We start from the raw sequence: 72,089 nt of genomic DNA, 5'->3' as shown, positions 1-72,089 counted from the left end.
TTTTATCACAAGCCAACCCATCTTTTCTGTGCTGTGATTTTCTATCCTCCAAATTTAGTCTTAAGGTTGAAAGCGTTATACTGTGATGTTTTAGATATTCAATGACTTCAATCAAATGGTTTCAAAGTTCAAAGGAAATTACACCAGCCTGCATGTTTTGTAATCTAATGTTTTATATGAGCTTTTATGGGTAGATAGAGAACAGTGGTGTTTAAGTTCAAAGTCTACAGTTACACATCAACAATTACCTCCCAAGCCTGCAGTTCAACTGGGTGTGTAAACTAAACGTGCATGGAAAGAACAGCTTTGCTTTGGTGCAGATATGCAGTGATTACATATAACCATCAGTGCAGATTAATTAATCCAGAGACACTTTTCCTTTTTTCCCCCTGGCTTTGGGAAAGCCAGAATGCATACAAAAGCAAATTCCTGCCTCTCTTTGCACACATTTGCAAATCCCCAGTTGGGGGCAGGGGACCCCCTGGTTTGGAGGCCCTCCCCCCTTTTCAAGGTTATCAGAAAGTGTAGAGGTTAAATGTTCACTGGGTGCTCCATTATATCCTATGGAGACTGGTCCCCATAGGGTATAATGAAGAATCAACCCATGGGTATCTGTAGCTCTGGGGGGGGGCTTTTTTTTTTCTAAGTAGAGACACCAAGTTTTCAGCATAGCATTTGGAGCATCACCTCAGAACAACCCCCAAGTGTCAAAAAGATTGGACCAGGGGGGTCCAATTCTATGAGCCCCAAAAGAAGGCGTTCCCATCTTCCATTATTTCCAATTAAAGGATGGCATTTAAAAGGAGCTTGGCCCTTTTAAATGTGATGGCCAGAACTCCCTTTGGAGTTCAGTCATGCTTGTCACAACCTTGTTCCTGGCTCCACCCCCAAAGCCCCCAGATATTTCCTGAGTTGGACCTGGAAACCTTAACAGAGGGTGAAGGGGCACAGGGTAGCAAGATGAAATCCCACAGCAATGGAAAGAATTCCTCCAGGGTTCTGGCAACAGTACATCTCTTAGTGCTTAGTCCTGGATCTCTTGGCCTTCTGCCCACAGTCCTAGCCTTGATACCAGTGAGGTCATAAGTTTGGCTTCTTCCTTTCCTGCCATCTGACTCTGAGGTCACAAGATTCCTGTTGAGTAAATCTTGGGATTGGAAATATCACTGCACAAAGTGGAAGCAGTTTTTAGAAGCAAACTTGTTTTTGTTGTTGATCAAAATCAAACAAAAATATAACCAAGGGGGTGAATTATTCTACATAATCACCCTGCCAAGGTGGGGGAGGGCGGGATATAAATGAAATTAATAAATAAATAATTTTTTTTTCTAGAATAGACACATCTGATACAGGGCTGGACACTGGAAAGAGTGTTCTGTAATGGTTAGACTGTAAGTCAGAGACTGTAAGTCAAAGATGGGGGAGACCTGGGTTCTAATTTCCACTCAGCCATGAACTTCCCTGGTGATCCTGGGACAGTCTGTCTCTCTCTCTCTTAGCCTACCCTACCTCACAGGGATGTTTTGAGAATAAAACAAAGGAAAAGAGAACCATTTATGCTGCATTTTGCTCCTTAGAGGATGGGTGGGATAAAAATAGACACTGAAAAGGCTGATGGTGCCAAAAGTGCTTGTGATCTGGAAGGCAGAGCTCCTGCACAAGCATAGTTTTAAGGAGGGGAAAAAAACCCAAAAAAGTTTATCCAGATTATGATTTGAATTAATAGAATCTCCTTATAAGAGAACGCTATCATCAGTTGATGGGCTTTTTGAATCTAGCTTAATGTAATTGTTATGAATGACTTGGACAGTGTTGTTTACATGTTCAGTTTATTGAGCTCTTGATTTTTCTTGGCCATGTCATTCCACCATCAAACACCCATATGAAGCTGAGCGCGGAAACAGTGACAGAGAGAGGTTGTGCCATCAAAAAAGTTGTTTTGCAAGGGAGAATTTATATGCGAAGGCTACTGTATTAATTGCCCAGTGAATCGAACAGCTAGGAACAATAGTAAGAGGGAAAGTCGCTCAGACACAAACAAATGATGAAGTGGGCTTAAGTCCTTGAAAGCTAATGTCACAATATGTTTGTTAGTCACCAAGGTGATAAAGGACTCTCTTTTTTTTTGTTCCTATGGCATTGTTTGATCTTGCAATGTTTTCCCTCTCCGTATGTTGAACTACTTTCCTGGAAAAATTACCTATTAGTTTAGCAGTTTCTGACAAATACGGGTTTTTTTCCCAAATAGCAGATTTGGCATTGTGATGCCATGTTGACATAGCTGAATATTGTGCTTGCTCTGCACGGTGCCGACTGGTCTAGGGCTCTGGTAGCAGGTGCCAACAGAGTGGGAATTTGTGGAAGTGTGCTCTTCACTACCAGTCCTCCAAAAGCTTACAGTAGGCCCTGTAAGAAGAGCCCTGTAAGCTCTTGGAGGATTAGCTACATCAGGGGGGTGTAGCCTAATATGCAAAGGAGTTCCTGCTACAAAAAAGCCCTGTTCTTAAGCATTTAACAGCACAATCGGGGGGGGGGGGCTGAAAGCACTGTAGAAGCAGACTTACTGCTACACTGGTGGTATGGAGACCTACGCCGGCGGAGCATCCTCCATGCCAGCGAAAATAGGACGTGCGCCACTCTCTGGCTGCCGCAGTGTGCTGACACTGTGGGCTGATGGCGGCATGCCTCCGTACCACACTTAGAGCGCAGCAGAGGCGCAGGATGGCACTTCGGTGTAGGAGGGGGCCGACCCAGAGGCGTGGCCGCTGCTGGTCGGCTCCCAGAGAGCTTTCAGTGTGGGAATGCACTCCCCCCCAGCCAGGCGCAAACTTGCGCCGTAGATCCACCCACGCCCGAGCAGCCAGTCGCCATGTATGTCTGGATCAGGCTGCCAATCCATGCTAAGAAACACTCTAGTTATGTAGTTACTACTGATGTGTTGGGTTTTTTTTAAAAAAAGAAAGCCTTCTTGGTAGCAGTGGCAGGGGGAGGGATTAGGAGGCACAAAGGATAGAGAAGGAAACACAGAGAATCTGTGTGGATGTTCTGTTGCTATTGGGAATGCCTCTGCCATTGCAGCTGCAGTGAATACAGAATGGAGAATCATCCCTGAGCAGAATCATCCTGGATCTAATCCTTCCTTCACTAAACAATTGGCAATATTTGGTTACTTCTCATAGGTTTCAGTTTCTAAATGCCAAAAGCAATAGTAATCAATAAAGAGATGATGCACAAGCATGCCTACAACTTTTTAAAAGTTAAAGTAATACATTATAGAAGTCCAGTACTGAAAGACAGAGCAGGTCCTTCTTTTTACTGAATTCTGCAGGTGAAAAAGCAGGCAGCTGGTTCAACTCCTTCCCAGGATTCACACACACAAGATTTTAGCCATGGTGTCACTGGTTTGCTGGGTATTTATCTGAGCCAAGTTGTAGGAATGAAGACTCTCAACACGTGTACTGAGGAAGTGAGGAAAGCTGGCTTGCTCTCTGCAAGTCCTCGTTTTATTTATACATCTAAGAACATAAGAGCATAAGAGAAGCCATGTTGGATCAGGCCAACAGCCCATCCAGTCCAACACTCTGTATCACACAGTGGCCAAAAATTTATATATATACACACACACACACTGTGGCTAATAGCCACTGATGGACCTCTGCTCCATATTTTTATCTAACCCCCTCTTGAATCTGGCTATGCTTGTAGCCGCCACCACCTCCTGTGGCAGTGAATTCCACATGTTAATCACCCTTTGGGTGAAGAAGTACCTCCTTTTATCCGTTCTATCCTGACTGCTCAGCAATTTCATTGAATGCCCATGAGTTCTTGTATTGTGAGAAAGGGAGAAAAGTACTTCTTTCTCTACCTTCTCCATCCCATGCATAATCTTGTAAACCTTTATCATGTCACCCCACAGTCGACGTTTCTCCAAGCTAAAGAGCCCCAAGCGTTTTAACCTTTCTTCATAGGGAAAGTGTTCCAAACCTGTAACCATTCTAGTTGCCCTTTTCTGCACTTTTTCCAGTGCTATAATATCCTCTTTGAGGTGCGGTGATCAGAATTGCACACAGTATTCCAAATGAGACCGCAATATCGATTTAAACAGGGGCATTATGATACTGGCTGATTTGTTTTCAATTCCCTTCCTAATAATTCCCAGCATGGCGTTGGTCTTTTTTATTGCAATCGCACACTGTCTTGACATTTTCAGTGAGTTATCTACCACGACCCCAAGATCTCTCTCTTGGTCAGTCTCTGCCAGTTCACACCCCATCAACTTGTATTTGCATCTGGATGCATGCTATCCGGACCTGGTGACTTATTTTTAATTCGTCCATCAGTTGTAGGACCTCCTCTCTTGTCACCTCAATCTGGCTCAGGTCTTTCAACACCCCTTCCAATAGAAGTGGTTCCGGAGCAGGCAAACACTTTTCATCTTCTACAGTGAAGACAGAGGCAAAAAATTCATTTAGCTTCTCAGCCATTTCCCTATCCTCCTTCAGTAATCCTTTGACCCTTGGTCATCCAAGGGCCCCACTGCCTCCCTGGCTGGTTTCCTGCTTCTAATATATTTGAAGAAATTTTTATTGTTGGTCTTTATGTTTTTTGCAATATGCTCCTCATAGTCCCTTTTTGCCTGCCTGATCACAGTCCTGCATTTGATTTGCCATTGCCTGTGTTCCCTTTTATTAATTTCACTTGGACTAGCTTTCCACCACTTAAAGGAGTCCTTCTTACCTTTTACAACTTCCATTACTTTGTTTGTTAACCATGCAGGGCTTCTCTTATACCTGTTTGTACCTTTCCTAACTTGTGGTATATATTTTATCTGTGCTTCTAGGATTGTAGAATTCTAGGATTGTAGATTCTAGGATCTCTAATGAAACAGGAAGCCTTTGTTCAAAAACATGAGATTATGTGTTCATAGACTCCAGGATTCGATACAGCCAGCAATTTATCAAGAATACATGTGTCAGCAAAAGGAAGCGAGAATACGAGTGTAAGATGTCTGCGCCCTTTTAGCCTTTCAGACACAATGTGGGCGACTCAGGCTGATATGCCAAATGCATGATCCACCCACATTTCTGTCTTCAGGCTTTGTGGGATCTGGGGGCTCAAGTGCGTGAGCCCCACACCAAGTAACTATTCTCTCATCCTCTCTAGTTTTTAAAGTGCCTTTTGTGCACATTTATATTGCTCATCTTAGATTATCTAGGAGCAGAGTCTACTCAGAAGTAGAGGCCAAAAGGGCTTTCCCTATTACATATTTATGTTTTGATAGTATAGTTTCACCCTGACGTTTTTTCTATTATAGTCTCGCTTAAACTCAGGGAGCCCCCCTTTTTTCTCTCTCAAGTAGTTATCTGAGCCAAGTAACTGCTCTCTCATCCTCTCTAGTTTTGCTGGACTTCCAGTCAGACCCAGAATGTTGTATACCATCACAGAAGTTTGGGCCAACACTGTCTTGCTGAAGGTAGTCAAAGGTGGCATTACTCTGTCACAGTGGTCGTTTTGTAGAAAAATAGGTGGCGGAGCTCATTAACATAACTTATTAGCATATGCCGCCACCCTCCTCAGCCAAAAGCAACCCAATGCAAGAAAGGAGAGCTGCAGGTGAGGGATCCAGCCAGCCCAAGCAGACCTCACTTGCCTGGGGCTCTTCTGGGCCGCCCCCCACAGTCAAAAGGCCAGCAAGCTATCTGCTGCCCAAAATCACATAAGAAGTGGAGAAAGGGTGGTATGGGCTTCTTCAGGGGTTAATGAGGGCTGCTAGGGGCATGGCAAAGCCCCTGGTGGCTGGCTAACTGCCCACTTTCCTAATCCAGGGATTGATATGCAGCTGCACCTACTATTCAATGGACAAGATAGGTGGGGAGGAAGACGGAGAACCGTCAGAAAGGTTCAGGAGCTATGCTCCTATGAGCTCCTGCTGAATCTGAGGCCTGCTCTGTCACCTCAAATTGTTATGGAACACAGAAAGAGACAGAACTGAGGCAAATCAGAGGGTGACTTGGAACGCTTGCTTATACCTGCCATCTGAATGTTGTGGATGTAACAAGGAGTGTCATCTTCATTTGTCCTGAGTCTATTTTGGTCCTAATTGTTGCTAAGAATGTGTGACCAGGGGTTCATAGCTAACTGAAAGCAAAGTGGGATAGTTTTGCCACAGCTAAGCACTGAGTTCCACTTTCAGAATGGTGATGAATACATTTCAGATAAAGTGCACCGTTTCTACTATACCCGTATGTACAACTAGATGATTTCACAATTAGGTTTTGCATGTGCTACCACTTTTGCTAACAGCTGTCACAAGAAAATAGACCTGAAATAGTTGTCCTGAGAAATCTCCTGTTCCTCTTGAGTGGCCCCCACAAATCATTCAATGAGGATTAACAGAATAAACTGGTAAATCTGCTGGATTCCAAATGACATGCAGCCTCTGCTCCAATACACCACTTATAAAGGAGGTGGCTCAAAAATAAGGTCACTGTTACCAGAATAGCTGCCTTTTCCACTATTGAACATTATGCAATCTAGATAGTGGATCAGTAGTCCCAGTTTAAAGAATTTATACATAGGAACTGAAAAGCCATCCTTGGTTTTGGGCAGTGTTCCCTCTAAGCTGAGTTAGCGTGAGCTAGCTCACAGATTTTTAGCCTCCAGCTCACACATTTTTGCCCTCAGGAAGGATGACCCCAGAGCACACTAATTTATGCAGTAGCTCACAACTGTAATGCCAGTAGCTCACAAAGTAGAATTTTTGCTCACAAGACTGCAGCTTAGAGGGAACATTGGTTTTGGGATGTATGGAACAGAAAGAAGGGACATTTGTAACTCAACTAAACATTCTGCTTGCTGTAGGTTTTACATTCGTGTTAGCATTCAAGTCTTGGTTTGAGGAGAAGACGAGAACAAACAAGAGTTTGTCCCCCCACCCCTCAAATTTGGATGTCTAAACCAGGATGCCTTCAGTCTCCGCTCCACATGTAGGGGGGAGGAAGCATGCAAGACTGAGGACTTCCTGGCTCATTAATTTGTTGTCAGACCTCCCCTTTCATCTGTGCATTGCTCATCCCCAGCCTGAATGTATATATCATATATGTATCACTGTGAGCAAGCCCCATCCCCTGTGAGGCAAGCACAGAGCATGGGGAATAATTTCCATGTTCTGTGGCTCATAATGGATCTTGAAGCAACAGAGCAATGATCTTGCAGTAACAACTCTCAAAGAATAAGCCTTTTGGAAGGCAAAAGCTAGGGAATATGGGTGTTTAACAGGATGAAACTAATCAAGCCACACCCGACTAGATGACAAAGATGCCACTCCCCTGTACTGACCTTCATATGGTATCCAGTCACTAACTATTAATGGAATTTGGACATTACCTTGTGACAGCTGGGAAGCTCTGATTCAGATCTTCCCATTGTTCCCAAATTCCTGCCACAGTTATGACTCAGTGTCATGCCTGCGATTTGGATATCTGTCTTTGTACCAGTTTCTAATAATTTCCCCCGTCTACTTCTCTTCTCCACTAATTCAAATAGCACGTTTCCAGTCCTATCAATTTCCAAGTCATTCTGTTTGTCCACTGTTCCTCTTCTTTGTGTTCTGAAAAGACCCATGGTCTGGAATCCCAAACACAGTGCCAGTGGGCACTGTGGCATCTACCAACACCTTTCCTGGCACTCACCAAGTACTTTTAGAAAGTGGGCATCCCCAGGTGGGGCTTTTGCCTATCAGGGCTTCTGACTGAACACTAGGAATCTGATTGGTTCTGCAAATTAAAAAAAAAGTTGCTTTGGCAGTAGCTGTCACCACAGCACAAAGATTTTCACTGCACAACTGAAGATGTGTGTATGCAAGAAAATATTTTTAAACAATATGTTCATTTTAAAATGGTTTCCCACTGAGCAGAGCTTTGGCCTGAAATGTTGAAGAATAAATTACACACAGCCTCACTCTCAGACATTCTGTGGATGGCTCTGCCTCTTGTGGCAACCATGTTGTAGTTGTCACCACCAATGTTCTCTTTAAGTTTCAGAGTCTTGTGAGCAAAAATTCTACTTTGTGAGCTACTGGCATTACAGTTGTGAGCTACTGCATACATTAGTGTGCTCTGGGGTCATCCTTCCTGAGCCAAGACAAAAATGTGTGAGCTGGAGGCTAAAAATCTATGAGGTAGCTCACACTAACTTAGCTTTGAGGGAACATTTCTCACCACCTTGTGTCAGAATCCCAAAGGTATGCATGGCCTTATTAAGGTTGAGGACCCTACCCTATGTTATCCTATGGCCTCCAAACAATGGCTCCAACTTGGACTGCAAACTATGCCCCCAATGTACTGGATTCCTCTTTCTTCCATCCTGATTTTTATGCAAATTAGGAATGGTATATCTTTGCTCCCCATCTTAATCTACTACCCCCCTTCTCCAAACCCCACTGCACTCAACAGAATGCTGGCATTTTGCTTCTTTCTGCTACCTAGGGCCTCACACCTGGAAGACTGGGCACCTCTGATCCAACAGACCAACTTCTCCTCTGTCCTAATCCCCATATTTAGACCTCTAGCTTAAAAGCAACTCTGGTTCCAAAATGGATTAACTCTGATTGATGCTGTGGTATTGTTCTGTTTGGACACAAACATATTATTTCTCTAGCCTTTTGATTTTGTGTTTGCTATAGATAAGTTTTCCCCTCCCTAATATTGCACCAAATTCCATGATAAAGTCTGTATTTCATTTCATTCAAGGGTTAAGAACATAAGAGAAGCCATGTTAGATCAGGCCAATGGCCCATCCAGTCCAACATTCTGTGTCACACAGCGGCCAAATATATATATATATATATATATATATATATATATATATATATATATATATATATATATATATATATACACACACACACACACATACACACTGTGGCTAATAGCCACTGATGGACCTCTGCTCCATATTTTTATCTAACCCCCTCTTGAAGATGGCCATGCTTGTGGCCGCCACCACCTCCTGTGGCAGTGAATTCCACATGTTAATCACCCTTTGGGTGAAGAAGTACTTCCTTTTATCCATTTTAACCTGTCTGCTCAGCAATTTCATCGAATGCCCACGAGTTCTCGTATTGTGAGAAAGGGAGAAAAGTACTTCTTTCTCTACTTTCTCCATCCCATGCATTATCTTGTAAACCTCTATCATGTCACCCCTCAGTCGACGTTTCTCCAAGCTAAAGAGCCCTAAGCGTTTCAACCTTTCTTCATAGGGAAGGTGTTCCAGCCCTTTAATCATTCTAGTTGCCCTTTTCTGAACTTTCTCCAATGCTATAATATCCTTTTTGAGGTGCGGCGACCAGAACTGCACACAGTACTCCAAATGAGACCGCACCATCGATTTATACAGGGGCATTATGATACTGGCTGATTTGTTTTCAATTCCCTTCCTAATAATTCCCAGCATGGCATTGGCCTTTTTTATTGCAAACGCACACTGTCTTGACATTTTCAGTGAATTATCTACCACGACCCCAAGATCTCTCTCTTGGTCAGTCTCTGCCAGTTCACACCCCATCAACTTGTATTTGTAGCTGGGATTCTTGGCCCCAATGTGCCAAGAATTACCTTTTTACCTTTTACAGCTTCCATTACTTTGTTTGTTAACCACGCTGGCCTCTTCTTATACCTGTTTGTGCCTTTCCTAACTTGTGGTATGTATTTTATCTGAGCTTCTAGGATTATAGTTTTAAATAGTCTCCAAGCTTCCCCAAGGGTTTTGACTGTATTTACCTTTCCTTTCAGTTTCCTCCTCACATGCCTCCTCATCTCAGAGAATTTACCCCTTTTAAAGTTAAATGTGGTTGTGGCGGTCTTTTTGGGCAACTCCCTATTTATACAAACGGTGAAATCAATAACATTATGGTCACTGTTCCCAAGCGGCGCAATCACTTTTACGTCTCTCACCAAGTCTTGGGCATTACTTAGGACCAGATCCAGGATCGCCCCACCTCTAGTAGGTTCTGAGACCATCTGCTCCATAGCACAGTCATTGAGAGCATCAAGAAACTCAATCTCTTTCTCTCGACCAGAACACATATTGTTGTGGCCTTGCAGTGGCTCTCCTCCTTCCTCCAGGGTCGGGGACAGAGGGTGGAGGTTGGGGACGAACTATCCCAACAACACCCACTCACATATGGAGTGCCGCAGGGAGTGGTTTTTCCCCTGATGTTGTTCAACATCTTCATGCGCCCCCTCGCCCAGGTTGCTCAGAGGAATGGGCTGCGTTGTCACCAGTATGCGGATGACACCCAGCTGTATCTGTTGATGGGTGGCCAGTCCAACTCCACCCCAGATGATCTGTCCATGGCATTACAAGCTGTGGCGGGGTAGCTCAAGCTGTGTAGACTGAAATTAAATCCAACGAAGACGGGGGTCCTGTATCTAAGCCGTTGCAGTCCGGGACTAGAGGTCCAATTATCGACCCTTGATGAAGCACATCTTATGCTGGCACCCAAAGTTAAAAGCCATGGAGTGCTCTTGGATTCCTCCCTAACAATGGAGGCCCAAGTAGCTGCAACTGCCAAGTCAGCTTTCTACCATCTACGGATGGTGAGGCAATTGGTCCCCTTTCTCGAATATGACGACTTGGCAACTGCAAGCCATGCTATGGTCACCTCAAGGCTGGATTACTGTAATGCCCTCTTCATGGGGCTGCCCTTGTCCCAAATCTGGTGTCTTCAGCTAGTGCAGAACACTGCCGCCAGGCTGTTAGTGGGAGTTCCTTTACGGGAACACATTCAGCCTGTGCTGAAAGTGCTGCACTGGCTACCAATAGTGTACTGGATTCGCTTCAAGGTGCTGGTTTTAACCTTTAAAGTCCTATATGGCCAGGGTCTTGCATACCTTAGGGACTGCCTTTCCCCTTATATGCCCCAGCGAGCATTTCGGTCCAGGTCTCAAAACCTGTTGACAGTCCCCAGCATCAGGGAAGTTAGGCTTCAGTCAACCAGAGCCAGGGCCTTTTCCGTGGCTGCACCTAGCTGGTGGAATGAGTTGCCGGAGGACGTTAGGGCCCTGTGAGAGCTTCCACAGTTCTGCAGGGCCTGTAAAACGGCACTCTTCCACCTTGCTTTCCCATAAGGACAACTTCAGCAACTGATTAGGCCCATAAACCGGAACTTAACATCATTCTTGACTTCCTACCATGCTGTGGCGGTTTGGGGTCCCTTGGAACATCTAAGATTGACTATCCACTTATACTGCTACCATCGAAATGTAATTACATCATGAATTATTGTACTAGCATCTACTGTTATATTGTTTTTAAACTGATATTTTAATCTTGTTTTATGTATTACCGATGTTTTATCCTGTTTGGTCATTTTTGACCCTAACCTGTGAGCCGCCCTGAGTCTGCCTTTAGTGGGAAGGGCGAGATATAAATTAAATAAAAATTTTAAAAAATTGAACCTTTAAATTTGGTCTCTGTTATCATTCTTCTGCTGAAATTGCTACTCACAACCACCTCTTGGAGTAAAAAGATTTCTTTTTCCTGCTTCCTTCACAAACTAATTCCCCATGTTTGTCTGAGGCTGTGTTTGTGGAGGCTGTATTAACAATGTCTGCATGCAATCAATGCCTCATTTTATGCAAAATACACCATATATTTCTACGCTGACTGGGGAAAAATAATCTATCATTTTTACCATGAGCAGAAATGAACCATCTCTAATGTTTCACACTCTTCACTCTGCAAACATTACCAACATTATTTTAAAACCCCCAAAGCACAGAATTTAAAAACTTATCTATATATAATATTTATTATCAATCCACAGGATAGTTTGATTGCTACATAAATTCATTAAAAGCTATTTCACCTTTACAAATTGTAAAAAAAAGAAAGAAAATGTGCCACAAAGATGTAATTGTTGCTGACAACCAAAGACGCTGAATTGTAAAATTATAAATTTGCTGTAGAAAAGATAAAAAAACCTGAAACAATTATATTCACTTTAGAATTTACTTTGAATAAAATATTCCACTGTATAAAAAAATAAAAAAGCTTACTCTGGTTAGAATTAGAGTATTTTTTTCTTTAAACCTGGGAATTTGCATAATATATCTTAATAGATTTTCTTCTTCTGTTGTACCACAAAGCTTTCAAGCATAGCAGATTAAACACATATAATACAAGCAGGGCTTTTTTTCTGGAAAAAGAGGTGGCAGAACTCTCAAGAGGGAAATGAAGGAGAAACACACAGGTGCTCCTCATTAACTTTTAAACAATGTTTTTGAGTATTTTGTTTCTACAAAGAGGTTCCAGAACTCTGTTCCACCACATTCCCCCCAGAAAAAAAGCCCTGAATACAAGCATTCTTTCTTTAAAAAAAAAAAAAACCTGTGAAATCTACACAATAATTTTAAAACTTCCTATTTAATTAGTTTCTCCATAGGCAGAGGCTACATTAGTCAGTGTAGCCTTGGGAAAAAGTCAAGTTGGAAGCAGTAGGAAGGTCTTTAACAGTGCAATCCCATGCAGAATTACACCAGTCTAAATCAGTCCTAAGCAGAGTTTCACTTTTCAAAGTTTTAATTACCCTGTTTAGGACTGCACTGCTCGACTGGAGTAGCACTAAATCAGATTGCATTGCTGGTGTGCCATTAAGTAGAGCAAAATAATGAAAGGCCTTTTCTTGCAAGTGCTTTTTAATAAGGTGCAAAAGCAGACTGCAGACTGCTAGTACTGCGCTATGTACATATTCACAATAGATTTTTTTTTTTAAAAAATCCAGCTAGTTCACATTTTCTCTTCCATTCCAAGGCTTTCAGTCCCACTGTGGCCTTGGCTGCAGAAGTGCAGCGACTCCATTTGTGGGGGCTGTTGGTCCTCTTGAAGAAGAACTAGAACCTACCAAAGCTGGCCTTTCTCTTCCTCGGCTGGAACCCTGGAATTCCTCCTGCCTTCTTGTCTACATTCGGATGGCTGGAGTCCTGAGTTTGAAACGCTCCAGTACTGGAGTTGGACACAATCATGTTGCAAAGGCTTTTCCCTTCGATTTGTTCAATGTACATCACATGTGCTCCTCAAAGACATCACACACAAAATCAGGTGGGAACAGGCCAGTTCATAGCTTAGCTGCTCTTGACTCGTGACTGAGTAATATCTGATGTTTTCTTAATGACACTTGCCCGGTTTTCATGGTCTGGTCTGCTGCTGTAACTGGTAGATGCTGAGCACATGATCTGTTGCAGGGGGAGGTCTGGGAAAGAAGGCCACGTGCTGTTGTAAGGCAGAAGGCAGCTTTCTTCTTTGATCGTGACCTGGAGGTCAGGCTTGTTGGAAGTCACAAAGGTAGCCATGCCAGGAAGTGGGTAAGGGGGGTTCCTTGTCCCCATGTTGCTATAGTACTGTTTGCCGCCAATGTTTTCTTTTTGCCACTGAAGCTGGCCCTGTAAAAAGAGATGGGTCACTGAAAGAGACTATTGTTTCTATCAGTATTAGGTATGCTACAGCCTCTTATCATTACATTAGATACCAGACAGAATACAGCCATTCTCATAAAATGGTCACCAATATGTGCGCACATGTGCGTGTGCACACACACACAAACACATTCCAGCCAAAGGTGAATGCTCAGACTTACTTCTGAGCCTACATGGGATTGTTGGAGACCTATGCCTTTAAACCAAGTGTTAGTCCCAAATAAACTAAGAGGGAGGGTGGGTTTTCAGCTTTTCCCCTGAGGCATTTTCTCCCAACTGGGCTCTGATACCAGAATTAGATTTGGCAAATGTCAGGCCAGGATTTGAGAGACTCATGTTTGAATCTCCAATCTACCATGGAAGCATGCTGGGTGTCCTTGGGCCAGTAAAATGGAGGAGAGGAGAATTATGTAAGCCACCGTGGGTCCCCATTGGGGAGGAAAGTGGGATATAAATGAAGCAAATCAATCAATAAGGAGAAAAAGCAGTTGATAGAGGAGACTTCATCATCCCCTCTGTGCTTTAAATCATCCCTGTCAAGAGTCACTCCACCTTGTTCCTCTTATCATGTGTATTCAATTGTACAATGCTATGCTGTGCTTCAATGCTATGCTGTGCTTGCTATGCCTTTGATATAACCGTAACTTTGTTGCTTATCTGGAGGGAGGATGGCATGTCTGGGAATTGGCTAGTTGCTAGGTAACCAAGGTCAAAGAGCTGGAGGAGATGAGAACAATGAATTGATAGACTTTGTATTATGTACCCATAACACTAGTAAACCCCGTTATGAAACAATTCTCTTGCATCAGGGTCCTACTGGACTCAGGATGCTCCAAAGACTTATTATCCCTGAGCTTGGTGGAAGTGCTAGGATTAAAAAGTGCCCCTTCAAGAATCCTATGTGTTTGAGCAAATGGACGGGAGCCCAATGAAGGGGGAGCCATGTAGGATGGGGACCGAAGTGTGTGCCTTGGAGGTGGGGGAGCATTGGGAACCTCGCACGTTCATTATCGCCTGGGCCGCCAAGTTCCAAGCCGTCCTCAGCCTGGAGTGCCTGGCCGACCACGACCCGCTTGTCCAGTGGAACAGGAGTGCCATTTACTTCTTGGATCCGGTGTGCAAGAGTCACCAGTGGAATAAAAAATGCCCCCCCTCCCAGCTTGAGAAACTTTGCGTCACCAGAGTTGAAGTGCCCAGTTTGCCCCCCACCGAGTATCAAGACTTGCAAAAGGTGTTTGACGCCCAGGAGGCGGATGAGTTTCCCCCCCACAGATCCACTGACTGTGCCATTGAACTGGTGGAGGGGGAGCCACTTCCCAAAGCCAAGCTATATTCAATGAGTTGCGGGGAGAGGAAGGAGTTACAGAGATTCCTGGAACTCAACCTGCTTATGGGGTTCATCTGACCCGCCAAGCCCCCACATGGCGCTCTGGGGCTATTTAGAAAGAAAAAAGACGGCAGTTTACGGCTTTGCACTGACTTTCGTGGCTTGAACATGATTTCCATGAGTAATGCGTACCCCCTCCCCCTCATATAGGATCTCTTAGGGGAGGTGTCCCAAGGGAAAATATTCACTAAACTTGACCTCAGAGATGCTTACTTCTGGGTGCGCATCAAGGAGGGGAATGAGTGGAAGACAGCCTTCAACATACCCCTGGGACAATACGAATTTGGTCATGTCATTTGGCCTTAAGGGGGCGCCAGGGGTATTCATTAACTTAATCAATGAAGAATTGCATAAATACCTATATAACGGTGTGGTCTGTTACCTGGATGACATTTTGATATACTTGCAAGACCTGCCTTCACACATCCAGTTGGTAAGGGAGGTGCTGCAAACACTGTACGAGCACAAATTACGGTATTTGCCAAACTGTCCAAGTGTGAGTTCCACAAGACAGAGCTCCACTTTTTGGGATACCGCATTTCCATGGGGGGCCTGGGAATGGATCCTGATTCAATGACAATTCTGGTGGCCAGGGTTACGCAAGGATGTGGGAGAATATACAACAGGGTGCCCCACCTGTATGATGGCGAAAAAGAGGAGGGGGGGTTGCCGCCAAGGCACTTACAACCTCTTCCCCCTGCCTCATGCCCCTGGGAATGCATATCCATGGACTTCATAACTGACTTACCTCCCTCGATGGGGAAGACAGTGATCTGGGTGGTAGTGGACACTTTTTCTAAGCAGGCTCACTTTGTGCCGTGTAAGCAACTCCCCATGGCCAAGCAGCTGGCTCAGTTGTTTATCCAGCACATCTTTCGGCTACATGCCTTCCCCGCTAAAGTGGTCTCTGATCGCGGCCCACAATTCATTGCCCAATTTTGATCGCACCGCTGTGAACTAGCGGGAATGGAGCAAGGGCTCAGCTCCGCCTACCACCCACAGACAGACGGACAGATGGAACGCACCAACACGGTGCTTGAACAGTTCTTACTTTGCTATACATTCTTCCAACAGGACAACTGGGTGACTCCAATACCTTTTGCAACAACAGCGTGCATAGCACCACTAAAGTGAGCCCCTTCCAATCGGTGTAAGCAAACCGTTCTCTGAACTTGCCCCCCAGCAGACTTTACCGAATGATGGCAAGGGATAGCAGGAGGCTGGGAGATTAGTAAGCAACTACAGAGGGCGCAAGAAGCCTACAAAACTCAATATAATAAAAAACACTCTGAACTTTGGAACTTAGCAGTAGGAGACAAGGTGTACATTTCGACCAAACACTTGCCTAATGCACATAACTGTAAAAAATTGGGGATGAAATATTTGGGACCTTTCCCAATCAAAAGGATTATAAATAAGGTAACTGTTGAATTGGAACTGCCAAAAAACCTTAAACATGTCCACCCTTGCTTCCACGCCAGCTATTTGAAGAAGGACCCTTTGGTAGAAGGATCCTTGAAGAAGGATCGCTTTGGTACCCCCAGACGGAACCCCCCCCCCCAACTTTGGTTCGTGGTCAGATTCATCATGAAGTGCAGGAAATCCTTGAAGCCAAGATCAAACGTGGTGAGCTGTTTTATCTCATCAAATGGACTAATTTTCCATTAAGTCAGGCCGAATGGGTCCGTTCCAAAGATACCAACTGTAAGGCTTTAATTAAAGACTTTTACAACAAATATCCTAATAAGCCCGGGGAAGAGGGTGTTGGGGGGGCAGAATTTCAAGAGTCACTCCACCTTGTTCCTCTTGTCATGTGTATTCAATTGTACAATGCTATGCTGTGCTTCAATGCTATGCTGAGCTTGCTATGCCTTTGATATAACTGTAACTTGTTGCTTATCTGGAGGGAGGATGGCATGTCTGGGAATTGGCTAGTTGCTAGGTAACCAAGGTCAAAGAGCTGGAGGAGATAAGAACCATGAACTGAGAGTGGGCACCTGTGGTGAGAAGAGCTTAGCAAAAATCTTGCGCAAAACCCCCGCTTTTACTTGGCGCGCTTTGGCTTGAATTATAAATCAGGGCAAAGGTCAAAGACAGAGAGGTCAGTTCCGACAACACATGTGTATGCCCATGAAGCTGGAATAAAGATCTTGAACTTCAACTGTCTTTTCCTTGACTCTGGGTCTGAATATCCCCCTCTTCTTTACACACTATTAGCCACACATATGCTGCCATGACAGGTAATTTGCCCCTGACACAACAATTTCCTATCAAGGTCAATAGGAAGTGAAAGTGCTTCACTTTGGAAATTCCCAAAATTTGGTTTAATTTCACTGCAAGGTTAAATACAAAAATTAGCAACAGAAACTTCAGTAAAATCATGGAACAAATGATCAGAAGGGGAGATGTGAATCATTCTGTATAATTTGGTTACCTGTGCATTTTCTTCATCGCTTGGGATGCTATCTGTTGTTTCACTCTCTGTGGAACAAAATGGGGATAAAAATAGATATTAATATTATTTTACCCAAGCTATTATAAACCATCTGGTTAGGAGTGTTATACTCTACAAACATTTGAAGTTTTGCTCTTCAATAGCCAGGTTAAACTGGGACCCACTACATAATTCTTATGCAATTCTGCAAGATGTTCCATAAGGATTTTGGTTGAGGACAGCAATGGTTTCCATTCTGGCTGCATCCTCTTCTCCTTGCTCTCCACACATACTCTGCTTCTCTTCCCCCCACCCGTAAACTGGCTGGCAGCCCAGAATGGGAAGTAATTGTGAAATCCTCCATCTGATTCTTTTAGATTTGTTGTATTAGTGTTTATGTATTTTAGCTTATGGTTATTGATATTTTTATCAAATGTTATACATCGCTCAGAGCCCTGCAATAGCAGGGATTGAGAGATTCAGAATTTAAAACAACAACTCCCCAGTCTTTAAAGAAATATTCTAGGTTATACTTATACCAGGGGTGGCCAACGGTAGCTTTCCAGATGGTTTTTTTGCCTATAACTCCCATCTGGAGAGCTACCTTTGGCCACCCCTGTCTTATACAAATGAACTCCAAGCCAGGCCAATGAGGTTTATGAACATGTAGCCTGTTTTGTGTGAGACTACTTGGGCAATGAAACATTGCCCGAGGAATAGTCACACAGCCGAAACAGGATAAGAAAGCACCAAAATTAGAAAGATCTAAAGAAAAGCAGATGTAGAACAGTTTCTGTTTAAGGACCAAAAAAGGAATTTATTTCTTTTTGTCAGCCTGCTAAAGGGACTAATTCTCCCTGTAGCCGCTGCAAGGGCTCTGTAATGGTATCTGTCACAGTATTTTGCATATTTCTTTGGCTTGCATCCAAACCAGCAGCCACACCCAAGGAGGAATGGAACTCATTTGGCTTGATAACTTTTATCTAGACTTCTAGCTTCAAGGACTTGCCATTTTTAACTGATCATGTTGCTGGCATCCTGCTATGCCGTGTTCTCCCTGAACCGAGCTTTTGTCCTTCATATTAGAGCTTAATAGTCTTTCTTCATATAACTGCCACAGTTAAGAACAGATGCCAGCCCATGATTTCTAGATGCAGCAGCAGTAGCAGCCCACTGGTGGAACATTAGCTCTTTTCTAATCTCCACACAAAGCCCTTTTCATTACTGCTTGGTAGCTGCACTTGAGCTTTTAGGTTAGGATCCAAATGGCCACCACACATGGGACTTTCACAGGCATATTAGGGTTTCTTAATTCCCTCTACCTTCACAGCAGTCCCAATAAAGAGAGAATGTAGAAATTAGGCAAGTACTTGGTTACATATGCAGGAGCTTTATGGTCCCTCCCCTGCATCTTACTCTCAGAGTTTAAAGAGAACCAAGAAAGGTACATGAGCAGTAGAGAAAGGGTTGGATTTACCAGAGTGTTTCTGCAGACAGACGGATTTCTGGCTGCAGAGCACAATTTCTTTGCTTCCCCACATTTGCTGCAGCCCAAATTTGCCCTCAAAACTCTGTTCCAAGGAGTCTCCTGCCCAACAAGAGATAGCATTTGGGGCTGCAGCAGGAGGAGGGAGGTGAGAAAGTCATGCTCCACAGGTGTCAGTTCTTCTGCACATGGGAACTCTCTGGTGGATCCAATCCATGGCTTAGGACACAGTGCTCAGAGCTTCTCAGGCAAGGCAAATAAGCCAAAGGCAACCTTCAGGAAAGTTTATAGTGATAAAGTAGTTAAAGGCTTCTGTGTGTCTCGCCCAAACCTGGGAGCCAATTGGGTTGGATCTGATTTCTGAAAATGCTATGCAGGAGATCCTGGGACCTCTGTGAACAAAAGCCATGTGGGATGGGGGCTGTAGTCAGGAAGGGAATTGCCTGAGATGGAGCAAGAAAACTGGCTGAATCTAACCTATAGTGTATGGTTATTCGTTCACTGGCACAAAGCCCTCGACTTTGATTTTAAAAAACAATTTGCCATGGAAGAGGGAATGGAAAGCTGAAGCAGCTGCACAACAGTACACAAGAACAATCATATGAGTGCTGAAGTCCTTGACTTGCACCTTGTGTCTGGGAACTTCAATGCAGTTTGGAATAATTTCTGCAAATGGAAAAATACCATCTCCCTTTTTGTGCTTCCTGTTATCAAAGAACAGTAAGATTTTCTGAACATATTTCTTAAGGATACATTCAGTTTTAAATTTCTATTTCCATATTGGAGGAAGAGGAGCAGGAGCTTGGATTTATACCCTGCCCTTCACTGGGAGTCTCAGAGCAGCTTACGATCTCCTTTCCTTTCCCTTCCCCTCCCCACAACAGACACCCTGTGAGGTATGTGGGGCTGAGAGAGCTCTGACAGAAAAAGCTTTTGAGAGAACAGCTCTGAATTCATGCTCTTAACCACTACATCAAACTGGCTCTCAGTCTTGTGGGTGGGAGTACACCACTCTGTGTCTTGTGGGTGGGAGTGGGATGCCAGTATTTATTAAAACTCTTTCCCTGAAAGTGTCAATAAAATCTACTAGCCATGGTAGAAAGAGTATCTACCAAAAGTTCAATAAATGCAGTATCTTAGGCCAGAGCCTCCAACTCTCCCAGCAGAAGGCTGCTTACCAGCATAGGAGGAGACCGGGGAGATCTGTAGTGGGTATAGTTGACTCATACTGCTGGGCTGGTCGTCACACTCTGTTGTCACCTCCACTACTTGGCAAACATCAGGAGGGTTGGGAACGATCATATGATCATCATCAGCATCCTCAAAATGTGAATCTCCTATCACTTGGTATGAAAATGAAAGGGTTGTAATAATTACATTTCTTCATATTAAACATAAGCATTTGATGCAGCAACAAAAAGAACAGAGTTATTCCCTAAAATGGACTGGAACTTTGTCCTAAAAATGGTGTATTATATAGAGCCTTCATATCCCATCTTAACTCAGTTTTGAAACCAAGAGCCACACTAAATGCTAACAAAAAGGGGGAGAAAAACACTACCCTACATAAGATAACCAAAAAGGTTGAGACCAAAAATATGAAACATTTTACATCTCAGTAATATTTATCACCACTTACTACACAGGTGAACATATCTGAATACAATGAGTTTTATGTATATTTTTGTTAAATCTATGGAGTGCTCAGTTTGAATTTTACCAGTGAGGAAGGCTTTTACCCAAAACATGTTTAGTATTGGTTCTTGTATATGGATATAATTTGCACCTTTTAACCTGTATTTATATGACTAGACATTTGCCTTTATATTACAAATCGGTACTTATATGCAGAACCATAGGACTGTGGTTTTTAAATGATATTTTAGCACTTTTAAATGTATAATTAAATTATATAGGATATTTTGTACATTAGCACTACATGCATAGCTATATTTTAGTTCTGAGGTTTTGGGAGGGTTTTTTGTCTCAGCCTTTTTGGTTACCTGCCCCACTAAATGTGAGAGAGCATTTGTGGCTGCCACAAGTTATCAATCACCATTTCAAAGTCATTTTAAAATGCCGTGAGGCATTTCAAATGATTGGGCCTGCAGTGAGGATCTCTCTCCTCACCATGGCTTTTCATGTGCCTCTTCACAGCTCTTGACACTTGAAAAGGAGCAGGAGGCTTTTAAAATGGCAGAGAACTCACGGTAGCCATGAGTTGTCCCTTATGTTTAGTTTGGCTCTTGGACTTTGTGGTGGAACCAGCCTGATTCTGCCTTCAGACCCGGTCCCGTCAACTCCCTATTGAGTTGCCAACTCCTGGAGGGAGCTATTTCTCCTCCGGCCACTTGGGCTCGCTGTCACCACCTGCTCAGTCTAGGGGTTCAGATTGAGAGGAACAGGACTCCCAATCCCCCTCTCCAGCTATGAGGCCAGGCCTCAAGGTCCTCTGCCACCCAGTACTTGGGTATCACAGAGACCACAGCACTTCTTTGGGGAACCCCTGGAGGATTGGCACCTTATCCAACTGCATGCCTTCCGCCTTCCCCGGGGCCCCCTTCATAAAGCAGCGTGGTCTAAAGCGGTTGGGGATCTATGTGGTACAGAGTTTGACTGCCAGCATTCAAAACAGTAAAAATATTTAATTAAAAGAGAAAAAAGAAAAGAAAAACAAAACAAAACAAAACAAAAACAGTTGCATGTAAAAGGTTAGCACAGCACAGCACCCACACAGCAAACAGCATGACAAATAAAAGGTGGTTTTAAACGCATCCTACTGTCCCTGGTCTAAACTTGCCCTGCCTTGTGGATGACTTACTTGGTCTGACTGCCTGGGGTCCTCCTCCTCCTGAGTAGGCCTCTCCCACAGTCAGGAGCCCACAGACTCACAACCTCTCTCTTGGAGGGCCAGCTGCAGACTGCCCCTTTTCCCGCCTAACTCAAATAAATAAAACAAAAGAACTTCCTGCCCCTCTAGGAGGCTTTCCCCCTAGAGTTGCTAGTTTAACTCTGGAAGGGAGGGGGGGGATGGAGGGAGGCTAGGCCAAAGCCTGCTTTAGTAGTTTAATGTTCCTTTCCAACGAAGCACCAACATTAACTAAGATGGCGTTCCTCCACAGACTTCATATGCAAGGAATCTAGTTTGTATTAACTGTCATACAGGCACAATGCATTTTAATCATGGTTAAAGCTAACAAAGTAAGTAAGGGAAAAGGGAACTGACGGGAGCACATACTCTGAAGGAAGACTCTTAACTTGCAAATGATGATTTGCAGGGACTTAGGTTAATTCATGGAAGGGAAAAATTGCCGTGCAATATGAAACATTACTTTTAGATGTAGATTAAACTATAATGAAGCGGCCTTTTGTATATCACCAGAAATATTACACTTTCCTTATCTTAACAAGCAATAAGTTTGACTTAGCACAAGCTGCTACTGCTATCTTTTTCTTGCATTTCAGGTTGTACAGGATCTCTAGTGCAAGCAGAAATTTTGCACTAGATCCAACTCTATATTTAACTACAGATAAAACCTGGAGATTCTTTCCTTCTCCTTTATGCCATTCTTACAATCTTTTTATTCATACCGGATGAAAGGAGCTGAACAAATTCCTGCTTCTATTTTTCACTAATGCCAGAGACTACTATCCTAAATCTAATCCACACAAATATTTTTTACACATTTCCCACAGTTTCTAGTAGCTTTTCCCAAGAAACTCATCAAGCTATTTCAAAATGAGAAACACAATTATTGTTCTTTCATTTAGTGCTAATTACAGTGAAATTGAACCTCTCCCCACCGCCCCGCCGGAATGATAAAAAATGTGGACTCACTTACCTACAATATTTATTGTACTGTCAATTTCTGTTTTTATTGTGGAAGGTAAACAGTAATCAGAAAACCCCTGACATGTTCCATTACTTAGTTCACAAGATGATTCCTCTGGTTCTTGCTACAGAGAAAATGTTTTGAATGTATTAGGATCATTGAAGGATGGAGAAGGGATAAAGTATTTGAAAGCACTGCCTCCTATCATCCCATGGCTATCCTTCTGTTACACAGGCTTTCACTGTTTCATTAATATGCCCTCTTCAGCAGCTTACCATATAGACAAACTGAAACAGACTAGCATTTCAAGCTTTCCAAAGCCAATGGAGAGGCAATGCCTTACATAGTTATTTGTCTGCAATAAACTGTGAAAAACAGCAAAATTGCAGAAAATATGCAATGTAGGAGAAATTATGCAAATATATTTGCATAACTTTTATGGGATGCAGAATTCAGACTTCGTTCTTACAAAATGTGGACTGCCTGAGCATAGAACTGAAATTGTCTTAGGACAGAATTCACAGTCCTGACGATACTCTGTACAACACATTGCCATGTGTCAACAACACTATGAATTCTGCATGCAAAGGTTGTTCACCACCACCTAGTTTGACATATATTCCTCTTTGCACATTAAATGTCTTGGGATAGCAGAAAGCACATCACCAGTTGTGTGTTTGTGAGCTGCCATCAAGTTGCAGCTGACTTATGGTTGAGCCCATAGGGTTTTCAAGGCAAGAGATGTTCAGAGGCTCACAATGAGAAAATAACAGAAAGCCCTATGTGCCAGTCAGTGGTTTCAACCTACTTCCATATCTCATCAGAACTTCAAAGAGCAAGGGAGTTACAGACACACTATGGAAGGGGCCTCTTGTTGAAAGGATCATGACCACTATCTGCTCTGGCTGCTGTTTTAAGAGGTTTGATTCCTGTGACAGACGTGCACAGCTGCATGTTGCAACTAGTCATATTAGAAGGGTGTCAGGCTGCTGGGGCCATGGTATCATCGTTCTACAAAGAGCACCAAGACATAAAGAATTCAGACCATTTGGGGGAGTCACTTCAGTAGGAACAACACCAGTCCATTAGTGTTCCAAAGTGACTAGAGAACCTCAAATTGTAATGTCTTTGCCCATTAAATGAAAAATGTACCTTAATTTCTTTCATTTTTTCTTCCTTCTCTGACTTGGGTTTCTTTCCTGTAGAAATGCAAGGAGAGGTGAGTGTTTTTAACAACCATTTTCTGAAATCTTGATCTATTTTGCCCAGCTCCAAAATAATATGAAGCTTCTCCGAATTACAGAAACCTGCCTATAATACTTTTTGTTGTTTCTTTCCTGCAAGGACATATGGGCAGCACACATGGCTTTCTCCCCCTTCCACTCAACTTTCACAACAATCTTGTGAGGCAGGATAAGCTGAGAAGGAGTGGCAAGGGAAAATTTTAACCAGGGCCCTCTAGCCAGACATGCTAACTGCTATTCTAAGTATCAAGCATGGCTCCAACACATTTTCTATTCATTTCAATGGCACTTGAGTTGGACATGCATACACTGAAATGCAGCTGTATGGTACTGAAAGCATTCAGCATTTCATAGATGTTGGAAAGTTCAAGAAATTATTTTTCCCCACTGCTTCCATCTTTTTTTTTGCCTTTTCTTGTTCTGCTTACTGGCATGGTGCTGTCTTCTGGACTTTGGTACTAGAAACTGCAATTAGTCAGGTGATTAAAAGTTGCAATTGCTTGCCTTTGTTTAGCTTGCAGTAGTCGCATGTATTGAATCTGAACATCGTTTCCCTGAAAAATTCTAAACTGGTTCATAAATTCAAACCAATTTTTACACATATGTGGGATGAACAAAATCTGCTTTTTAGTCTTCATCTCGGGGTGATGTTTTAAGACTGCACAAAATAGCAGCCAAACCACCAGGGGAAAAAAAGAAAGAAACTGTGTAATCCCCGGGCTTATCTAACTAAACTACAGAATTCTTTTCAACCCAACAGGCATTGGCGCCACACTCTCCACCCATATTTCCTTGACCTTCTTAATATGGGGCAAGTAGAAAAAATATTAAAGGCAGATGAGACATCTTTGCAACTAGTCATGTACAAAAGTATAGGTACTTTAGTAGTTCCAAGGTTCCTTTCTGATTGCTAACCTCCCTACTGTCAAAGAGCCAAGAGAAAAAAACACACATGCAGTCCTATAATACTCTTCCTATAGGCAGGGGTGGAATTCTAGCTGGAGTGTCTTTGCATACTAGTCCACACCCCCTGATGTAGCCAATACTCCAAGAGCTTACAAGGCTCTTTTTTAGTAAGCTCTTGGGGGATTAGCTACATCAGGGGGTTGAGGCCTAATAAGCAAAGGAGCTCCTGCTAGAATGCCACCCCTGCCTATAGGTAGGATGACCAGCACAGGGGTATTCCAGCTTAAAGGGAGAGGCCATTGGGGGATGGATGGAGACTGAGGAAGGTAGATGTAGTTAAGTACCTGGTAGAGAAAAGGATGGGGCTGGTGCAATTTGTGACTTATCTTTCATCTGAGGACAGGAGCAATTGCAAAACCAACAATATTTACACAATCATACTGGAGGTTTTGCAAAAAAAAAAAGTGTGTTTTATGACAGAAAGAGTGGTCAGTTACCCTGCTTCCAATAAGCAGCCCACAACCAGCATGGCTTCTGGAACTCTGATTTCAAAGGAAATCAGCCCCCTTCAGCAAACCAACTGTTAGGCCGACAATAGTTCTTTCTCATCTACCTTTTTTAGATGGCCTCTCCGATAATGGCAGCATCCGGTACACTCTGAATGCATTGTTTCCTTTTTTGATGCTTTTGTCTTTGACTTCTTCAATATCAGGCAAGGAGTTCATTGCACACCGGAAGTTTGCCTTCCATGTCTTTGGGTCTGCTTTGTCGACTCCTGGCTGGTACTTCCCTAAGACAGAAGAAAACAAAGGATTTAAAACTCGAGGAGAATGTTCTGACAGGAAATGTAATGCCAAGTCTTCATTGTACTGGAAAACTTTATGCAAGACAATGCAACAAGCAAAGGCAATGCTAGAGAGCAGGAACTGTGAAAAAAAGATTATAAGATTCAGGGATATAATTCTAATAGACATTAATTCTTTTATACCACAAAGATAAGGCACTGTTGGCATTATCTACCACAATTGTTCTTACACAAATTCAACCATATATTGTATGCTATTAATTCAGAAAATAAATCTGCCTTGTTATTTATTTTGAAACCTGATTAAAACCATTAGACAGTAGGAACCATTTTATGAGGAAACTTCACTGTGAACTGGGTTTAAAGTCAAGCATGTATGTAAAGATTAGCTTAAGTGTCCGGGGCAAGCAGAAATTACATGTCACTGTGCTTGTGATCATCTTGTATGTTCCTTTGCTGAGGAGAAGAATTTACCCTCTCAAGTTACTTCGGGGTAGAAATAAAATGTCAGAATTTTTTTTAAAAATTGGTATTATTATTATTGATTGTTGTTATTTTTTTTTTCTTGAGCAATGCCAGAATTTCATAACTCTGGTTTGTAAAAATCTGAGATTTTTTTTTTAAAGCCATGTTTAGAATTTACAATCTTTATGCATGTGGGCAGGCTGTGTAATAAGATGTTCAACGCAGTAGACATTTTTGTGGATTTATTTGAAAGGTTGCTGTATGTAACCCTGCTTTGGCGAGGAGGGCGGGATATAAATAAAATAAAAAATAAACACAAAAGCAACAGTGAACAGTCACATCTGCATTTTGGAGCTCCAGGTGCTGAATCACAGAAATGATTGAATGTCAGTGAAAATTGCCCATAAATGAGGGGACAGGACCTTGGCTAGTTTACAGGTGTAAATTGACCCTGTGTTACAAATCAAATACTGTGATTAGTGGTGTGAAGCAACACACTAGAGTCCTTTAATATCAAAGCATTGGCTTGGATCCACAGGAAAATGCTAGGATTTTAGCACATGTGGAAGTGTGAAAAACCTTCACATTAGTCCATCATGCTAAGTTTAACATAGTGTTTCCCAAACTGCTTTTCTGCCTGCATGAAATGTTCTGTCAGTGATTTCTTGGCACTATAATATACAGGGAGGAAAGCATTTGGTGTTACTTGATAGCTTGTGCAAGCAGAACTGTACTAATTAGGTTGTTTCTGCTGGTGCACTGCTGGATCCAAACCTTTACAGTTAATATGAGGTACTCAGTCCTTTGAATTTACTGTGTTTAACCCATCACTAGAGAGCAGGGCAATGGGTCACCTTTGATGTGCATATGACTCTTCTGCAGTCATGAGGCTTCCCTATGCCTTTGACTGGAGAGAGCAGCCCCATGCAGGCAAAGAGATATGGAAGTAGATGCAAGTAGATGCAAGATGCAACAGAAGTAGATTCAAGAGCCCCAAGCACTAACTGCACTTCACACGGGAGCCAGCATCAGGGTGTTTGTGTGAAAAAGCAAACTAGGAAATAGTATTACAAGAACAGAAGAAACATCAGACACAAAAACCTAACCTGTGTGAATGGCCCAGTTTCTAAATAAAGGTGCATCTTTGTCAACATCCCACCCATGCCTGGCAGCATGCATCCAAGGAATCTGAAAAATCTTCTTTTCCTGCAAAAGGAAACAAATGGGAATTGTCAACAGTTATTAACCTGCAGATTGTCTTAAACTGTCTGAAGGCACATAACCTATGCTGAAGCTAATCAGGTCTGCATCTGGCCAGTGCTTGGCTGGGAACCTACAGGAACTTCCTGGTAGATGGCCTTGAGATCAGTGATGGGAAGAAAAGTAAGAGATTAAAGCAGTAAATCAACAAGCAACAACATTCATTTTCAGTTGCACAACTTGCAAATACCTGTTTGTCACTTCCTCATTTTCTGGCTCAATAATGTTTTTCCACTGAACATCTGTTGATTTTACTGGGATTCGGGGAGGGGAGGAATTAACAGTTCAGATCTAAGCAGAGTGACACCTTTCTAGATTCACTGAAGTGTAGAAGGGCGTAATTTTTAAAAGGAATGCAGTATTAATGTTTGAAAATATTTGTATGCCCCGTTATGGCTTAAAACTGAAACAACCCCAGTTGCTTAAAATATGACATATATACATTTAAACATCTTCCAATCAAGGTACTATTGTTGTACATTACTGAGATTATAAAAAGAAGCATTTCTAATATTTGTGGCATTTTTATTTCTAAAGTCCATATTATTTGCCTAAATCAGGCCCCTCTGGGATGAAAATATACGTGTTTGAGAGACTGGCTATAACTTGGTCTGTGTACATAATGTTTTTTTGTAATAAAATTTAATAATATAAAGTATGCCTTGGAAACCATGACTTCTAGGCATAAGCTGACGGGTCAGTTTAGAATAGCCCAGAAAGTCTTGCAAAGCAGCATCCAAACCTAATTCTTTAAAAAAAAAATCACTATTTTAAAACCTAGGCATCCTTACCTCATTTAGCCATTTGAGACCTGGGATTTTGTTTGAGTTTATTTGTTCCTCTAGCCATGGCCGCATCCTCATCCTCTCCACTGGCATTTTGATCTTGATACAAGAGAAAGAATTGATAAATGATCTTCTAGTTAGATGATTTAGATCTGTTTCTCTTTAATAGCAATTAACATCAAACTGACACCTCTGGTAACAATGGCCCTGCTCATTCACAGAACAAGCTCAACAAAGATGATGTCAATGAAAGTCTTCCTATTCGGCTAAACTCTGATTCAAGGAAGCAATCTTTTGAACAGAGGGCCCCAGCCTTTTTGAGCCTGAAACACCTTTGGAATTCTGCCATAGGGTGGTGGGCACAATCACAAAATGGCTGCCACAGGAGATGGAGCCCACCACAAAATGTCAGGTTGGGAGGTTATGCATAAATCTTTTATCAACTCTTCACCATTTCAGACAGAAGGTCTGCTTAACACTATGCCTTTTAAAACAAACATATTATTTAAAAATATTTTCTTGCATATGCACAGTTTACCTTCAATCACACACAATGAAGATCCTTGTGCTGTGGTGGCAGTTGCTGCCAAAAGCAATTTTAAAAAACCTGCACAGCCAATCAGATCTCCAATGGCCAGTTAGAAGCTCATCTTGGCAGAAGTCCCACTGGCCCTGCACACTTTCTAAAAACACTTGGTGTTTTGCATATGTACCCACATCTTTTGGGGGGAGCTCTCCAAAGTCCTGAGGGAGAACTGGTGGAAATTGGAGCAACCTTATATATAAGATTATATACAAGATACTGGTATAAAAACATTGCCCATGGGTATTGCATGAGTACAGTCAATAATTTCACTACAATTTCAGCTAGGGCTACACTCATGTCAAAATTAAAAATTAATCCCATTTAAGTCCACTGATTCCAACACTTTAAACACCTGGCAGCAGAAGTCAATAGTGCTTCAACACTACTTTAGCGTGCGTTTATTGAGAGAAGGGTTTTATTACAGTGAATTTTTAACTACTACACTTTTTTTTTTTAGTCTGATTATTTTATTGTTGGGATAGTTCGTATTTTTCAGGCTGTACTTTTAGTCTGATATGCAAAAGGTTGGGCTAATGTTTTTAGACGTTGGCATTTTAAAAATTTTAACTAGTCTGCAACTTTAATATGTTGCAGCTGCATTGATTACAATGCTGTAGCGAGACAGAATATAAATATTTAAAATAGAAGTCCTTAAATTCAGTGGGATTTACTTCTGAGTAAACCTGCATAATATCAGGCATAATCAAGTGCACTGTTAATTGGGGATGATCAATCAGACTTACTGGGATTTCTTTTCAGTAAACATTAATAGCGGAAGGTTGTAAAGCAGTTTAGACTTTGAGCTAGATTGCTCCTGGGGAAGGCAGACCACCCGTAAAAAGTCTGCTATGAAAACATCATGATGCGACATCACCCCAGAGTTGAAAATGACTGGTGCTTGCACAGGGGACTACCTTTACCTTAACATTACAGAAAGGAGGAAACCATACATGATATGTGTTATAATACAGACCAGGGGTGTCATAAGAACATAAGAGAAGCCATGTTGGATCAGGCCAACGGCCCATCAAGTCCAACACTCTGTGTCACACAGTCGCAAAAAAATTTATATACACACATACACTGTGGCTAATAGCCACCGATGGACCTGTGCTCTATATTTCTATCTAAACCCCTCTTGAAGGTGGCCATACTTGTGGCCGCCACCACCTCCTGTGGCAGTGAATTCCACATGTTAATCACCCTTTGGGTGAAGAAGTACTTCCTTTTATCCGTTTTAACCTGTCTGCTCAGCAATTTCATCGAATGCCCACGAGTTCTTGTATTGTGAGAAAGGGAGAAAACTCATTTGTTACAAGTCCTGGATTTGACACAAATGGGACTTAAATGGGGCTGAGCAATGCGTGTCATAAAATGTAATGCCAGGTAGCAGAGATATAAACTTTATAAAGGATACAGATAAACACAAAGATTTTTTAAAACTTAAAATACAAACATGCTTTTGTTTAAAATGGAAAGGAAGGGACATAGTGGGATTTGGCAATGCAATTTTTAAAATAAAACATCAAAAAAAAAAGTACAAGGATCACAGCAGAAACTGAGTCTGGACAATAAGCAAATAATGTTAAAAAGCAGCGGTGTCAAACTCATTTGTTATGAGGGCTGGATCTGACATAAATGAGACCTTGTTGGGCTGGGCCATGCATGTCATAAAATATAATGCCAGGTAGCAGAGATATAAACTATATAAAGGACACAGACAAACAGAATTAAAGATTTTTTTAAAAAGCTTAAAGTGAAACATGATTAAAACATTAGTACTCGTTGGTCTTAAAGGTGTTTTCTTTGCATCTCTCCCATGAAATACAGGGATTGGGAACTGGCAAAGCAAGCTGTGATGCAGAAGGAAGCAAGAGAGAAGGAGAAGGAAGCAGATGACAGTCAGTTACTTAGGAGCCCTCAGAGGGCCTGATTTGGCCCCCAGGTCACATGTTTGATACTCCTGTTATAAAGTAATGCAGAAGTAAAAAGAAGGCAGTTTTAGTTTAGACAGCATATATTATATGTAAATGTTTTCATGAATTAGGAATGCACTAGCCTTTAAGTGGATGTTACTTCATCTTTCAAGAAAACAGAAAAGAATGTTATGCTGGTGAGATCATGGCTAAATACAGAACTGAATTCAGGGTAAATCAACAATGATAGCTGCTTATACTACATTGCATACTAACAACAATGAAGTCCCCCAGGAATCACTAAACTATATTCTCCTTGCTTGGTCACCATATAGCCGGAAAGAACCAAAACCAGCTAATTATTAGGCCATTCTACTATATAAAACTATCCAAAGAATTCTGATCTTCATGGGTAGATTTAGATAGTTTACCACCATTTCTGGATAGACACCTGGATAAGCCAAGCCAGCCTGATCTCATCAGATCTCAGAAGCTAAGCAAGGTGGACCCTGGTTAGTATTTGGAAGGGTGGCCTCCAAAGAATACTAGAGGCATGATGCAGGGGCAGGCAATGGCAAGCCATCTCTGAAATGTCTCCTGCCTTAAAAACAAGTCCAGCTCTCTACCTAGTGATGCACAATGCTAAAAGAATGAGAACTTCTGGCTGCCAAACAATCTTAGGATCTCCTGGCTACACTACACACACTGCTGTAAGATAATAATAATAATAATAATTATTAACAGGGCTTTTTTTGTAGCAGGAACTCCTTTGCATGTTAGGCCACACACCCTTGATGTAGCCAATTCTCCAAGAGCTTACAGTGCAGGGCCTACTGTAAGCTTCAGGAGGATTGGCTACCTCAGGGAGGCATGGCCTAATATGCAAAGGAGTTCTTGCTACAAAAAAAGCCCTGATTATTAGCCCAGTATGGGATGGGAGGCTCCTTTGCCCCAGCCAAGTTACAGCTTTGGGCTGTCATGGTAATACAAAGCACTGTGGAGGCAGAAAACAGGAGTGAGTCCTGGTCATTTCATCCAGGATGTTATTGAATGCTGTTGTCATGGGCATAAGAGCTCTAGGGCTGGTTGCAAGTCTTACAGGAAGTGTTCCTCTCCCCCAAAAGTGGGGCAAGTACAGTTTTGCAGATGAAACTAGAGCAACTGGGGCTTAGAAAGGCTAAGGTGATAATCAGCCTCTCCATTCCCAGCCAGCAGCTCTTTTCTACTCTCTCTAGGCTGGGGCTGGAGCAACAGAAACTTTGCAGGCCTGAAGGGCAGCTTCTCCCTTCAGTTTTCCAGGCAGCAGGTCATTTTTACTCCCTTGGCTGCTGTCAGATGAGCTGTTTGATCTGATGTCATTGCTGTTGACCTGTGGATTTCAAAATCGCATTCAAACAGCATCGTCAGTATTCCATTCCCTAGTCATCACTTCCCTGAATCTCTCCTCTTCTTGACTATGTGAGTTTTCTGACACAGGGAAAAGTCCAAGGTTTATGTGGTTTTACTGTGCATTTCCAGAATTCTGAATTCCCCTATTGCAAAGTCAAGCTGTTTGGGAAGTCTAAACCTTCCATTCCATTTTCACCACTCTTTTTAAAAAAGCAATTAGCGATGTGCTCATCATCGGATTTCGCACAAGGGTTTTGTATCATCACTTGCACACTGCTTTGCTGTGATATTTTGTTGTGATTGGGAGCACATTGGGGGGTTGTTTTAGCATTACAAATTCAAAAAAAACTAGCCTTTCTGCCTTTCTTGGGGTGTGATGGTGCTGGAAATAGTCCCTATTTAGGTTCCCATATCGATGGCCAGGATTCCACTCCCAGAATTTTACTCCAAGCCGCTTCATAATATTGCTCTGGCAGGAAAGCTCTATGAGGAGAGAAAAAGGGGAAACTTCCCTATGAAATGAGTGAGAATGGGAGTAAGATCAGGCAGGAAAGGGAGTGATTTCTGGCCGAGAAATATAGTTGTTATAGGAACCAATTATCACAGTATCTGGGGGAGGGATTGTGGAACTGTCAAAAAGGAGCCAGTGCTTCGGATACATGTTTATGCACATGCATGAAGGATGCTGCCCAACCAACCATTCTGTGGTTACCATGCAGCAATAATCTGAATGGTCAACCACAGGGTGAGCACACAGATCAGTGGGTTAAGAGTGGATGTTTGGACAAAATCCTCCAGCACAAAAAAATTAGGATCAAATTAGAGGCACAGCCAAAAAACCCCCCGCATTAAGCCTGTCATCTGACTGCAACCCTTGTGATAGTACTTGAAATGGAACATTAAGAGACCACGTGCCTCATATGCGCTGTAATGGCTTATAATTGTCAGGGTATCTGCCAACATATTAAGGCTGCTGCTGGCACGAGAGGCCCATATCCCCATAGGCACCTGTCTGGCAGGACTACAGAAATAATTGACATGATGCTGCTGAGCTGTGCAGAAAGCTACTGCAAACATCATTACTGGCAATAGGGAAGATGATTCACCCAAAGGTTCATTAAGAAGCTAGATCATCCAAAAGTTCACATCAGAGTTCAGCAGACAGGAGCATATGAGAGGGCCTTCTCTGAAGTAATACTGAAACCCTGGAGCTTCCTCTCTCAGAAAGTGCATTTGTCCCAGTCCCTTCTGAATTTTAGAAGGCACATGAAAAATGCTGTCCTTCTATGTGCATTAGGTTGGCTTAATGCTGATGGTGGCTGTAATGTTTGGTTGATACCAGATCCCACAGATGTGAGATTTTGGTTCATAATGGCTTCTGATTTGGTTTGGGCTTTGTTTTTACTTTTTTGTCCATTTTTTACTCTGATCTGTATTTCTCTATTCTTGCTGCAAATTGCTGTATTTACAAGGCACTCCTAATTTTACAGAAGTCAATGGATTTAGAAGGGACTAACTCTGATTAGGATTATACTGCTCATTTCCTGGTGGAAAAGAAACTTCAGTATGAACAGAAGTTGTGGTATACAATTTTAAAATAAATATTAATAGCATTTACTCCTGGGAGACTTTTCAGCAATATTCAGATATCAAGTTTTATATAGCCAGTGGCCATATAGCACCTTATCAGAGTATACAAGCAATTGCTATGGGGCTGCACTGTGTTCCATGCTGCATTACATTACAGCAGGGCTTTTTTTGTAGCAGGAACTCCTTTGCGTATTAGGCTACATCAGGTGGGTGTAGCCTAATATGGAAAAAAGTTCCTGCTACAAAAAAAACCCTGACATATACAGCTCTCTCCCCACTTTTCAAGCCAGGTCTTGCAAAGATAAACTCAGAAAGAAGGTCAGAGGAAGGGCAGGAAAGAGGGGGAGGAAGGATAGGCAAGTAGAACTGATGAAGACAGTGGTCATTTTTACTACTGCCTGTGTACAAACCCAAATAGAAAAAGGAAAGAAAAAGCTGGTTTCAGAGGTCCACGGCATTCTTTAATGTGCATAAGGGGGGTGGGAACAGGCTTTTGACTGTCAGCAGAGGTGACCGACCAACATTTATTATCCTAAATGTGCGGACTGGTCATAGGGTAGATTAGCACTCTTCCTTCTGGCCCAATCAACAGTCACTAGGAAGGAAGAATCAGCAATCCCTTGGCCACTGTGTGTAGCTCATGGAACTCTGTAATTTGAGACAGACCCTTTGTACTAAAGATTCTGCTGTTTTTCCAAGCATCTTCATGACAGCCGAAATGTAACATTAGAAGTAGCTCTGACACATGCAAATAAATTAGCAACCCAATAGCTGGGTCAGGTAACAGAAATAGAAGCTTCTGTTATCCTCCAGAGCTAGGAGCCCCAGAATTTCTTCCTGTTGTCCTCGAAAGGAAGGAAAGGGTTAGGCAGAAAAGCCTGTTGCACAATCTGTTGGCATTCCTACAGTCTATCCCTCCATAAAGGCTTACAGTGCCATACTAATTAGAGGATACCTCTTTTTAAGCCCACTGACTTCCATGAAGTTAGAAAGGTATAACTGTAGATGTCCATGCCAGAATGGTTACCACAGAACAAGATAAATGCTTCCATGAGCCTCAGCAAAACAGGCCAGCCTTTTTCTATCAAGACGCACAAGCAGGATGCTCACCCAAGAAACACTACTACTGTTTACAGACTGCAGAAACCATTTTTGGCACATTCTAAGACTGGGGCCTCTAACCATTTTGAGCCTGCGGAATTTTGGCACATCATGGTGGGTGCAGCAGCAAAATGGCTGCCACAAAATGGCTGCCACCGGAGGCAGAGCCAGCCACAAAATGATTGCCACAGCTTAACTGCAGTTACACAGTGCAAACCCTTGTGCTGTGCTAGCAGCTTCTGCCAAAACGCTATTAAAAAACAAAAACCTGCACAGCCAATCATATCTCAAATAGTCACTTCAAAGCCTTGCTGGGCAAAAGCCTTACCTGGCTCACCCACCTCCTAAAAACACTTGAAAAGCACCAGAAAAGTTGTCAATGGTCACCATGGTGCCCACGAGCACCATGCTGGAGACCCCTGTTCTAGATGGTATATTTTCCTTCACAGGAAAACAGCCTGTCTGACTGGAGCACCAAGAACAACTAACTAAGAATCTGTGCTCCTAGTTCATATCAGCTGTAAGGTCTTTAACTCTGACATAAGTCTCTCTCTCTCTCTAGTTTGTGGGTAGGGACTGAATGATACAAAACCTCTGGAAAGGCAACAGAAAGTTCCAAAGGAAAAGAGGACAAAGCTAAGCATTCCTCTCTTGCCTGCTGAGATCTGGCCATGTAGCTGCTACTGCCTCTGACGCAGAACACCAAAACAGCCTTGGTGTCAAACCACAGGGGAGGACAAAATTCCAGAGAGGGGGAGGAGGCTGTGATAGCTAGAATCATGCCCTTCTACGTTTTATCAACTTAAGCTTCACTTTGCAGGCACCCCCTTTTCTATGCTTTGTTGGGAACTTCCCACTCTGGCAAAATCCATCTTTGCACATGCTCTTGAATGTGTACAAAGCTGCACTTTCTGTGCACAGAGATCTCCATGCAGTTCACCTGCAGAACAGATGGTTGATATGTAGAAAGGGTGGCAGAAGAGAGGGGGGCTGAATTCAATGAGTTCAAGAAGACACACGGCCTCAAGATGTCCCCACCCTCAGTCCCAGCAGCACAGAAGTAACATGCAGGAACTGTGGGTTTCAGCTGCTGCTGAACTTTAAGCAACAGAGGCTCTTCTTTAGCCATCTGTCCAGGAAATACAAGCAATTACGGTTGGGTGTGTGAAGTACAAATGTAAATGCAAATTAACTGTGGTGTTCTCATTATAGTTGGGCTGCAACATAGTTGCCTCACTCTTTCCAGCATTAAGGCTCCTGTTATTTTTTAAAGTGTTATAAAATAATATTCAGCCATTCATTTATGGAAACCTACATTTTTTCTGCTGAGAGGCTCTTATGGAGAATCAAGACCAGCAATACTATCAGGTTAAAACAAATATGACAACCCAGAAACAATGCTGTCAACTGAGAGACATGGCTGCCTAAAAATTATATGCAATTGAAAGGTAAAACAGGGCTGAAGTTATTGTAGGTGCCAGGTCAACTTGACTGTTCCATCACTTGGGCACAGCAAAAGTCCTTTCTCTGACTCTCCAGTACCTCTCTTGAAGAAGAGCCTCTCATGTACATCTTAACTAGCAGGAACATCCATAAGGCAGTAAACAGTCCTTAACACCCTTCAGTTCTGGGTCATTTAGAAGAAGATGATATTGGATTTATATCCTGTCCTTCACCCTGAATCTGAGTGGCCTACAATCTCCTTTTACCTCCTCCCCCCAAAAAAGACACCCTGTGAGCAGTGTTCCCTCTAACCTGAGTTAGCGTGAGCTAGCTCACAGATTTTTAGCCTCCAGCTCACACATTTTTGTCTTAGCTCAGAAAGGATGAACCCAGAGCACACTAATTTATGCAGTAGCTCACAACTTTAATGCCAGTAGCTCACATAAGTAGAATTTTTGCTCACAAGACTCTGCAGCTTAGAGGGAACACTGCCTGTGAGGTAAGTGGGGCTGAGAGAGCTCTCACAGAAGCTGGCCCAAGACCATTCCAGCAGCTGCGGGTGGAGGAGTATGGAATCAAACCTGGTTCTCCCAGATGAGAGTCCACGCACTTAACCACTACGCCAAACTGGCTCTTATTTAGGGTTTAATAAGTCAATAGTGCATTTGTGTTGAAAAACAAACTGGAACAGGTAAAGATCTTTTCAATACTAAGCAGCTATGTCACAGTTAACATTCTGGCTGTTGTGTTTTGGAACAGCTGCAGCTCCTGAACAGTTTGCAAAGGTGACTACATCTATGCCACATTGCAGCAAGTTGAGGTAATAGAAATCCCCTGTACATACACATAATCCAGGACCCCAGACTACATGACTGAAGCCAACATATTTTTCAGCTAGTTCTGTTTATCCATCTACCATTTCAATACAATATCTGTCCTTCCTCCAAGAAGCTCTGCTAAGCAAACACGGTTCTTCCTTCACAACCACCCCAGCAGTGAGCTAAGCCTGAAAGACTTGGCCAAGGTCACACAGCAAGCTTCACAGTAGCAAAAGATTTTCAAAACCCAAGTCCAGCACTCTAACCTCTATATCACACAGTGGCTATAACTGCAGATGTGAGGGAATCCTCCCTGAACCTGCTTGTGGGAAGGGAGGGATTCAAATAAAATTAAATAAATAAGAAGCATCCCATTTCTCCACATTGGCTTCACAAAGTCATACCTGTGTATTTTTTTTTTTGTATTCCATATTGAGAAGGGACATCCCAAAGCAAAGGGACTCAGACAGCAGAACAGAAAAGAAGAGAGTCCTGTCTGGGATTTTATCACTCCAGAAGGAGAATCAGTTGTTTGCAAGTACTCCCATTGACACAAAATTAGTTCAGGGAGAAGTCTTCTGTGCTTGGTGTAGCTTTGTAAGGACAGGGAGAATTTGTTGTATGGTTGTGAACACTTTCTAATAAGCACAGCACTCTCTTAGTACCTTCCATGGTGACACAGCTCCATGCAGGATACATCCAGGAGTCTCTCAATACATTTGCATTTACATCCATACATTTGTCTCCAAGGTAGCTATCTTGTAAACAATCTGTACTCCTTTGAATGCTAAGATGAACCCTGAGATTGGCAAGTAAAGTTGTTTTTCTGGCACAGAGATGCAGAGAGAAAGACTGCACCTGGTATGACAGAATCCATTTTGATGCCCTAGACCTATTCTGAGACCCAGCACATCTGCATGTAGCATGGCCTTTCCATTAACAGGTGGAGAGATGTAATGACCTTCTTGTATATTAATGAGCTTCTTGGAAGAAGGATGTGATATAATAAAAGTGAGACAAAGGCCCATGATCTTTCCCCAGAAAGCACTCCCTGCTGTTTCCCTGCAAATGCTAAATTTCTCAGACTTGACCTACACCCACAAGGAGGTTGGTGCCTCAAGCTGGTATATAAAAGGTAGAAGCTGAGTCAGGCCTCATAAATTTTGCCCAGTGGCAATTAGCAGGCATGCCAAGCCCTGTTACATAAATTTAAGCACACACAACACACTGGTATTCAAAACGGAACACAGTGTGAAATAGACCTCCATTAACGTCCCTATCTCCTGCAGCCTGCAGTGTTCAAAGCCATATCTCTTAAAAAAAAAAAACACAGTGTGCAAACACCCTCCCCTAATAAGCCTGGGCAAACAGTCAAGAAAATACACACATGCGCACAGGAAAATGCAGCTTCAGAATTATTCAGTGCAGCCTTAGATAGGATCTTTGGACTAGTCAATGTTTTGTCTTCTAACAAAGTAAAAGGCACTAATGCAGATGCCTACTGCATGTGACCCCTCCCCCACAAAAAAACACAACCTTATGCCTGTTTCTTTTTTCTCTTTTCCGCCAGCCAATCCCTACACATGTTGCTTGTTCTTGTTTTTATGTGACAGGATAAAACTGTAGCAAGTCTGCCTCCAGTATGAAAAGAGATTATACAATCAGCACTGTCAAATACTAGAAAACCAGCCATAATGCAGCAAAACAGCATAATGCAGCTTTATATGGCCTACATTTTCATGGACTGGAGACCACCTTGTCAGAAAAGAAGTTATTCTCTTTTGGCAGATACACCTATTCTCAAGGACAGAAAAATATGGTAAACAAGTGTGGCTGAAATGTGGCAGTACAGTCAATGCTAATGGATCCAGACCCATAGTCATATGAGGCATGACAGGGTCATGCCCCCTCAGTCATGAGCAATGCCCCACCATCACCAACCCTGCCCCTGAAGGGTCCATTCTTACCTTCCAGGCCAGCTCCTGTGGGAGTGCCTGCTGCATTCATTCACCTCACACTTTCTTGCTACTGGAGGAGAGCCAGCTGGTGCCATCTCTACTCTGTAGTGGACACTGCATACTGGTCAGTTCTCTACCAGCCAGCCAGGTGCCAGGGCAGTAGGTAAGTGGATGGGTGACCAAGCAGTGAGTGGGTGAGGCAGGCTGCCTCTTTGCAGTGTGCCTGCAACCAGGCCTCTCTACAGTACACCTGGGTCACAAGACTCCTTCCTTGGCACAGGTGCACTAAAGAGAGTCAGCAGCCTCCTCACCCACCTGCTCACTCACCTGCTGCACTGGTGCCTATCTACAGAGCTGGATCCATGACATTTATATGCAGAGCCTAAACAGATACAAAACATGAATACAGCAACTGGCTCACAACTGTTGTTCATTATAATACTGTCTTTCTAACGTAACTGTTCTAGGCTAACCCTTTGCATGCTGTGCTCGCTTTCCACTTAGAGAATTATTCATGTAGGGGGGCTGCAAAAAGTAACTTCTTCCCTCCAATATGAAGTGGCAAAGCTCATTCTACTACCTCATAGTACCTCTACCACTTTATGCCATCTATTACCACTTTATTCGTGTCTACTTTCACACTTAAATGGGAGCCATACTGCTGATATGGAATGTGGGTCCAGCTGGAAGATTGCTAGTGCTAATGTAGGTGTCACAAGGGATCTATGAAACTATAAGAAAAGAGCCCTGCTAGATCAGACCAGTGATCCATCAAGTCTAACATCCAGCAGCCAATCAGTTGCCCTTGGGAGGAGGGACACAAACCATGGCATCGATGACAAAGACTCCCCTGACACTGCTTCCCTGCACAATGCTCAGAGGTTCACTAGTTCTGCATATGGAGGTTCCCTTTGGTCACCATGGCTAGTTGCCATTGATGGGCCTATCTTCCATGAACCTGTCTAATTCCCTCTCAAAGCTGTCTAAGGTCATGACATTACTATGTCCACTTACAGTGAATTCCATAGTTTAATTGCTGCTCTGTACCATGATTTGTGTTACTGCACTAGTGCAGCAACAAGTAACCACTTCCCCCATCCTAAGCACCTATTTGCTGAAGCATTTAGGTTCATTCTGACCATTCAGGAGGAGACTCAAAGGACTGGATTAACTAAGAATACATGCATAGAAAGCTGAACATCTGAATGAGCCTTATACAAACAGCTAATTCACAGGGAAAGCTTTCTTGCCTAGTTTTTATCCTTGATGTACTATTTTTCCATGTGCTGAGACTTGATGAGGTCCAGTGGATTTACCATTTTTTAAGTCTGTAGCCTATTTCTTTATGGAGATATAAAGGAACATGTGCAAGTGGTTTGCCACCAAATTGCCTTGGGAGGGGTAGGGGAGAAAGCTGGTTTGTCCCTCCGTTTAGGATTGCACTTATAACCAGGTATGCCCTGTTCCATAACCTTTGTTTGTCAGCAGAAAGTGAGGCACTGGGAAGAAATAAGATCTATACTATTTTGAGATTGCTCCTTCCTTTTTCAGGAGGAAATTGCTCTGATGACTAAATTGAGAAGGGGAAGACAGAAGACACTGTGGCTCAGTGATACAGCATCTGCTTTGCATTCAGAACATTCCAAGTTCAATCTTTGGCGTTCCCAGTTAAGAATGGATCCTGTAGTAGATGATGTGAAATCCCTCGGCCTGAGACGCTGGGCAGCCACTGCTAGTCAGTGTGGACAAAACATGCAAGAACAGTGACAATACATGCTAGACCAATGCAAAGCAGCTTCATTTGTGTGCCCATCTGAATTTAGTATCTTTTTTTAATCATTAATTACAAGCCACTTGGCTGCTTGGCTGTATGGAGAATGCCTTGAACATATTCACAATATTTTTCGCTCACCAAGAATAACCCTCTAGCAAACCCTGAAACTCATTTCCCCCAAAATTAAAGAATGGAAGATGGAATAATAACTCCAGAACTTTTACTACAGTAAAGTTCAGTGCGGAGGGCAAAAGCGGCAAGGGGACATATAACATCCAAGCAGCCTTAAGCTCACTCTCTTGTCAATAAGGTCTATGGCTGAGGCATTTAATTATATTTGAGCGAAGGATAAACCTTTTTAAATACTAAGACTGCAAAGTGGTGAAAAGAATGCTCCTGAACATGTACAGAATACCTTTCCCTTGTTACAGAGTATCCAGTCACGCCTATTTCCCTGGTATTAAGGGATGAGTTTCTAGGCTGGATTGCCTTGACGGTCGATGGAACTCCAGGATTTAATTTTCATAAAATACTGATTAATAACCATGGCTCCACCATGCTGTCTCATCTCTTCCAGTGCTTTTGAACTCTATTCCTCACATTGCCTGATTTATCACCCGCAATATCTCTCAAGAATACAGCCCCCCTAAGTTAAATAATCAAAGAGCTCACTATATGTTACAAGGAAATCATTAGTACAGCCCACCTTTCTCTAGGCCAGGGGTGTCAAATGTCCAGCCTGTGGGCCAGAACCAGCCTGCCCAAGGCTTTAATCAGTCCTGTGGGGCTCTTTTCTCCCCCTCTCCCCCCTCCTCACCCTTTGAAGCTCCATGACTGCGGAAGTTTCCATTTCCTTCTTCTTTGTCTTTGCAGGCTGAAACAGAAGCAATTTTGGGATTGCAAAGTTGCAAAGAAAATGCAGAATGAACTTTCCATTAAGGTCTCTGTGAGTAGTCTATCTGTGCACAGAGACAACGGAAAATCCATTCCTTGTTTTCCTTGCAGCTTCAGCTGTGCTGCAATGTATTTTAATGGAGTGGAATTCAGTTTCACTTTTCAGTTTTTTATGGCCAGTTAGAAGCTATTCTTTCCTGGAGTTGTGTGACCTTTCAAATAAAGAGTTGATGCTTTGAGCCAGCATGTCTCTGCTGAATGGACCTTAGAACTGGTGCCTGGTGAGTAGTCTAACCTAGGAATCCACAGCCAAAGGGGGATATTACACTGAAGAGCCATTGCCAATCTAAGTAGATCTGGGGGCAGGGGGAAAAGCTTACAATGCCCCGCCATTCCTAAACCCAGAGCATTTCATATTTTTGGTTTATATTTTTAGTTTCTGTTGTGATCCTTGTGCTTTTTCTTGATGTTTTATTTTTTAAATTGCATGGCCAAATCCCACTATTCCCTCACCTTTCCATTAAAAAAAAAAACATCGCGAGAGTTTTTGTATTTTAAGTAAGAAATAATATCTTTAATCGTGTTCCTCTCTATCCTTTATAAAGTTTATATGTCCACTACCTGGCATTGCATGTCATGATATGCATGGTCTGGTCTGACAAAGTCCTTCATAACAAATGAGTTAGACACCCTGCACTATGTGGATAACATCTATAACATATGCAGTAAGATAAGTACAAAATATAGAATGTGATACAGAGAATCAACAAAATTAGAGAATTATTTATTTTTACAGCTGAAGGTGTGCAATGTTTTATATAAAAATGTTTTAAATAAAACAATTATTAAAATTATTATTATACAAACTGCAAAAGAGGAATTGCTCCGCTTAAGTGGATTCGCTCCAATCCAACCACACTGAAATCAATGGGCTTAGACTAGGGATGCCAACCTCCAGTTGAGAACTAGGGATCCTCCAGAATTACAGCTGTTCTTCAAACCTGTAGAGATCAGTTCCCTAGGAGAAAATGGATGCTTTGAAGGGCGGACTCTATGGCACTACATCCCACTGAGGTCTCTGTCCTCTCCAGGCTTCACTCCCAAATCTCCAGGAGTTTCCCAACCTGCAGTTTGCAACCCTTCCCCCCCCACCACCACCATGCACTGCCTGTGGCCAAGGGGGACCTGGCAACTCTAGTTTAGTCTAGATTAACTCCCTATAGGATTGCACTGCATCCATTTTAAGCACATCTACACTCTTTGAAGTCCATTAACATCACTGTTAGTCTCTGAAGTTTGCACTCTTTGCAGGCTCATACACAACTATACAAAATCTTACTTTTGAAATGTTTTAAAAATGAAAAAAAAATAGCTAAGCATAAACTAAAGTTCCCCAAGTTCAGCAAACCCTCTTTTTCATTCTGACTAAAGTACATTCTGATGTCTTGTTTCTCTCTGGCCATCTCAACCTTCCTCTTTCCTCCCTTTAATAATAATAATAATAAAATTTTATTTAGTATATCCCGCCCTCCCCACCGAAGCGGGCTCAGGGCGGCTAACAACATTTTCATAAAATTATACAAAGTTTAAAATCGCATTAGCTTTAAAACATTCCAGTTAACCAAGTACTATACAGATTTCCAGGTGCTAATTCCATTTATAGATGATAATAGTGAAAGTCACCCAACAGCGGTCTCTCAGCCAGCAAAGGCCATCCTGAAAAGGGTGGTCTTGCAAGTCCTGCGGAACTGGTCAAGGCACCACAGGGCTCGCACTTCTTCCGGGAGCTGGTTCCATAGGTGTGCAGCTGCGATGGAGAAGGCCCGTATACGGGTGTTTTGAAGTTTGGCCTCCTTTGGGTCAGGGATAGTCAGCTGGTTCTTCCCTGCTGACCTCAGTGCTCTCTGGGGTTCGTATGGGGGAGAGACAGTCCCTCAGGTAGGCAGGTCCTCGGCCATATAGGGCTTTAAAGGTAATAACCAGCACTTTGTAACGAACCCGGTAGGTAACTGGCAACCAGTGCAGTTCGCGTAGCCCGGCTGTATGTGCTCCCACTTCGAGAGCCCTAATATCAGCCTAGCTGCTGCGTTCTGCAACCTCCGGGTTTGGCACAGAGGCAGCCCCATGTAGAGGGCATTACAGTAATCCAATCTTGAGGTGACCGTTGCATGGATCACTGTTGCTAGGTCCCGGCGCTCCAGGAAGGGAGCCAACTGCTTTGCCCGCTTCAGGTGGAAAAACGCCGACTTGGCAGTGGCTGCTATCTGGGCCTCCATTGATAATGAAGGCTCCAGTAGGACTCCCAAGCTCTTGACCCGGTGCGCCGCTTCCAGAGGCACACCGTCAAAAACTGGGAGAGGTATTTCCCTCCACAGGGCGCCGTGACCCACGCAAAGGACCTCTGTCTTTGTCGGGTTCAGCTTCAGCCCACTCAGCCTAAGCCAAGTTGCCACAGCCTGCAATGCCAGTTCCAAATTCCCTGGAATGCAGTCAGGCCGGCCATCCATTAGCAGTTAGAGCTGGGTGTCGTCTGCATATTGGGGACACCCAAGCCCATACCTCCGGGCAATCTGGGCAAGGGGGCGCATATAGATATTAAATAGCATCGGGGAGAGAACTGCTCCCTGCGGCACCCCACAATTAAGTGCGTGCCTCTGGGACAGCTCACCCCCGATTGCCACCCTTTGTCCCCGACCCTTGAGGAAGGAGGAAAGCCATTGTAGGGCTAGCCCCCCAACCCCTATGTCGGCGAGGCGGCGGGTCAGTAGCTGATGATCGACTGTATCGAATGCGGTCGACAGATCTAATAACATCAGCACTGAAAGCACTGAGTTCAGATTAACTGAGTTTAACTGAAAGCACAAGTTCAGATTTTCTTCCAGAATGCCACATTTCCATTTCTACATTATAGTCATGTGTCCAACAGTCCAGAGGTCTTTTATTTATCTACCACATAGCTGGATGACACATCTGGTGCAGAATGCGGCAGCTAGGCTGTTGCTGGGGCTCCCAAGGTGGGAGCACATACAGCCGGGGCTACGCGGACTGCACTGGCTGCCAGTGGCATACCGAGTTCGCTACAAAGTGCTGGTCATCATCTTTAAAGCCCTATATGGCCGAGGACCTACCTACCTGAGGGACCGTCTCTCCCCATATGAGCCCCAGAGAGCGCTGAGGTCAGCTGGAAAAAACCAGCTGAATGTCCCTGGGCCAAGGGAGGCCAGATTGAAGGCCACCCGGGATCGGGCCTTCTCTGTTGCAGCTCCACTACTGTGGAATCAACTCCCTGAGGAGGTGCGGGCCCTACGATGCTTAGATCAATTCCGTAGGGCCTGTAAGACCCACCTCTTCAGGATGGCCTTCAACTAGTGACAAAGCTAGGAAATGCTGCTGAAAATGCTTTTAGTCACTGAATTCCATTGAAGACCTAATGTTTTAACGCCATATTGTTAAATGTTAATTTTAATAATTTATAATTTGTTTTAACTATGTTTTTATAAGTATAACTGATGTACAGTGCATTTTATGTTGTGAGCCGCCCTGAGCCTGCTTCGGCGGGGAGGGCAGGATAGAAATAAAAAATTATTATTATTATTATCCTTACAGCCACTAATGAAGCTGTGGTTTTATGTTTGTGAAACACAAATACTGTTTTAGTCAGATAATGCTACACTGGACAGATACAGCTGTTCTGTTTTGTATGGACTATATTTTGTAGGGTCTGGATGAATACTTAGGCATCCGGTACAAAACCTAATCCAATGTTAATTAATAAAGTGGCTTCAAGAATATAAGGCTTATACTTAGGTTTCAAGTTGACACAGTCCCCTCATGTATGCCCTCTCATTAAAACACTTCTGGCTGTTAGGGCTTTCATGCTAAACCTCTTAAGACGTGTAAGAGAGAGAAAGAATTTTGTATGATCAGACTCAAGTTAATTTTACAAAACTGTCCCCTCCCCAACCACTGGTTGCCAGTTTTTAAAGTACATATGAATACTATTGTGACGCCAGTTATGCTTTTTAAAATGCAGCTTTCCTTCTAATCCTCAGCCCCCAAAACTGAATTTTTCTCCTCTCAAAAGGCATTATTTTCTCCTGTGTCTTACTACATATTTTTTAATTCTCTGCTTTTCTGCAAATAGGGTATGCCTATAAATCCTGATTGAACAATAACCCCTATCAAATAGCTTTAGTTTTTGACTTCACAAACACTTGTGTGATTATTACTTGGGTTTTCACCTTGGAATTTTGAACAAATCTGGAATTACATATTAGAGTACAAAGTATTTCACATTTAATAAAATCCAGAGAGGTTTCAAAAACCTTTTCCTGCCAACATTTTTATGAAGAGGATTGTTTTTAATGTTATAGTTGAACATGTGTGTTCAAAATTTGTACGAAATACATATGTAGAGATATTGTCCTGCCTAGTAGAACTGTATCCATTCATTTGAAATAAAAAGTCAAGGTGATAGAATTGATTTTCTAAACATATTTATCTATCCCTTATTTGGACCCCAGAAATTAAGTTATTTCCAACCTTCCCTAAGCAATCCCATGCAAGCCTAAATGCAGGATTGTGGGCTGTCACTTCTTCGGCATTACTGTGGCTGAGCATCTTGTCAGAATCAGAAACAATACAGAAACTGAAACCAAATACAGAAGAAATTAGAAATGAAACTGGACTAGATATTTTGAACAGATCAGTTTCAGTTTGTGTCAGTGGCTGGAAAGAAAAACATTCTAAGGGGAACCACAGAAGTAACTAAATGAATAGCATTTCTCTGCTCTGTTCTTTATTATAAGTTCTCTGTCCTTGTTTTAAAGTAGTTGATCATGCCTGGTACAAGGGCAAACTCCTTTCCCCCCTCAGACAGGCATTTTGTATTTCACACCACATACTGCACAAATTTCTTATATCATGTATGAACATTGTTGTGTGGATGTGTCTCCCAGAACAGGCAAGTATGTTCCGTGGAATCCAACTGGCCCTAGGATCATCACATGGAATCCTTTAGTAACAGTGTAATCATCACCAGAAGGCACAACATCTCTAGCAAGCAAGAACCCAAGTGAAACATATATGCCTTCAGAACAAAGCAGGAGTTAAATTGCTACTTCAGGACCAACAAAGTTTTATTCAAAATGTAGTCTTTTGTATGCATGCATACTTCTTCAGATGAGGGGATAGGGTACAGTGGACTGAAATACATGTAGCTGGTGGGTTAAGAGTGTAAACTGATACAAAAGTTAGGATCATATGGCAAAATAGTGCAATAAATTGGAAGACCATTTGGTCTGGATAGCAATAAAAGGCAATAAAATTCGCCTGTTAATTGCTTTTGCTACAAGTCAAGGTAAAACAAAAGGACATGTATTTCCTAGTGATGTTCTTGTCCACCTAATTTACTTTTTAACATCATTCTATACATTATAAGCATCATTCTAGTTTGCTATTAGAAAAAAAAAGAATATATAAAATGAAAATAGGTTAAGTATATGTAAGCAGATTATGCATGCATATGAACGCTTACATTCTGATTAGAACCTGGTTGGTCTTAAAAGTGCAACTTGACTCCTACTTTGTTCTGTTGCTTCAGGCCAACACGGCTGCCCACTTGGATCTATCTACATGTATGCCTTCAATTATTCACTACCCAAGAAGACAAAATCCCACCCACCTACAGCAGAAGTAACTTCCTCCTTGGGAAATTTCTCATCAGCAATTTAAATAAGCTTTAATGAGCTTTACTCAACTGCAAACTAGCCTTGCCAGGAAGTTAACCGTAGACCTTGTGTGCCTCAGTGGTAGAGCATCTACTTTGCAAGCAGGGCACTAACACATTGTAATATGTCTTATGTATCTATATCATTGGGCCAAGGATTTATCTCTGATTCATATTTTCCCTTCTGAGTGTAACAGCCTGTGGTGATACGCCATAAACTTTCTCTCCACTTGTATGCAGAGAGTCTTCAGTCCTCAGTATGTCCAGTTAAAAGGATCATAAAGTAGATAATGTGATGTGGAGTCCCTGTAGAACTGCTGTCAGTCAGAGCAAAGAGTACTGACTCTGATAGACCAATGGTCTGACATGCCATCTTCTCTCAAAAATAACCTCCAGAAATTCCTTACTAGCTTTCCTAATAAGGCTCCACAGGCAGGATTTGTATGTTGTTGTTGTTGCTCAGTCGCACATTCGAGTCTGACTCTTTGCGATCCCATGGACAAAGTCACGCCAGGCCCTCCTGTCTTCCACCATCCTCCGAAGTCTGCTCAAATTCATATTTGTTACATCAGTAACACTGTCCAGCTATCTTATCTTTTGCCGTCCCCTTCTTCTTTTGACTTCTGTCTTTCCTAGCATCAGGATCTTCTCCAGGAAGTGCTCCCTTCTCATTTGGTGGACAAAGTATTGAGCTTCAGCTTCAGCATCCGACCTTCCAGGGAACAGTCTGGGTTGATTTCCCTTAGGACTAACTGATTTGATCTTCTTGCAGTCCAAGGGACTCTCAAGAGTCTTCTCCAGCACCACATCTCAAAAGCATCTATTCTTCTGTGCTCAGCCTTCCTTATGGTCCAGCTCTCGCAGCCATACATTACTACTGGGAATACCATCGCTTTGACTATACGGACTTTTGTTGGCAAGGTGATGTCTCTACTTTTCATTATACTGCCCGGGTTGTCCTCCCAAGGAGCAAACGTCTTTTAATTTCATGGCTACAGTCACCATCTGCAGTGATCTTGGATCACAGAAATGTGAGGTCTGTCACTACTTCCATGTCTTCCCCTTCTATTTGCCAAGGTGTGATGGGGCCAGATGCCATGATCTTAGGTTTTTTGATGTTGAGTTTCAAGTCAACTTTTGTGCTCTCCTCTTTCACCCTCAACAAGAGGTTCTTTAGGTCCTTCTCACTTTCTGCCATTAAAGTAGTGTATACAAACAAAGAAAATCACGAAACAATAGCTGACATACTTAGCATCTCTTTATTCTGGACCTTCCTTTTCCCTCTGCGGTACAGTAAATTATATAGAGCTTAGATCCTTCTCCTGATTCATTTACTTCTGAAGAACTGAAGTCCCCTGTATTATATAAACAGAAACTCGGCAGCCAGCCAGCTGTTTAGATTGTTAATGGAATTTGAGTTTCACACCCTGCTCCTATTCCCTGTTCAAATGGGTAAGGAAGGGTAGGAAGCACATGGCATTGATGGAGGCACATCATTCTATTCCTTAAGAACTATGCACATTTGGATGATGCAGGAAAAAATTCTAGGCCCCAAACAGCTGGGCTTTTGCAAAGGGAAGACCACTTTAGACCATTGCATTACCCTATCCCATCTAATTCCAATTCCAATAACCTTTATTGGCATAACCCCTGTCCCTTCTACTCAACAAGTACACTGTGCAATATAACCAGAAATTATTTGTTGCTTTTTTAGATTTTAAAGGCACATTTGATTCAGTTGACAGGGACCACCTCTGGATTTAGTTAGATCAGTTAAATATGGACAAAAGATTCCTTATGCTTATTAAGAGATTACACACTTCTACCACCTGCCAGATCAAATGCTTATTAGCAGGCAATTTGACATCGACTGCATTTTTGCTTATATCTCAACAGTTTGGTTATTGTGTATGAAACAATTTACTGCACTTCAACGGTTTGGATTTACAGTCTCAGTAAGGCTAATGTGAGTTTCAGAGCAAGAAGACATTTAATGAGAAATCTGTCAAAATTAGGGTGGGGGACGGAAGCAAATACTTTGGCCACCAAATGAGAAGGGAGCACTCAATGGAGATCTTGATGCTGGGAAAGACAGAAGGCAAAAGAAGGGGACAGCAAAAGATGAGATGGCTGGACAGTGTTACTGATGTAACAAACACGAATTTGAGCAGACTTCGGAGGATGGTGGAAGACAGGAGGGCCTGGCGTGACTTTGTCCATGGGGTTGCAAAGAGTCGGACTCAACTGTGCAATTGAACAACAACAACAAGGGAAGCATGAGTACCATCTATTTTACTCAATGCACTCTTTTGTCCTTTCTTGGATTCGGCTATCCCCCCTACCCCCACTGTGATATGTTGCATCAAGGTGTAGGTTAACTTGAGTTAACTGACAAGTGTATTTTCAATGTGGAAAACAAATGAACTCAGAGATTAACTGCCAAAGGTGCTGGTTTAGGAAATCCGGGGTCTCTTGAGTCTGGCTTCTGAGGATGCAAGCTAAATGTGTATTTCCTGAAGACTAAACTAGGAGAGCTATTTAAAGGTTTCAACAAGAATCCATAAGCTTGACTGATAGTTACTCTCTACCTCTGAACTCATACATTTTAATGGTATCGGTGAAGAAATATGTTTTTCTTGGAGGTCTGAACTGAGAAGAACTTTCACTTCAGGGTGTTAAAAGTTTTTGTTCTCTCTCTCTGTCTCTGGGCAAAGAGCAGCTAGGAAGGTGGAAGTCAGTCCAACTGTGTTCCAGCTTACCTTTATTCATATTCTAATAGCTCTAGCAGGAGAGACAATGGGATGCTCAAGCTTCCTCTTCTTTCAAGCAGGAAACAGAGACTAGAGAGATTTCAGGAAGGAATTCCTGAAGAATTCCAAGAAAAGCTTCTCTGACACAGCCTGACCTGGTCTGTGGGTGGGGGAAAGAGAGAAGATAAAACTCCAGGAAGCAAGGAGGAAGGTCTCTTTTGTACGGAGTCCATCAGAGCAGACAAAATTCTTAACTGAGGTCTGGAGGAGGCAGCCATTAACCATCTGCTGCCTCAGGCCTCAAAGAAATGGTCACTCTGCAGAGATCTGTAATGTTCTAAGCTAAGATGCCTACCCTATGTTTTAACATCTGATAAGCATGTATAGAGAGAGGGACAGAGGAACTGCATTTTACCCATTCCTTCTGAACCCCTTGCTCAATCTGTGCTAAAAGTACACTGTGAGCATTTTCTTTTTAATAAATACTTTATAATTTCTGATGCTGGTAGTGGTTCTCTGGACCACATAGAGTTCCATCATTTTGAACACACTATTTTTAAAGGAGTGCCAAGGGAAGGCAGTCAGTTGGCAGGTGGCTGTTCCTCCAGGATGTGTTGTGGGTTAGTCAGGAGAAGAGGAGTCCTGTTAGCCAGCTCTGAATCAGCAGAAGCCAACAAGCAGGGAGATGAGCTGCAGACTTATCAGAGCTCACAGGTGATGCTGGAATCAACCTTCCATCATTCTGGTTATTGATCTCTGAACTGGACTCTTTGTTACAATGCTTGGAATTAGTCCCTCTGTCTGTCTGCGCCCCAGGGCAAGGTGCACAAGGCAGTAAACAATCCCCATGGTGACCAGGTGTTGGGCAGTGGGAGACATAGAGGCAAGGCCTCAGAACATGGAGGGAAAGATTCTCAGCAGGTGATTCCTTACAAAGGCCAGGTGGTAGGCTACCCAAGAGAGAGAGAAAAGCCTCTCCAGGTGCTGGGAAAACCTTGGAGGGCAGGTTGGAACAGGGCCAGCAGTCTGGAGTGGACCCGTTCCACCACAGTATCATTTCCATACTGACTATGCCCATGGTAAGCTGTTCAATACAATTGTAAATAGCTTTCAGCCTCTTTGCCAAACAGTCTTTTAACAATCCATAGTAGGAAATACAGTTTATTTGTCAGTTGTGTCAACCTCTTATTTTACATTGTTATAGGGGAGAACAAGTTTTCCAAACATAATCAAGACACCATAGGAATGGATAAGAACTCCAGCTCCAGGCAACATTTGCTAGCCTGCAGATTCATTAAATAAACTTCTGAAGGTTTCCTTCCATATACCAGCATTCCTTTAGTTAGAAGCCACTTGATTTAGTCAGTCAGGAAAAGGTATAGACACAATATCCAATAAACTCTATATCGTACTATACTATATGTGAGTATCTGATCTAAAGATACTTAAATCTGTGGACAGGGACCACACTGACATAAAGGAGAATTTTCTCCAAATGTGATAGAGGAGAAGGTATTCCAAGCCAAGGCCAGATCCAACACTTTGAATTGGAGCTGCAAATGAATTGCGAGTCAGCACAGCTGCTTTAGCACCACACCACAACATCTTTATGCTGCGGTTTGTCTAAGTATTTTTTTGTTTTATCTTTTATTTGTGTGAGCCGCCTTTAGCAGGACTCTGAAGAGGCAGCATAGAAATGTTTTCCCAAAAATAAATGCTTTCTTCTGCTGAACTGCAAAATTTAACAGGTGGCCACTGTCTGAATTGGGAATGTTCTGTGAATGACTGTAAGTGCAATCCTAAACAGAATTTTACACTCTTCTAAGCCTGTTGACTTCAATGGACTTAAAAGGGATGGTCTAACTCTGCTTGGGATTACAATGATCAGCTAAACTACTACAGCTGCTGATCAGCTGGCACACCATTCCAAAGTTGGTATAAAGCACTTTTAACTATTGACACTATTTGAGATGGAATCCAGGAGCCATGCTTGGTCTTTGCTCTGTTAGTGCACACTTGTGTTTGTATAAGTTGCACACTTGCAGTAAGTACATGGCTAGACTTGCACTTTTTTTGCCATCAGGTCACAGCCAACATACTGTGACCAGTGTTCCCTCTAAGCTGAGTTATGTGAGCTAGCTCAGAGTTCGTTAGCCTCCAGCTCACACATTTTTTACTTAGCTGAGGGAAAATGGCCCCAGAGCAAACTAATTTATGCAATAGCTCACAACATTAATGCCAGTAGCTCACAAAGTAGAATTCTTTGCTCACAAGACTCCACAGCTTAGAGGGAGTGTTGATGGTGACTCTGTAGGGTTTTCAAGATAGGAGGCATTCAGAGGTGGTTTGCCACTGCCTTATTACAACCCTGGTATTCCTTGCCAGTCTCCCATCCAAATACTATCCAAGGCCGACCCTCTTTAGCTTCTTGTGATCTGATGAGATCATGCTAGCCTAGGTTATCCAGGTCTGGGCAGACTAGAATTTAAGAAGCACATATTCAGGGGTTGGAGGTGGCACTGAGTGATTAGAATCCTGCAACAAGAAAACTCACACCGATTTCGCACTCAGCTTACCCCGCTGTCATATTCCTCTTCTCCGCGCAGCATCCTTCGGATTTCCCACTATCTGCTCCGGAGCTGCAGCAAACATCACAGTTTTCACGGGGCAAACGGAAACTGTTTTTTAGTCATTTCTGTTTGCCGTGCGAAAACCGCAATGTTTGCTGCAGCTCCGGAGCAGATAGTGGGAAATCCGAAGGATGCTACGCAGAGAAGAGGAATGTGACAGCAGGGTAAGCTGAGTGCAAAATCGGTCTCATTCTCTATAGTTAGAATGCAATTAGAATCGGTATTGTGGATCTCTGAATGGGACATTTATTGTGGATGCAATGGAGAGCTGCAGTCAGAGAGCATCCAAGGGTTTGAATTCGCCTGTATTCAGTGTTCCTTAAAATAGGGCCAGTGTTTCCTTACATCCTGGAACAGCTCCAGCTTCTGACTAGATCCAAGTTCCCTGAATCCTATAATTAGAACCCAGATTCATATAAGGAATTCTGTTTGGTTGCACTAGATGGTCTCCACACTTGTGAAACGAATGTGACTCCACAGAAGAGGGTGGAGTTTCTCATAATAAAACAAAGCCCTGCTGTTTAATTTCATATAAAATACTTTTCTTCATAAGATCCTCCTTTCTTTCTGCTAAATATGAGGTTGTTTCAAAATTGTACAGGCAAAGAACAGATGGTCTTGCAAAACTCACCATCTACGCCTTGCTACAGCAAGGCCGCTAACAGACCGGCACTTTGGGCTGACCCAGAGACGACTCAGAAGGTGCCCCCAAAAAACTGTCCACACAGTAACATCTGGCGGCTGTCCTGATCCCGTACTCAGCCTGTACTCTGGGCCAATCCACCCGCCTCAAAGCACCATGTCAGAAGTGGTGGCTTTTCGCTGGGGTGCCTCGGAGGCGGCTCCTGGCCGTCTGGAAGGCTGGGAAGCACCTTAAGAGCGCCTGGGGAGCCGTGAACGGGTTGTGTGAGTGTTCCAGATGCTCCCTGGGCGCCCACAGCCTGCTTCTTTTTCAAGCACCATCTGGAAGCTCCGGGGCGCTCTCTTTCCAGCCGGCTTTATATGGGGCGACTTCAAGCCACCCCAAACCGGCTGTCTGCTATCATCCCAAGTGTCCCTTCTAAAAGTACCATGTCAGCAAGCATTATTGGGCAAAGGGTATGGCTAAGACCATGGTTAAACAAGATCCACAGGGGGCGAGAAGGAGCTAGTTTTGGCTAGTGTAGTCAAAGTTTAAAACTTTAATTTAGCAATCTAATCTGGCGATCACTCCTAAAACCACCATATATAAAGCACTGGTGTAAGGGATATTCTGTCATCTGGTTGTGATAGAAACACACTCTTCCTTGAATTAACACTGCTAATAAAAGTCATGCAGTCCAAACACGTAGGCAGACCTAGCAGTGAAGATTTCTCATATGGATGGTTCCCAGTGGATTAAACAACACCACTGTGACCTACAGGTCTTGATCAACAACTCTGCCATGCAATTATCAGGGTTTCCCCCATTTCCTCTTATTCATCTCTGCCAGAAATACTGCCAATAAGAATATATGTTTCTCCAAAGGGAGAAAAAAAAATGCTACAGTGCAAAAGCTCTAAAAATATCTGAGATGCAAATTCATGCATTGAAAATTTCAACCCAACCTAAAACAAGAACAAATGAAAAGTGGAAACAAAAGTTAAAGAAAGAAGAAAACTACAAAGAGAAAAAGAAACAAGCAGCATAGCCTGTGCTGCTAGTGAATGTGTATTTTTAAAACAACAGTGCAATGTGCCAAAACATCTCTATCAACAGACTTATTTCAACCAATCTCCAACAACAGGAATGGTGACCAAAAAAAAGGCATCACAGAAATAACACTATCAGCATCAAAAGACTAGGGGCGTTTTCGCACTGACCTTAATCAGCAGCGACGCCCCTCTTCACCGCGCAGGATCGGTGCGGATTTCGCACTAATTGCCGCGGAGCACCCGGAAGAGCTGGAAAGTCCCACGGCTTTTGTGGCGCAAATGGAAACCGCCAAAAACCAGTTTCCATTTGCGCCGCAAAAGCCGCGGGACTTTCCGGCTCTTCCGGGTGCTCCGCGGCAATTAGTGCGAAATCCGCGCTGATCCTGCGTGGTGAAGAGGGGCGTCGCTGCTGGGAGAAAGGGAGAAAGAAAGAAAGAAAGAAAGAAAGAAAGAAAGAAAGAAAGAAAGAAAGAAAGAAAGAAAGAAAGAAAGAAAGAAAGAAAGAAAGAAAGAAAGAAAGAAAGAAAGGGAGAGAGAGAAAGAGAAAGAGAAAGAGAGAGAAAGAGAGAGAGAGAAAGAGAAAGAGAGAGAAAGAGAGAGAAAGAGAGAGAAAGAGAGAGAGAGAGAAAGAAAGAAAGAGAGAAAGAGAGAGAGAAAGAAAGAAAGAAAGAAAGAAAGAAAGAAAGAAAGAAAGAAAGAAAGAAAGAAAGAAAGAAAGAAAGAAAGAAAGAAAGAAAGAACTGTGGACTGGGACCCAGATGACAATCAGTCTCAGCTTCACCTACTGCTAGAGATAATTGTTGGGTATGCTGTGAGAGACCACGTATGCTGACCTCAGGCTTTTGAGCAAAGGCAACATTAAAAAAAAATCAATAGAACTCCCCAACTGTTTTGGCAAATGTACAGGTTCAAACAAAATACCAACTGAGGAAATAGAAAAGTTACTGCAGAATCAAGGTAAAAAGTCTAACCCAGTGCCAAATATAATTGGGCCATATGCCAAAGGATGTGATGTCATTCCAATGCCTTTCTGCAACCACCACACCATCAAAAGTGCTAGCTGTAAATCACTGTTACTGTTGACTCCATGTGGGCAGGGGAGGGGTGGAAAGACAGAAGGTCTGCAGGTTGTACATGGACTGTTGCTTCACTGTCATCTATTGGAAGATGTGAGTGGACTTCCTCCTGTCTCCATCTGGGGTTAACTAAGGAACCACGTAGGAAGGCTAAAGAGGGTTGCTAGGAAACTGGCTAATTTCATGATTAATTCAGGCCATCTATTCAATCTGTAACAGAAAATGGTGAAAGTACGACAAATTTCTTTAAATGGCAACAAGTAGTTGAAAAGGATTTCTGTTTTTTTACTTGCTAATGGGCATTAATTTGCAATTGTTGGCTCTTGAAATGTTGAGGAGTCACATTGCTGACTTCCATTACAGAAGGCTGCTGTGTGTCAGACTGTCTTTGGTCTAAAGCAGGGGTGATCAAACTGGCTCAGGAGCTGCATGTGGCTCTTTCACACATATTGTGTGGCTCTTGAAGCCCCCACCAGCCAGTTGGCCAGCTTGGAGAAGGCATTTTTCTCTTTAAATCACTGTTCCAGCCAGCAACTGGGAGAATGCATTTAAAGTTAAAGTTGCTTTCTTTCCACCTCTCCCTCCCCTCCATCTATTTTTCCTTCCTTCCTCTGATGTTCATATCTTGCAGCTTTCAAACATTTGACATTTATTCTATGTGGCTCTTATGTTAAGCAAGTTTGGCCAACCCTGGTCTAAAAGCTAAAACAGGCCTGAAGAAAATCTACGCCATTTAAATTCTGCAGTTTATGCCATTCCAGTGACTTTCTGCAGCCACTAGGTGCTCAAAGAGCAGAAGGATTTCATGTTAAAGCAAAAGTTTTATACAGAGAAGGTGCCAGATTCAGTCCCTAGCATCTCCAGATGTTGCAAACACTGTTCTCTATCTGAGGCCCTAGAAAGCCGTTGTTAGCCTAAGTAGCCATCACTGAACTAGATATACCAATGGTCTGCTTTTTATAAGACTGCAACATGCTCATAATGGCTTTAATAGATTCATTTAGAACCCAATACACCTATTTCAGGTGGTTGTCACAGTGAACCTCTTCTCATGGAAGAAACATTCAAAGCCACTTTAAAAGTCACAAGAAACACACTTTCATGTGGTGAACTGAACTGGCTGAGCAATACTTTTATGACATATGAAGTATTTTCTGATAGTTGCATCACACAATATTTTGTACTCGTGGAAGGATGTTCAGATACAAAGTACATTCATAGCATGTCACAACTATGAAGATAAACTGAAGTTTCAGGCATAGGATTTCCCCTGAAATTACGCACTTTGCCTCAGAAAATATGCAGAAGCAAGAAATCACACATACTGATTCAAAAGAGATTAAGAAAAGCTTCATTTAGAACATGAATGTTCCTAACACAATTAATATAGTAGACAAACATTTTATCTCTGTATGAATGTGTCTCATAAAAGCAGTGCCAAGATTCATCATAAAATATATGAGGGGAGGCTCTTGTTAATGGGGAAAAGGATATACCAAGCATGTTCCATCTGCAGCTTGGATCCACTTAAGAGTTTCCTCAAATGGAAGTGTTTTCCATCAGTGGGGTGTGAACTGCTCATTTCTTTACTCTTACTCAGCCCCAACTGCTCCTAGGGGACAGGGGACACTAGGGATGGGCACAAACCAGGAAAATGGAGGTTCATGGAAGTTTGTGAACTTCCATGAACTCTTCCATTTCCTGAACTAGCTTTGGTTCATGAAGGGGAACATGTTTAAATGCCTCCCCTTCCCTCTCCTAATCATGTTACAGTGGTGGCATGGTTTCAGGAGTGAATGGAAGGCAATTTGCTTTCCTTTCACTTGTGGAGGTGTGCTGCCAAGGCAGCATGGCTCTGGAGGGGGATTTTTAAATGCCTTCCCCTCCCTCCTTGAGTCATGCTGCAACACCGGGATGCTTCCAGGAGTGGCATACCAAGATGGAAACATGTCAAGATGGCATGACTCTGGAGATGGCCGTGAACCGAATGAACCACTGCAAAAACCATGTGGTTCATGGGCAGATTGTGAATCACAAAACTGGCCTGGTCCATGATGAAACCTGGTTCATAATCTGGTTCGTACCCATCCCTAGGGGACACCCCAGGAATGGCAGGAGACTGCAGTCACAGGTCTGTAAACATGTAGTTCAAATGCATTGGGAAGTTGTGGCAAATTGTGCTGTGCATCTTTGGAACACATCTGATAAGCAACCCACTAAGTTTATATGTATGGGTATCTCCCTAGACCTTATAAATGTTCACAGGTAGATTCATAACAGATAAATGGAAATTTGTTTGCTTCATAAAATATGACTCAGACCTTAGACCTGCCTCACCCAACTTTCATATATACTGAGGTTCATCTTGTATTAATTAAGGTGTAGCTCTACCTTTTTTTCAGTTCCTGCCCCATTTTACCACATGATACAGATTTCCAAAACAGTAAGGCCCAGCAATAACAGGATTTAAATAATAATAATAATAAGGGTTCAGAGTGGAAGCATTTCAGTCCTGGATTTCTAACCAGCACCAACTTCCCTACCAACACTTAGTACAAGGAAGGATTAGAGCTCTTAAAAGAACATTGCCTCTGTTCCACTAAATGATGCTGTGTAACAACTGGGGTATGTTTTCTTTTCTGAAGGGGAGCCTGAATAAGACTAGTACACAACACGTTTGACTGGAGTTCATCTGGGAAATACGCTTGAGAGCAAGATATCTGATAATTGGTGATATAAGCTTGTCCAGTTGCAACTGAACTTGCTTATTCATACTAGTTTTGTTGATGTAAAACTGACCTCTACAAGCAGATGTAGAGGCTATTTGAACAATGCTCTAAAAGTATGTGCTAATGCTGGATTAAAGAGTTTGTTTTATTGTAAGGGTGTGGGCTGCTCTAGGTATTCTATTCACAGCTAACTTCTCCTGTTCTGAAAACTGCCAGATTCACAGCTCTGAGGTACAAACTGTCCCATCCTCAGAACACCTGTGCCTAGATAGAAAGGTGAACATCTAAACACTGGTTTTGAGACTGGAGTCTCCCCCTACACCCACTTCCTCTGTAAGTACAGAATTTCTCCACGTTTACACGGTTTAACTGTTGAATATATTTGAACTTGCTAATTTATGCTCTGCTTCTGAAGTCCCCTACACTGTTGAGCTGCAAAGATGAACACACACACCAAGTGTACCTGAGTCATTACAAAAGACCCTCAAAGCCATAATGAAAACATACATTTCTTGGCAACTGCAAAACATAATGAAAGAAGCTGTGAAAAAAAAATGACATTCTGTTTAAGTGGTGGGAGACACTGATGAGTTCAAAAGGCAGGGAAATTTACTAGAAATGTTTGAGAAAGTTTTTTAAAACTTACTAAAAATAAAAAATCTATCCCCTTTCCTTGGGCTGAATGGGAGCGTTTGCCTACTTCCCAAGTTTCCTTGCCAGTTTTCATCAGTTTCTCATGTCTGTGCTAAACTGCTCTCAGCTAAGGCTGAAATCAGACTCAGTCCTCAACTCAGTCAAGGCAGAAATCTGACTGACTCTGTCCTCAGCATCTGGTTCAGAAGTCTTTCTCTGCTCAGCTGATGCTAACCAATCAGATTGCTTGGAGCAGCCTGTCACTCAAGGTTCTGTTTTTATGAAAAATTAACCCTTCACAGTCCTTTACTTGTTTGTACAGCACTTCTAAGCGTCTTAAAAGTGTAGTCCATCATAGCATGATTGAAGAGGTCAGTGTACTCATTGTTAACATCCAAATCTGCTGCTAGTCCTTAATCCTGTGAGTCCTTAATACTCTAACTATATGAAGACTGTTTCTATGTCCAAATAACAAACCTTCTTTTGTTTATTACAAAACAGTGCTCAGTGTGTATAGGGGCTTACTCTCTCTAATAAGTATGCTATTGCAGTCTTGCTTTCTCACAACTTGGATAGAAAAAACTAAGGGTAACATAGGGTGAAGCATTTTATAGCTCTTGTCTCATATGAGATATAACTGCAATTTGTTTGAACAAAACTATAAACTTTCTTAAAGCAACAGAGCAGGTATGATATGAAAGTTAGTATAACTTATGTTTCTATTTGTTTCTATTGTGTTTTTATGGTTTTAAACTCATTTTTATATTGTAGTGGGGCAAATTATTGTAAACCGCCCAGAGTCCAGCACAAGCAGGGAAGGGCAGTAAAAAATCCAAATAAATATATATTTCCCCTTCCCCAAAAAACCCACCCCAGAAATGTCTTGAAAATCTGCAATATTTACCTCTCCAGTTAACACATTCAAAAGTGTATGACAGTCCAGAAATCATTTAACCTGGGGTGCTTGCCAACTAAATAACATTTAGCCCAATGCACAGTTCATTTAAAGGAGCTAAGAGCTCTAATTTAATTTGAGATGTCTGGATCACCTAACATTTACATCATCACCACCAGCACAAAGTCCCCACAGGCTATAGCTGTCAAGCATGGTAAAATTCCATTGGTAATTGATTGTTTTAGGATCCTCCATAAAACTGGTCTGTGAAATATCATGGAGGACCAAGGTCTGTTAGCTCTGTTATTCTTTCCCCTCCCCCTTCTTGCTTTATTGCTTGCAAAGTAGAAGTAGAGAGAAACGAAACTAATTTGAGAAAAAGTAATCAGCACCTTCCCATACATTCCTGTTAGGGAGTGCGACACATCTGGGGAAAGCAAGGACGGAGTCCTGATAACGCCATGAGAATGCAGACATTTATGATAGTTTGTGTGTGAGAGCGCATCCCTCGCCCCCACCTTTTGGAATCCTTTTGAAGTTAGCCTTAAAAGTATTGTATCAATGTATTTTTAGCATCACTCTCAGGAATCTGTTACACTGAAACTATAGGTCTATCAATAAACGTAGTCTTGTATCAAACCCAACTTGTCATTGAACTCGCATGCTTGACAATAGCAACTTCAAGGTCATATTCTTCAGGAAAAGCAACCCTGCCTCCTCCAGATTCACTAACCAATTTTGATCTGACTGGAAATTCTTTCCAGACTTAAAGTATAACAATCAAAAAGACCATGAGCATCAGCACAGCTTTTTCTAAAAGGAAAGTATATGGGGGAAGCGAAGGTACTTGGCTCTAGCTATGACAGTACCTGATACTGCAGAGGAAGGTGCTATCTACTAGTACCGTGATCTAAACAACATAAGCCAAAGTATCTCAAGGGAAAAAGTGATAATTGCTGCTTGTTAAAACTAGCAAACACTTATGATGGAGGGCATCTGCTGCCAGAGCAATGCACCAAAAATATGTTAAGTCAACACTGTAGCAATGTAACACAAGGGGGGGATGCACCTATATGACTCCTTGCAATCTTATTGTGAGCACATAGTATAAATGCGTCATAATATGATGGTGCTGATACCTTATGGAAATGCAGAGAAGTTCTTAGACCAATACCTGGCATATTTCTGGGTCCCAGATCCCATGTCGGACTTTATAGAATTCCCACTTGTCCTTGTAAAAAGTCTGCAACCCTTCTGCCAGAAATTCAGTGCAATTGCAAATGGTTACTGGCTTCCCAGGTCCAGCATTGGCTCATTAGGTGCCCATGTTAGGGGTCCTATGAGGAAAGGTTGAAGGAGCTGGGCATGTTTAGCCTGGAGAGGAGGCGACTGAGAGGTGATATGACCACCATCTTCAAGTATTTGAAAGGCTGTCATATAGATGATGGTGCGGAATTGTTTTCTGTGGCCCCAGAAGGTTGGACCAGAACCAGTGGGTTGAAATTAAATCAAAAGAGTTTCCAGCTCAACATTAGGAAGAACTTCCTGACAGAGCGGTTCCTCAGTGGAACAGGCTTCCTGGTGAGGTGGTGGGCTTTCCTTCCTTGGAGGTTTTTAAACAGAGGCTAGATGTCCATACTAAAATAAATAAAATCTGACAGCAATGAGGATCCTATAAATTTAGGGGGAGTTTCCTGCATTATGCAGGGGGGTTGGACTAGATGACCCTGGAGGTACCTTCCAACTCTATGATTCTATGATGATTCACTAGGATTTGACCTAAGAATGAGACTCAATCCTGGCAAAAAGAAATTAATGATCTTCTAGTGCTAGCAGTAGGATCCCTCACTTCCAATCATGTGAGCTAATTCCTTGTTTAACTGTTCATAAGATACGGAGGTCCCTATTTTACAAAGTATCCAGCAAGTTTAGGCTGCAAACTACAAACCCGAAACCAGTCCCACTAACTTCAACAGAACACCAATTTAAGTTGCTTGCAACTGGTGAATTACTATTTGTAAAAACTTAATTACTTAAAGCTAACATCCCATACAAGGGCCCCGTGGTGCAGAGTGGTAAAACTGCAGTACTGCAGTCACGACCTGAGTTCAATCCCAGTGGAAGCTGGTTCAGGTAACCAGCTCCAAGTTGACTCAGCCTTACATCCTTCTGAGGTCGGTAAAATGAGTACCCAGCTTGCTGGGGGGAAAGTGTAGATGACTGGAGAAGGCAATGGCAAACCACCCTGTAAAAAGTCTGCCGTGAAAATGTTGTGAAAGCAACCTCACCCCAGAGTCGAAAACCACTGGTGCTTGCACAGGGGACTACCTTTACCTTTACCTTTTTAACATCACATACATGACAGCAGACAGGAGAAGGGCAAAAGTCTAGCAACGTATTTTGCAAAACTGCCCATAAAGTTTAATATCGATTTCCATATAAAGATGCCTGCAGTTGCCCAGGGGAATATTGCCTGAGAAGGTGCACTGGCCTTTCCATAATAAAGCAGATGCATGGAGAACACCAGTTATTTCACCATTATAGCCATCTCACTGTTTCTGTCAGTGGGGATAGAAATAATGCAGAGATTTCTTCAGTTTTGTTTTATATGCAGAGATGTCTTCCATTTTGGGGAAGTGAGGGTTGTTCAGCAAAAACTGCAATACTGCTTGGAAAATTTACAAATGTGTAGCTGGTTACCAGGAGCCCCATGGTGCACAGTGGTAAAGCTGCAGTACTGCAGTCTGAGCTCTCTGCTCATGATCTGAGTTCGATCCCAGTGGAAGCTGAGTTCAGGTAGCCGGCTCAAGGTTGACTCAGCCTTCCATCCTTCCGAGGTTGGAAAAACGAGTACCCAGCTTGCTGGGGGGAAAGTGCAGATGACTGGGAAAGGCAATGGCAAACCACCCTGTCAAAAGTCTGCTGTGAAAACGTCATGATTCAACGTCACCCTAGAGTCGGAAATGACTGGTGCTTGCACAGGGGACTGCCTTTACCTTTTAGTTGGTTACCTTGTAGCACTTTTTCTGTAGATCTACTGTTCTCTAGAGGGAACAGAGTATCCAACACCGTAAATACAATTAATCTCAATTTACTATTGAGGGCATACAGAACATCTTGCAAATTTTATTGTACAAAATGTCTGTGCAACCTTCAATGGATCAAATGGATGTTGAGATTGAAAGTGATGCCTCTCCCAGGGCTGCGAATAGAATACAATCCGAGAGAGGTCACTATAATGGATAACACAACAAAAAAATACAAGTTAGTGACCTATTTACTAAGAAATGTATCGAAACCAGTCCAAATGTCCAAAACATGTACATTCAAGTCCCAAAATAGTGTGGTGACAAGCCAATCAATTAAGTACTTGATTGGCTTGTCACCACACTACTTTGGGACTTGAATGTACATGTTTGGACATTTGGACTGGTTTCAATACACTTCTTAGTAAATTGGTCACTAGCTTGTATTTTTGTTGTGTCTCCCAGGGCTGCGGCATCTTAAGCATACACCCCTAGAAGAACCTTTGAAATTAATTGAAGTTAACATGAGAAAACACATGAGGATCTAGGTCTTTCAAGTAGTGTAATTCCAAGATTATACTCACTGGGCCAAACTGACAAATTCTAAATCATTTTCACAACATTGTACATGCTATGTGGGGCTGAAATGATGCACAGAATTTGGTCCACAACATTTCCTGTTCTGAATCCAGACTACTGTTTTTGTTTGTTTCAAACACAGTTTTCTAAATGTAGCAAAATGCCTAATAGATCTTCTCTGTTTTTTCCCCTCTACAACCTGACTGTGCTCATTCTCCATAACACTTTTTCTCTTCATATCTTTCAGACCTTACCGAAGAATTCCAAGTATTCCTTTTAAATAAATTTAATTGGACATAAAATGCCGCGAGTGACCTGCATAATTACTTTGGATTTCAAACTCTGTTTAACATTGGTACAGAATCTGGTCAAGATGCAAACAGCACTACAACAATTACAAGCCATTCAAGAGGTGTTCTTTTTTTTTATGAGATTGTGGGACCCCAGTTTCACATAGCAAGCTGCTTGTCAATGATAAAAAATCATTAAACAGTATGTGGCACAGTGATATGGCTCAGGTGGGAGTCAGACCAAACAAGTCAAACGCCCCTGGCAATGCTCAAAAGATTGGGTATGTCTATAGCATCTCTTTGGATCCTGGCTTGTTGTTTTCTTTTAGCAGCTCACATTGCTAGAATGCCATAGACAGTTCTGCGACCTATGGCATCAAGACAATACTACTCTCAAACAGAAAATAAAAATTCCTCAAAAGGAGCTTTTTCCAAAAAGAAGAGAAAAAGAGAAAAGAAATTGTAGCTACTACAGTAGCAGGCATTGTAAAATAAAGTAATTGATGCAGAATGTTACTCTAAAGAACATTAACAATATATTGAGAGCACAGTTTGTTCTTGTTTAAGCACTAGAATAATGAGTCATACTCGTCAATGAATATCCTGGGCTGTGCTCCTAAAAGCTCTTGTGCCACTAAAGCAAAACAGACACCAGTGCAGTTTTGATGCTGCAAGCAGTTCCAGAGCTGTAGCTCAGCAATCCAGTCCCTTAAATGCCCCATCAGTAAAAGTCACTCTGAATGGAATAAGTTCTGCACAGGCGATGCTTTTTAGGGATCATCATCTGTCAGTCTGCAAACTCATTCAGTTGGATTACAGTCCTTATTTATAATTTTATATAATTTTAGAATATTTATATAAGAATGCTATCCGATGCCCACTGAATCCAGTCCCACAGAAATCTGCATGGCTTACTTCTGCATATCCGTGGTGTATAGGACAAGGCTGCCTGAATATCTTCTGCTGAAAAGTAAACAAAACAATCTGAACCTTACTCCCCCTCGCTTCCTTCTTTTGTACTAGGTTACCCACCCCCCACAAAAATTTCACAAATGTTGCTAATGTCAGTTGAACTGACAACAGTAACAGGCCGAGCCAAAACTGGGTTTTTGTTTATTTATTTAGCAGATTTATATCCCACCCAACCCCACAAACAGTTTTCCATTTGCTCTCATCTTCATACCACTTCACGTCCCATTCAGTCATGCTGTATAGTAGTTACAGTGTTGAACTAGGATCTAGCAGACCAGTGTTTGAATCCCTACTATGCCATGAAAGCTTGCTGGGTGAGCTCTCAATCTAACCTATATCATAGGGTTGTTGTGAGGATTAGAAATGTGAAGACTTCAAGGGTTGTTGGGTTCTTCTGAAAGTGATACTGGAGGATTTGGGGAAAGAGTGGCAACACCCCTCCTCCTCAATTCCTACAAATATTTTCTCTCCTAGAACAACTAAAATGCTTGTTAAGTTTTCTCATACTCAAAATCTAAGTCATGAAAAAAGTGTGAGGACTTTTAAAATGCAACAGTTTGCAACTCTTTCTCAAGTACTGTGTAAAGTTGCTATTTTCTTACAGGAAAATAAGACATATTTTAAAATTGCATAAACATACCAAATAGTGCAACTGCAAAGGCTAATTAAGTTATAAATCATGTGTTTTATGTTATTAAATCAGTAAAAGAAACTTAAGTTTGTTAGGAAAATATTGCATGTATTACAATTTTTCAACTTCCCCAAATATCGCCCTACCACCCAAATTTGTTTCTGTAGTCAGAGGAAGGCTGCAAAAACTCAGGCCCACTATAGATGGATGGTGGACTGAAGCCGCATCGTTACCAAATCAGGCAAGTTTGTTAGATGGAGACCAGCCTACCTAGCAGTAGCCCTCTGCTGTAGACTTACAGTTCAATCATGAAACACAGCCATCACATCATTAGAGGGACAACTGTTAAGTTTCTGCAAAGAGAAAATTTTTCCCCCTTGAGATGCCCCTTGCTTTGGTAGGAACTACAGAAGAACTCAACACACCCATCAGCTTCTCTGCTGCTCACTTCCTTGCTTCTTGGGAATCTAGGCCAGACATGGGGAAATGCTTTTAATCAGGGTGCTTGTTCAATATGTGAATCTTAAGCTGTTTTTGCCCGTTCATGAAACTGACTTACACCACCATTTTGCCATGGGATGATTTTGACACACATCTGGCACCAATCATTATCCTCTATATCAGGGGTGGCCAACAGTAGGTCTCCAGATGTTTTTTTGCCTACAACTCCCATTGTAGCCATTGGCCATGCTGGCTGGGGCTGATGGGAGTTGTAGGCAAAAAACATCTGAAGAGCCACCGTTGGCCACCCCTGCTCTATATATTCACAGGCAAGCCTCTATATATTCCACAATTGCACGGTGTAAGGTTGGAATTTGGTGGTAAGCACAATCCAACATCTTGAGAACCGCTGTCTTTGTTTCTTAAAACACACCAATTATCTCCATACAATACTGATGGTGGTAGAAAATGCCATCAAGTCACACCCAACTTATGGCAACTCTTGTTGGGTTTTCAAGGCAAGAGAGCAACAGAGATAGTGACCCTGGACTTCTTCAAAGGTCTCCCATTCATGTACCAGCCAGGGCCTCCCCTGCTTAGCTTCCAAGACCTGATGAGATCAGGCTGACTTGGGCACACTACACTTATTTGATTTAGCACATGCAGAGAGGGAGTGGCCAATATGAACTTGCCAACTTGTGAACATGGTGTCTATGTGCATATTAAGTATGTGCACATAGGCCCTATCCCTATTTGGAATGATGCTTTCTCAAATGCTTCTGATAAGGGGAAAGGAGCCTATGATCATACACTCTGTTCACAGGCCACTGATCACATGTAGACAGAGAATATAGGACCAGCATGCCCACACATACTTCTCCCTCTACATGGGTTGATTTCAACATGCATAACTTTTACAGCGGGCTATTTAATACACACAACAATATGACAAGAAACCCCAGAAAGCCTGAAAAATACTTCATAAAGTCATATACATAGCAAAGGGAAGTTACTCAGGTTTTGCAGTGATCAGGTGTTTGTCCCGCTTAGCTCCTAAGCAGCAGCATTAAGTACAGTAAGTTATGCAAAATCAATTGTTTTTAAATGTACTTAATGTGCATTATTTATACAGAACCTGGAGAGCTCCCCGTTGGTTTTATACAATGCCTTGCTACAACTTTCAGTGCAAGAATGTAGCATTCTCCTGTGTTCAAGTGTAACAGGAAGGAAAGAAAGAACTACTGTGTGGCATGCTAAATTGCACATGTGCAATGGGCCTGCACATAAATTGCTCTGCATAGATCACTGGCAGCTAAAAGTTACAATGGGAAGTGGTTCCCGAGAAGGAAGAGATGCGATTTATACCCCCACCCTTCACTCAGAGTGGTTTATAATTTTCTTTCCCTTTCCCTCCCCACAACACCTCATGAGGTGAGCTGAGAGATCTCTCCCATAACTGCTCTTGAGCAGAACAGTTCTGACAGAGTGCCCCAAGGTCACTCCAGCAGGTTCTTTCACATGAAAGTCTGCATACTTAACCACTACACCAAACTGAAGAAGATGAAGATATTGGATTTATATCCCGACCTCCACTCTGAAGAGTCTCAGAGCGGCTCACAATCTCCTTTACCTTCCTCCCCCACAACGGACACCCTGTGAGGTGGGTGGGACTGGAGAGGGCTCTCACAGCAGTTGCCCTTTCAAGAACAACTTCTGCCAGAGCTATGGCTGACCCAAGGCCATGCTAGCAGGTGCAAGTGGAAAAGTGGGGAATCAAACCTGGTTCTCCCAGATAAGAGTTTGCACACCTCACCACTACACCAAACTGGCGCTTGGAGATGACATAATCTGAAATCATTCTTATTATCCATTAATTAATTAATTCTGAGTAAAAGGTACAATGTATAAGCCTTACTTTCTGAATTTCTGCCCTCTCCTGCATATACCAGGAGTATCATGGTCAACAAAGGACACTGAATAAAGTCATGGTGCAATATGCACACTTACTTGTACCTCAATAAATTTTATTTATTTATTTCTATTTATACCCTGTCCTCCCTGAGAACAGGCTAAAAATGCATAAAAACAATGTGAGAGGGATGTCTTCTTAGAGAGGTAGTTTGTGGCAACAAAAATAAACAGACCTCCAGTAGCACTTTAAAGACTTGGCAAAATTTTCATTCCAGGATAAGTTTTTATAGAAGCCCATTTCTGCAGATGCAAGGGGTACCCCCTTGTTAGGGAGACTCTTTATGTAGTAGAAGCAGCACCTTTAAGACCAACAAAGTTTGTGTGCATGCACGCTTCATCAGACCATTAAATGAGGTACAGTGAGAAGTTCTACATATAGCTGGTAGGCAGTGGTTAAGCATGCAAAGTAGTACATAGTTAGGATCCAATGGCAAAATAGTGAAATTAACAAACTGAAAGAATGTTTGGTCTAGATAGCATTTGCCTGAGAAAACATGCTATTTAGACCAAACATTGTTCTTTCAGTTTGTTAATTTCACTATTTTGCCACTGGATTCTAACTTGGTACTATTTTGAATGCTTAACCACATCCCATCAGCTTTATGTAGCACTTCTCACTGTACCCCATTTCATTGTCTGACAAAGTCTGCATGCACACGAAAGCTTACGTGCTGATTAAAACTTTGTTGATCTTGAAGGTACTCCTGGACTCCAACTTTGTTCTATTGCTTTAGACCAGCACGGTTGCCCACTTGGATCTCTCTTTATGCAGGAGGTATGAAAAAAAATTAACAAACATGGTTAAAGGGCCTTGGAATGCAGTAAGTATAGGGTGAAACAACATCTGTAGCATTCAAATGGATCAAGACAAATAGAGAGATCATTCACTTTTTCAGCTAAACTAGTCAGCATCCCTGATACATGATTACTGCTGAATGTTACCTCATTACCTTTCCCCCTGCATTTCACAGCCCCTTCCCTCTTGCTGCCCTTTCCCCCTTACATTCCTAGCTAAAATGACCGCATTGTGAAGCTTCACTCACAGCATCTGAAGAAAAAGGCCCTAGCCCACAAAAGCCTATATGCTGAAATAACCACAAATAAATCTAAAGAAGGGAGCAGTGACTCTCAGAAAGCTCCAACTCCTTTAGTCTTTAAGGTGCAACTGGACTCTCGCTCTTTTCTACTGAAATAAACCAGCAAGTCTTTCCGATGCCACTAGGCTTCCTGTTTGTTTGTGCAGGCTTTATCGGCTTAACCTTCCCATCCTCGTCGAAGGAGCGGAATTCTCCGAACTGCCCGCCACCGCCCCTCCCCAGAACTCTCCAGCTCGCTCTTCCTTCCTTCCTGGAACAAAATGCATCGACACTAGGAGTATTGCCCCACCCCCGGCAGTAAAACCATCCAATGGCCTGTCCTTTTGCAGCGAATGCGCTCCCCTATTGGCCAAGAGGAAAGACAACGTCACTTTGACCCGGCCACTGGGGGAGGGGGAGGAAGTGGCCGAGGGCGGCTTGTGTAACTGGGGGCAGAGGAGGGAGGGGGAGCCTGTGGCACCCCCACCCCCTAAGGAGCGACAGCTTCTCCCCTGCTGTCCAGCCAGGTCACCCCCGCAACCAACCCCCCAGCTGCATTGCTGCTGCTTTCTCCCTTGGCAAGGGAGGGGCAGCAGGCCAGGCTTCTTCGATGGCAGGCGCCGCTGCTGCAAGGCCTTTGCTGGGAAAGGCTCTGGCGGTGGCAGCCAAAGACGCCCTTCGGTCCCTCCCAAGCACACAGCAGCCCAGCCCCAAACTCCTTGCAGCGTAAAAAAGAAAGGGGGAACGGCGGGGCCACCACCAAGGCCTGGGAGGACCCTCCACCTCGCCAGAGCCCTTCTGCTGCCCTGGCCGGCGGCGGGGAAGGAGAAATGCCCTCGCTCGCCTCCCACCGCGCTTGCCAGATCTCCCCCCCCCCCCTCCTTGCTCGCTCACCTCGCTGCTCCCGCGGCCGCTCCGGCGCCACAGAGATCAGGCTCCGCCGCATCCCCCGCGAAATGTCGACGACAACAACAAGTGTCCAGCTCAGCAACTCCATCCGTCCCCTCAGGTGCCAGCTGCAGAAAGTTGCTGTGCCCAGCAGAGCGGGTGGGAGAGGAGAGCTCTCCCCTGGCCTCGTTATGCCCCGGGGGTTCCTTAAAGCCTTCCCCAAATCCGGCGCTCTTCGCTTCCCCCGCGGTCGAATCGGGCAGGCAGGGAGGGAGGGCGAGAGAATCGCTTCCCGCCTTTGTTTCTCTGGATAGCATTTTTTTAAAATCCCCTCCCGCGCCCCCTAAACGAATTGCAGAGCCCCACAGACCCGGACGCCGAATGGGAGAGCAAGGCGCCCTCCCAGCCGACCCCTCTCCCGCCTCCTCCGCAAATCCAAAAGTGAAATTAAAAGCCTTTTGCTTTCTCTTACCAATAACTGCGCCTAAAAATCATCCGACCCACCACGGCGCCGGCCTTTCGTTTTTGTTTTCAACCCAATGCATTCCACTATCGGAGGGAAGCAACGTGTCGAGCAAATTGGGGGTGGGGGATGAGAAGAAATGCCCCCAAAGCCCGAGAGACACAAATCCATCGCGTTATTTGGTTCAAAGGAGCAATCGTTTGGGTACCTTACCAAGAACTTTGTTTCACGGTATTAATGTAATTCCTCAAGGTTACCACGGTTGCCAAGAGACGCAAAATGGAAAGGAAAACCAAGGCGGTTGAATAAATCCGCAGGAGCAAAACTAAAAGTTAATTCTCCTCCTCTGCTTTTTTTGGCAGCGATGAGTCCAGATCGAAAGCAAAACAAGGAAAAGGAAACCGCGGGGCGCTGGATCTTGGAAATCCCCCCCTCCCTCTCTCTCTCTCCCCTGGCCTGTTTGTGCAGCGGGAGGGCGGGCGGGCGAGGGAAGGGGGAGGCACAGGGGCTGGCAGCACAGAGAGGTGCGGAAGTTTGCCGCAGCCGCTCATTGGCAGGCGCCGCCGCTTTCATCATTTCTCAGAAAAGTCGATTTCATTTTCACTTCCCTCCAGCAGCGGTGACAGCGCGCGGCGGGCGTGGGGAAAGGGGGGCAGAGCTGGGGAAGGGAGGGGGCGAGGCGGAAATCGAGGTTTCAGTTCCTCGGCGAAGAAAAGCCTCCCCCGTCGACTGGCTGCTGCTGCTGCTGAAACGGGAAGGAAGGAATGGCGGATGGGGATGAAGAGCCTTGCTGGAAAGAGACGCGCTTTGGAGAGCCGCGAGTGACGCTGCTCCAAGCGCTGGGGGAGAGAAGAAAACAGGGCCCCAGTGATTCAAGCTGCGAGAATCCACCCCTCCCCCCCCCCGCGCGGGCCTCAGGCCCTAATTTGCAGAGAACGGTCCACATTTCTTTTTTTAAAAAAAACAAGCAGGTTTCTTGTAGTTGCGAGAAAATGGTGAAAGCAGGAGGAGAGAGTGCAGAAGGCCCTGAAAGAGAAGCCAGTCTGAGGTTGGCAGCAGGGCTGGCACTGCCACTAGGCAACTGCCTAGGGCGCTGGTCTTCTGGGGGCACCAAATTGGGCGCCCCAAGTGACTTAGTGATGTTATGGGGGGGCAATCAGAAGTTAGCCTTGCCTAGGGTCAGACCTGGCTGGCAGGGCGCTTATTGCTCTTTCAATTTGCATGTGTCATTTGTCTCAGTTTGAGATCCAGTGGGATTTTTAAACCACCCCCTTTACTGGTGAAGATACTTCTGCTTTGGAAACTCCCTTGCTAGAAAAAGATTTAATGTAAGGCATGGTGTATAGGTGCAGCCATCCCTCAAATATGCCCAGATAGATTCCCCTAAATTGTCTATAACTTGTTGTGTAGTTCTTTGAATGAGTGGAAACATTTCCTGATTATTTCTTCAAATCTCTGAAAAAATTAAGACTTTTAAAATTGTAAGAGTGTACAGCCCACACTTAGAGCAGAGCCTTCCCATATCCAGCACAAAATACAATTGGCTCCTAAAGTTTTGTTTAACATGAGTCATTTATGGAATATAGAAGTGGTTTGGGAGCTGAATCCTATATAATTGGCAAATCCAGGGCTTTTTTGAGTAGGAATGCAGTTCTGGCTGGCTTGGTGTTAGGAGGTGTGGCCTAATATGCAAACAAGTTCCTGCTGGGCTTTTTCTACAAAAAAAAAAGCCCTGAGCAAATCACTATTGCTTTTAAACCTATCTGGTGTGTGTGTGGGGCGGGGAGGGCAGAGTAAAGCAGAGTGTGGGGGAAACCACCACATGGATATTCTGTTGATGACAGAAATAAAAGTTCCACTGCTCCATGTTGCCGTGTGGAAGCAGCCTAAGGCTTATGCATAAGTCTGCCTTAGACAAATGCTTGGTCTATCAATATAGTCTAACCATACTTGGTGGGGATTGAATGGGACCTTCTGCCTGAAAAGCCGATGTTCTGCCACTGAGCCACAGTCCCCTCCCCCCAGGTACATTGATGATAGCAGGATGCAAAAAAAAGTCAGACTGATTTCCCACTAGGCTTGTTTCGG

General features: G+C 43.0%; 1 protein-coding gene across 3 annotated transcripts; it reads right to left on the bottom strand.

Annotated features, from left to right (window-relative positions):
• Nucleotides 1-11,784: 11,784 nt before the first annotated feature.
• On the bottom strand, nt 11,785-70,649 carry IRF2 (interferon regulatory factor 2). Of its 3 annotated transcripts, none has more exons than XM_060246469.1 (9): nt 70,215-70,649; nt 28,087-28,179; nt 27,142-27,241; nt 25,379-25,555; nt 23,768-23,814; nt 22,625-22,739; nt 19,961-20,125; nt 17,297-17,343; nt 11,785-13,442 (listed from the first exon to the last, which is right to left on the bottom strand). In XM_060246469.1, exons 2-9 carry the CDS (start codon nt 28,171-28,173, stop codon nt 13,125-13,127), a joined length of 1,056 nt encoding a protein of 351 aa, XP_060102452.1. In that variant the 5' UTR covers nt 28,174-28,179; nt 70,215-70,649; the 3' UTR covers nt 11,785-13,124. The 3 variants fall into 3 exon arrangements, with proteins under 3 accessions (XP_060102452.1, XP_060102453.1, XP_060102454.1); XM_060246470.1 differs by lacking the exon at nt 70,215-70,649 and adding an exon at nt 70,011-70,163; XM_060246471.1 differs by lacking the exon at nt 70,215-70,649 and adding an exon at nt 69,545-69,843.
• Nucleotides 70,650-72,089: the final 1,440 nt, after the last annotated feature.

Source organism: Heteronotia binoei, chromosome 9 (genome assembly GCF_032191835.1).
Source record: "Heteronotia binoei isolate CCM8104 ecotype False Entrance Well chromosome 9, APGP_CSIRO_Hbin_v1, whole genome shotgun sequence".
In the NCBI taxonomy this organism is placed as follows: Eukaryota; Metazoa; Chordata; class Lepidosauria; order Squamata; family Gekkonidae; genus Heteronotia; species Heteronotia binoei.
This window is presented reverse-complemented; position numbering and strand designations above follow the sequence as displayed.

Bases quoted from the DNA above. Each gene is read 5' to 3' on its own strand.
- IRF2 (XM_060246469.1), bottom strand. From the start codon at position 28,173: ATGCCAGTGGAGAGGATGAGGATGCGGCCATGGCTAGAGGAACAAATA. The intron at 27,242-28,086 runs GTAAGGATGCCT...TTCCTTTTGCAG, and splicing joins GTCTCAAATGGCTAAATGAG to GAAAAGAAGATTTTTCAGAT. The intron at 23,815-25,378 runs GTAGATGAGAAA...GCATTTCTACAG, and splicing joins GGAGAGGCCATCTAAAAAAG to GAAAGAAACCCAAGTCAGAG.